This window comes from Amphibalanus amphitrite, unplaced genomic scaffold (assembly GCF_019059575.1).
Source record: "Amphibalanus amphitrite isolate SeventyFive unplaced genomic scaffold, NRLGWU_Aamphi_draft 000921F_arrow, whole genome shotgun sequence".
NCBI classification, from domain to species: Eukaryota; Metazoa; Arthropoda; class Thecostraca; order Balanomorpha; family Balanidae; genus Amphibalanus; species Amphibalanus amphitrite.
Window position 1 is genome coordinate 11,483 of NW_024882415.1, and position 72,089 is coordinate 83,571.

Here is a 72,089-nt window from a genome sequence, read left to right on the forward strand (position 1 = left end):
GAAAGGAGGTCCTCTGTAGGTAGGAGGCCCTCAGAAGAGTGAAGGCCCTCTGAAGAGAGGAGGCCCTTTGCAGAGATGAGGTCCTCGGTATAGAGGAGGTCCTGTGTAGAGACGAGACTCTGAAGAGAGGAGGCCCTACATAAATAGGAAGCCCTCTGTAGAGAGGAGGTCCCTGTAGAGACTAGAGAGGAGGCCCTCTGTAGAGAGGATGCCCTCTGTAGAGAGGATGCCCTCTGTAAAGGAGGCCCTCTGGAGAGAAAGACACCCTCAGCAGAGAGGAGGCCCTCTGTAGATAAGAGGCAATCTGTAGAGAGGAAGCCCTCTGTGGCTGTGTTGGTATTTTTACGATGGATGCAATTACCCAAACCATTTATCAGACCGTGGTGATATTCCCACAGCCATGCTTCGCACAACTCATAATTATTTATTTGACCGGGAAATTAATATATACCTATCCATCGATTGTTTGTTTCATCTACGGCGTAAATGAAGCAAACCACCTGGACCTAGGAAAATTTACTAACGAAACCATGTTTTACTTACAGCAAGTAAACGTGGCATCATTCACACATAAAAAATTGATAACCGTATAGTTTCAATCTTGCAGACGTCAGTCAGGTCAGAATCGTGACAAGCCTATTGGAAAATATAATGAACTGTGTCCTGCTTCGAGAAAACGAGTCAAAACCACCCAATTCTTTCTGAATTACGTCAGATTATCTCATCTGTAACCGAAGGTTTGTTGTCAATAGTTAAAACACTATTCTTTAGAATTGTGTTTTTCTATTGAAAAACAAATCTGAGTTCCCTGACAATTTGGCAAAAGCTGCCTGAGATCAGTACAACTTGATGCTCTTGAAAACGGCTGGTCCAAATATTCTGATTTTTTCAGGATTTCTAGTGGGCCAGGTGATCTACGTTCTGGTATGTGTCTCCCCTCCGCGGACCATCTGGTGCACGTGCCACGTGACTTTAAAAATTCCCGTGTTAAGCCAATGGGGAAAATGAAAAAATGCGTTCCACGGCAGATTGCTCGAAAACGATCCAAACGACCCCCCATTTTCTTACATGCAGATCAACCACCATTCGGTGCACTACCCATGGGTATGTCGCAAAGTGGCCGGAAAAGTCCAGAACCACGTGCCACGTGCCGTTGAAAATGACCCTGCACACCGGAAATTGGGACTTTTGGTCATTTCGGCGCACCCATGATGCATACTATGGCGTGGGTGACCAAACAATGGGTGTCATCCGGTCGGCAACTGTTTAAGGTGTCGTCCAGTGGGCCAAAGTGGTAGTTTCAAACTTTTGGGATCCACCACTCTGGGGATTCTTTTTGACAATATACTTACGTTTCTTGGCGCAATGTTCATTCCACCCAGCCGGTCGTCAATGCGTTAGATGACCCAAATGACGATTGACCTGAAGGAAGTTGGGGGCGAGGAACACGCACGTGCCATCCGTTTTTTACTCGGGCGCTTTCATCTAGGAGATTTTTGCAGATACGTCAATGCGTTAGATGACCCAAATGACGATTGACCTGAAGGAAGTTGGGGGCGAGGAACACGCACGTGCCATCCGTTTTTTAATCGGGCGCTTTCATCTAGGAGATTTTTGCAGATATCTTTTTGATTTGTGAAAATGACCAGCCTAGCGGTATGCCAGCCGCTGATAAATTATTATCTTGCTGCGGCCGGGCGCTTATTTGCGGTGTTTGCGTTTGGCGGCTGGCGGGCGACTTTTAGTCGTTTTCGGTTAGCAGTTAGCGTCGGTGCGGTGCGGGCGGTTTTATTTTTTTCGGCGTTTCGGCGTTTTTTTCTGTGTGGTTTGCGGCGGTCGGGTGATTTTTTGCCGTTTGCGTTGGCTTTTCGGGCGTGCGTTTTACACGTTTTGCGGTGTTTACGTTTTGCGGCGGGCGGGCGTTTTGTGTTTTTTGCGGTGTTTGTCTTTGGCGGCGGGCGGGCGGGCGGGCGGGCGATGCGGGCGGTTTTCTTTTTTTTTGCGTCGTTTGCGGTGTTAAATTTGTTTGCGGTTGGCGGGCGGTTTTATTGTTTTGCGGCGTTTTTGCGTTTTTTATTTGCGGTTTGCGGCGGGCGGGCATTTGTTTATTTTTTGCGACGTTTGCGTTGGCGTTTCGGGCGTGCGTTTTGCGCGTTTTGCGGTGTTTGCGTTTTCCGGCGGGCGGGCGTTTTTCACAAATCAAAGTCCTAACCTTCGGGCCACAGCGCTCCTCGAAAAGCGCTGCCCTCGAGTAAGCACCCAGGTGGCATTTACTGACAGGGGCACCGGGAAGGATCATCTGAGGTGAGGTGAGGTCATCAACAGTTTTTAGCCAATAAATCACGACATGATGGGGCTAGATAGTTGTTAGTGTACCAAACCGTTCGCCTGGTCATGACGCGCCGATTGGTATCCAGCGTGACCTTCCTAGGTCAGATTTTGAAGTTGACCTATCTATGTAGGTCGTTATAAACCATGTTATTTGTTATGACCTCTGGCGACCTCAATATTGACCTGACCCAAAAAAGTTGTTTACAAAAGTTGTAAGTCGTTCAACGAACTATCAAACGCCGTTGCCGTTTGTCGCTACGATTCGTGCTTTTCGAGTTCTGACGGGGGCCAAAAAGGCCCCCGCCCGATTCAGAGTCTTTCAGAGCCCGCCCGGAATACGGTTAAGCGCTTGAACAATATATGATAATACACCAAGTCTTACTCTGACCGTCATCCAGTATCCACCCATTCCTCGCAGATCCTCCCCCCCCCCCCCCTCCTGCTCCGGTCCGGCCGCCGCCGCCGCCGCCCGAGTTTTTTTTTTTTTTTTGCCAGTTACCATGCCACTCGGAGACTTATGATATGCGTACTCGTATGTTTCTTACCGCGACAGCGGTAAGAATAAAGAAACACACCAGTGCGCTGACCATATGAAAGCTGAACAAAAGTCTGCATTATGTTGTATATGTAATTATGTAGGCATGAGGCCCTCTGTAGAAAGGAGGCCCCTTTAGGGAGGAGGCCCTCTGTAGAAAGGAGGCCCCCGGGATTCCTCCGCCCCTCCCTTGGCCAAATCCTAGCTACGTGCCTGTAGGTGAGTATGTTATGTGAATGTGCCATAGTTTGACCTGTTTGACCATAGTAAGTATACAAACAAGCACAGGGTCACAGTTATATTCAATCTCCACATAAACATACAACAAAAACGGCCACATAGCCTAACTCCGAACACACCACAGATAACTTGAGCCTTTGCAGGCACAAAAATGTTTTGATCAACAGGCCAGGTATACAATATATCCTCTGTCCTTGCCGGATCTTGCTGCCAAGTTGAGGTACGATGACTGAACTTCAGGATTGATCAACCTTTTCTTAGCCACTGCTTATATACGAGAAAGACCAAATGCTTGTTTGTTTTGATTTACAGGACATGTAGGACAGGTATACAATATATCCTCTGTCCTTGGGGGATCTTGCTGCCAAGTTGAGGTACGATGACTGAACTTCAGGATTGATCAACCTTTTCTTAGCCACTGCTTATATACGAGAAAGACCAAATGCTTGTTTGTAAACTGCGTTGAAAATTTAATGATCCACCTTCAATTCTGACATGAAGGCACACATGAAATAGTTCCCTCTCCTTTTGGAATACACAAAGCAAAATATCTAATAAATTTTAGTGGATGGACAAGAGCAAATAGCATAGCTTCCCCTCAAGTTAACTTCTGGTCTGGCACCGATGAATTACACTGACGGACGCTTATTCGCTTCATATTTTGTAACAAACGCGCTAAAACTGCAATATAACAGCACTATATGCTTCTTGACAAAATGCAATAGTAGTAAAAATTTAGCCTTGATGGCATTCATTCTTGGTGGAAACGTAATTAAAAAATATTTTGTAGTAACAATGAAATTCCGGCCGAAAACAGTGCACGGTTTAAAAAAGAATCATTCCAATGACGGTCCATTCTTGCGGTCCTGAAATCGCCACTATTTCCGGCCTCTCCAACGCAACTCGTTGTCCAGACGTAAATATGCGGACGGCATTATAGGATTAAATTGGACTTACTCCACAAGAGAATCGTTTTCGGTCGGAGCTTTCGACATGTATTACATGTCCTCTTCAGCGAAGGTCGGTAATCGGGGCGAAAATAAAACGTTCGGGTCGAATCGAATCGCACAAGATGTCGGTGAGCTGCGCAGAGTTATTTCAGAGTCTTACTTAATAAATTATAAGTTGTCTGTGCGTCCGTCAGCCGTATGTGTCTTCTTGCGCCGGCACGGCGCCGCGTAACGACGTGAAATTTGGTGACCACAAACTTTGGGTGGGGCGGACCATCGTATCAAAAGATGGGCGCAATCGGACCAGGGGTTCGGCGTCAGCGCGTGTATCTCTGCCCCGGGCTGGCCGAGGCCAGCGCCGAGCAGAGAGCACGTGCTTTAGGCTCAGTTGTTCGCTTAAAAAACTGAGTGAAAACGATGAAGGGCCCAAGATGGCCTTAAGGGGCCCTCAGATGACCTCAAAGGGCTCTCAGATGGCCTTAAAGGGCCCTCAGATGGCCTCAAAGGGCCCTCAGCTAACGTCAAACGCCAGCTGGTGCCAGATGGCCCTCAGCTGGCGCCAAATGGCCATCAGAAGGCCTCAAACGGTCCTCAGCTGGCGTCAGGCGGCCCTCAAAAAGCCTCAAGGGACCCTTAGAAAGCCTCAAGGGGCCCTTAGAAGACCTCAACGGGCCCTCAGAAGGCCTTAAAGAGCGTCAAAGGGTCTTGAGCTAGCGTCAGAGGGCCCCCCAGCTGATGTCAGAGGGCCATGAGCTAGTGTCAAACTTAAAGGACCCTTAGCTGGTGTCAGAGGGCCCCAGTTGGTGTCAGGGGGTCATCCATTGGCGTCTAATGGCCATCAGAAGGCCAAAAACGGTCCTCCGCTGACGTCAAGAGGCCCTCAAAAGGCCCCTCGACTGCTCAAAGGGCCCTTAGGTCTCAATGGGAACTCAAGAGACGTTAAACGGCCCTCAAAAGGCTTGAAAGGGCCCTCTGCTGATGGCAAAGGGCTCGCACCGCGGCACCTGAGTCAATAAGAGCCTTGTCAAAAACGGACCTGAGAAACCTTGCCGCCCCTGGTTATCTGCGGGACTCCGACCTACAGTTACCTGAGTGGCCCCCGTTTACTGAGGGGCCCTGGTTATTGATGGGGTCCCTGGTTACTTGAGGCCATCTGAGGGCCCTTTAAGGCCATCTGAGAGCCCTTTGAGGTCATCTGAGGGCACCTTAAGGCCCATGGTCACCTGGTGGGCCCCTGATCAATTGAAAACCCCTGGTCATCTGAAACGCCCCTGATTACCTAAAGGGTCCCTGATCACTTGGATTCAGTGACATAGCAAGGGAGCGAGGGGGTACGTGCCCGTTCTCGGGTTTAGGGTTTCTTCGAAACCGAGGGGCCCTGCGGCGCCAGTTGGTAGCAGAGGGTTCGCGCTGGCCGCACTTCAACTCGGAAGGACACCACAGGGCTTGTGGGGGCACGTTATTGGCTCCTATGTAGCCACAATTATCTTCATAAAGGCCCAATGCCGGTTTCTGAGAGACCTCGCCGGCCGCTCAGGGCCCTAGTAACGGCCAACGAGGGATTGGCTGCTTTGGCTCCACATCCGTCTGTGATAGACACACGGCCCACACCAGTGTTTCTAAAGGCACCCACAACGGCAACTGCGAGGCCCCTCGCGCCACCTCCCCACCTCCAAGGGACCCCCCACCAGCGCATCTTAAGGGCCTACATCGGCGGCTCTGAGAGTCCCCACACCGGCGCCTCTGAGGGCCACGTACCAGTGACTCTGAGGGCCTCTTACTAGCCTCTGAGTGTCCTTGCCAGCCTATGAAGGGCCACTTTCCACTTGCAGGCCATTTTGCAGGGCCACACACATGCAGTGCCGGCGGATTGCATTTCTGAGAGGGTGGGCAAGATATCGTGGGGGCCTCCTGGCGAAAAAGGTCCTTTTGTGTATAGGGGCCTCCTAGATCTGAGGCTAGTTTCAGCAACAAAAAAAAAAATAGACGGCTGCGATTATTTTTTGACAAAATGATAGCCTCAAAATGTCATTTACTGCTGAAAATACTAATCGCTGACTTAAAGGGACTATCCCACCTTTAACATGGGGTTTGAGTTGAGATAGCCAAGTCTGCGGCGAGGTTCAGAAACCACTATCTATCTAGGTTGCAACCCCCGCGGCCTCTTGGTGTTGAAGAAATTCGTTCCCTTCATTTGAAAATGGGCCTTGTACAAGGCCCTATCTTCAACATGGAGCGACCGTTAGTGTGACGTCACCTCGTTTAGTCATTCTGATTTAAATGGGTTTGTTCGTTGAAAAATCGCTTAAAACTTGGTCTGAACTTTGTTGTGGTGCCTACAGAGTAAAAAGAATCAGCTTTATGGCAGTAATGTGGCCTGGGGAAGGAGGTAATTTTGGGCTGTGACGTCACATATTTGAAAGTTTGTGTTTGGAATATGGGAAGCCTAAGATGTTTAATGAAAAATGAATGCCAGAACCGTGTTCCTGGTCATCCAATCTATAAAGTCGGGCACAATTTAACTGGTTTTAACAACATTTTAGAAGGTGGGATAGTCCCTTTAACCCGCGCATGACTGGGGGGGGGCTCTACAAAGCCCCCCTCCCGTTTTTCAGCAATATCTTCTAAACCGTTTGACGGATCAACACGAAACTTGCGGTACCCTCAGAGGCATCAATTTGACACCTTGTGTTAAAGTTTCAATTTTCTAGCTACCATAGTTTGACCGGAAATGACGTCAGAGTGACGTCATGTCGGCCGATTTTCATGCAAAATACTGAATTACGGCAAACGCTCTCAAGAGCTCAGTTTTAAAGCTAGATCCATTTTCTTTGCATTAGTGGACTACAAATACACCTAGCTATCAAACTGCTATCTCGAATTTTCGAAATTTTGAAAATTTTGAAAAATATGTATTTACAATTACAAAAAATATATTTTTTGATTTTTTTTCAAAAAATTTTTGACTTTTCGCAAAAAACGGAATATATGTGATAGAACACTTACTAGTGAACTACATTTGCAAGTTTTAGCCCAATATCTTCAAAAATAGCCAAGTTATTTGCATTATTGTCAAAATTTTACAATTTTATGTTTTTCAAACCCATTTTTCAGTACGTTTTTGACGTCGTACAGCAATATAAATGGCACCATCGTGTTCCTGAGCTCAAACTGCATCTGATAGGCATCTTTTTTGTTGAAAAATTTCATTTTCAAAATTTGACCTTTTCTGACCTGAAAGTGACCTGACCTCCGGTAAATTCAGCTGACAATGACCTCAAATGACACAGATGACACTATTTTCTAAATCTACGAGTAAAATGGACCATAAAACATGCGCCACGTGACCGATACATGATATACAATTTTCGTGACCTAGGATGACCTGGCCTTGACCTTAAAAATTCGAAGTAAAAGTTCGGTACCCTCAGGGTATCTAAGGCATCCGTCAAGGAGTGCGTAAACCAAAAATGAGCCTGATCGGACCGGTGGTCCGGCGGTCAGAGCCTAAATTGTGAACTAGCAAAAATGTCGATAATTTTTACTTTGACCTGACCTGTGACGTCATCGGTGACCTCGAGGTCAATGAAAATAGGTTTCGTTCGACAGTTTTTCCAGGGCTATCAGATGCCGTTTGAATTTTGACGATCAGCCCAGTAGTTTCGGAGATAGGAGGGGGGCTCTGGAGGCCCCCCCCCCCAGTCACTCGCGTTATGGAAAATACCCCCGTCATGCGCGGGTTAAAAAATGTAGCAACTTCGCCTTCAAGTGCTATATTATTTGGTCAGCAATTACTTTTTTCACCTGTAAATAGGATTTATAGACTATCGTTTTGTCAAAAAATAATCGCAACCGTCTATTTTTTGTTGGTGAAACTGGCCTCTGGTGAGTGAACGAAAGGAGGGGTAAACGTATATCACCCAAGTGACCCAACTAGAATAATCTACTCTACAAGCATATTTTTTCCGCCTGCCAATTCAACGAAAACAAAATTCAAAACTGTAGTCAGCGGCGTATTTAGAATATCGCGAAGGGAGGGGGGCAAGGGTTAGGAGGGCGCCACCTCACCCAAGGAGTACGCCGTACGGTGGCGAGATAAAACAAAATCCTTAACGATCGCTCAGGAGGGGGGAGGGGCGTTTTTTACCACGCCACCAGCTTTTTTCCGTATGTAAGGAAGGCGGCGACGCGCAGTGCTGCGAAACTTGGTATCGGGTTAATATCACACGCGACAAAAAGGTTGCAAGTGATTGGCATAGGTACCAAATTTCTTTCGACCAAACGCTCTTTAAATGCCGCGCCGAAGTCGCGCAGAATTTTCAAAAAACAACCTTTTTCTGCTTTTTAGGCACACCTGTTATGTATTCACCGTTCAAAGCTTTTCGTGTCCCTTTAGCAAAGTTGGTGGGACAAAAATAAGGGTTGGTGGAGACGTTCTGCCCATGGGTGACGGTGTAGAAAAAGTTTATTGGTGACGGCATCCACACCAAATCACCGTATCGAATCGACACCGGAGCACGAGATGCGAAAGCACAAGCTCACAGCGAGAATGCAGCAGCGTAGCAGCAACAATCTTCCGAAATACCAGTCATGATTGTAAAATCAATCAGTTAAGACCAAGACGGGTTTCATCCACGTTAGAGCGTAAATAACTTTGGTAGGTATACTTCATTCATTGTGCTGAATGCACGTTCCTTTGTGTCAGTTTTCACAGGCAATGCATCACATTGTGCAAGAGAACGGCTATGCTGGGACTGGGAAACATGCTTAAGCTTAACGAGTAGATAAATGATAGGAGGGCAGCGATCAACGGAGGTCGCCAATTGGTAGAAGGGCTGTGATCGACAGGAGAGTGCCAATGTTTGAGAGGGCGGAGATCATCAGGAGAGCGCTAAATAGGTAGTAGGGCCCCCGATCAACATTTAACAGGAGGTTGCCAAAAGGTAGGAGAGCCCCCATCAACATTCGACAGGAAGGCCATCCTAGGTAGACTTGGGTAGCGAGCATCGTGAGGGCGCCAATGGGTAGAAGGGCGGCGAATGACAGGAAAACAGAAACACCAATAGTTAGAGGGCGTTTTTCCCAAGACTGTGATATTGAATAGAAGGACGTCTGTGAGGAGGGAGGACGCCGATCAACAGGAGGGCGCTTGTGATCAGAAGGGCGGTGATCAACAAGACGGCGCCAGTAGGTAGGAGGATGGCTATCAAGAAAAGGTCGCCAATGGGTGGAAGGGCGGCAATCAACATGAAGGCGCCAGAGGGTAGGAGATCTTAACTGATCAACATTCGCCAGGATGGCACTACTAGGCAGGAGGGTGGCGAGCAGCAGGAGGGCGCCAATAGGTAGGATGGCCACATCATCAACATTCAACAGGAGGGCGCCAGTATGTGGGAGGGCCCCGAACAACGTGAGGGCGTCAATGATCAGAAGGGCGATGACCAGCAAGAGGGCGCCAATAGATACGAGGGTGGCAGAAGGTCGGGACACCGATACCAAACCAAATACCAACAATGATCATGTGAAAATACCGAAACCGAACCGACTTGGGAATATTAGGAAAATACCAACTTTTTACCAAATTCACAACCTCTTTTAAATTATTGAGGATTCATAGTACCAACAAAATACCAAATAAATTAGCCTTGAAATACCAAATACCAAGTTGGTATCGGTTTGGTATCGGTATACCAAAAAGCTGGTATCCGATTGACATATCTAACATGGAAGGCCTCCCATGTGCACGGCGGCCTCCTGCATACGTTTAGTTCCTCATCCGTTCAGGGGACCTCCTCTGTACTCGGAAGGGCCTGCTCTGTACACTACGCGCCTCCTCTGTACATGGAGGGCCTCCCATGTGCAAGGGGGCCTCCTTTGTATCCGTCACGCATCCGCTTTAGATGGAGGACCTCCCTGTGCACGTGGGCCTCCTGCGTAGCTACGTTTCGTTTCTTCTCCGTTCAAGGGGCCTCCTCTGTACTCGGAAGGGCCTCCTCTGTACTCGGAAGGGCCTCCTCTGTATACTACGCGTTTTCTATGTGCATGGAGGGTCTCCCATGTGCACGGGGGCCTCCTGCGTATGTTTCGTTTCTCCTCCGTTCAGGGGCCTCCTCTATACTCGGAAGGGCCTCCTCTATATACTACGCGCCTTGAAGCCTTCTCTGTTGCGATTCCAAGTTAAAGAACGGTATAAATACACCAGGCGGATGTATTTTTGGTCAACAAAACCCAGACAAACAAGATGATCACTTGCCAAAAAACCCGGCTATGAGGGACTCGATATGAACAGCGACCAATCGCAACTGGCGGAGAAATATGCTAGTGAATCTCGAGAGACGCTCGAGGAAACCCAAGAAAATACCGCCCATGAATAGGCCGACAGCCGTGTGAAATAGCGACCTTGCAAGGCACGCTCAAATCTTACGAACAGCTCCGCGAGTATGCTCACCGAACAGGCCGCTCAGACTAGTAAGGCTAACATATTCACGGCGCTGTGCTATCGGTGGTTGGGTCCAAAAAGCGTATGTGGAACGAGCCGGACAGACTCAGTCCCAGATTTAGACCCTCGAATGCATATGCGTCGCCGAGTAAGCCGACAGCAAGCCTCTCAGACGAGACTGCCGACGTCCCCAGCAAACGCATATAACATTCGAGGTCCCAACGCACCAGCCGCGACAACAGACATTGCCCGACTGCCCTCCGCCGGCGCACACTCACCCGACCTCGCCTCACAATCACGTGGTCAGCAGCCGACCAATCACTGCACGAGTCCGCGCCGCACAGCCCCGCTCCAGCGAGTGATGCTGTGCCGCAATACAGCGGCCGCGCGTCGGCCGGGAAGCTCAGCCGGCGGCCGGGCGAATCACTGATCACAGCAAGATACAAATATTACTTAAAACCACTCATGACCGAATTTCAACATTCTCCCCACCAAAAATGGGGTTTACCACATTTTTTTTTCACGCAAATCACTCCGGGAGAGAATCGCTTCACACGCGTGGTCCTCTTAGCCGCGACGACACGATCACTGTCCGCGACATCCCGATCGGCGCTCCGAGGCTTCGGCGCCCGCTCGGACATCCCTCGAGCGGAGAGGTCATCACTTCGACGCGCCGAAAACGCGGCACGTTCAGGTGCAGCACCGGCGCATCTTGGTACGGTGCGGCAGCTTTGTCGATTTAGCAGCACCGGGCGCATGGTCGCATCCCTCGGGCGGAGAGGTGGTCCTTCCGACGCGCCGAAAAAGGCGACCCGTCCAGGCGCAGCATCGACGGCGTCCCGGCACGGCGCAGCAACCATGCCGGCCCAGCAGCCCGGCGTACGGCCGGTAAAGGAAACTGAAAATAAGAAAGAAACAAACACTTCGTAAGTAGAGGGCAAACATAAACATTTTGAGGCAATCATGGCAACAGGGCCACTGCCAAATGGCCACAGACTCAGCCGCCAGACTGAGTTTGCCCTCACAAATAAACAACATTCATACACTTATCCTAAGCAATGAACAGATAACCCTTTTTCTCAGGGGATCAAACGGTCCCTTCTCAGCTGGGGATCTGTCAGGGCACTGCGGTTCATGGCCAGTTCTTCCCCACAGCGCGTTTCACTGCCAGAAGGCTCCCCACCATGGGACAGCCTCGGGGATGAACCCAACTGGGGCGCGTTGCGGTGGGTTCACCCTCGACGGCGCCACCGATGCCACCGCCAGATTCCGCCGGGGTGCTTCCTCTGCACCGACGGGATGGGTCGGGGGCCGACGATCGAGGGCGCCTCACGGCACCACGACGGCCGGGAGCGGCGGCCATATGTCGGCCTCTCGTCAGAGCCCCAGATCGGGGGCGGCTCATGCAGCTTCTCACTCATCAGCTGCGGGTTGGAGTGTGAGTCGCACATCTCCTTGTCATGAATGCCAGTTGGGCTCGCGTCCCAGTCAGCAGCATCGGGCCGACTAGAAGGGCACTGGCTCGTGTGGAGACCATCAGTGTCTCCACCTTTCAGCCCATAGTCAAAAATAGTATCGATGGCTCTCAGCCCATCAGCCTCCAACTGATCCTGTAGGACGACCTGATGCACGTCATCAGCCGCTACGAGGACGTCAACCTCACCACCCCGGAAATCATCAGCCGTCTGGATCTCAGACGGCAACCGCGGTGACTGAGCAGTTGGGACCGGTGAGCATAGCACGTCTGTGCTCTTCATGTCAAGTTTAACTGACGGGCCACCGAAAGGACTTTCAAGGTCAACCTGACCTCGATCATAGGTACAGGGATGCTCGGTTCTCTCATGGAACCCGATGCAGACAAATGTGTCGGAGCCCTTCTCAGGTAGTCCCAGCTCCTGAGCCAGGGAGCTCCTGACATAGGAGGAATCACATCCTCCATCAAGAAGATCACGTGCCGGCGTGCGGCCATTGGGACCTGCTGCCACAACAGCAGCGGTTTGCAAGAAGCTCTTTCCTGTAGAGCTGACATTGTATCGGTGACGGCTGGGCAGCTCAACACCGTGCGTCTCAGCCTCTGCACAAGTATCCGAAGCAGAAGGCTCAGTGGGCGGCAGTGGCTCAGGGTCAGGCCTCAACTCGGAGACAGGTGAGGACGAGCGCTGCGCCGCAAACTCTGCATCATGCAGCAGCGAGTGATGCTGGCGACCACGCTCAGCACACGGACTGCCCAGACATTCCCTGGCCAGGTGTTCAGAGTCGAGGTCTCTGGTGGTCACCGAGAACGTTGCTGGTGGGTCAACAGCAGAGCATTCACTATTCGGGCCCCTAGCAAGCTCTCTGACCCGAATTTCCTCCTTCAAAAACACCAGGAAATCATCAAAGTGGTGACTCGATCGCCGGGCCCACTCCAGACGCCAGTCTTCGGGGATATTGCCCTTCACCATGGGCAGCAGCAGGCTGAATAGGCTCTCTGAGGAGACACCCAGAGTGCTGAGAGCTCTCGTGTGCGCAGACAGGTGATCTATGAAGGATCGCATGGCCTTCAAGTCACCGTGGCGGACTGATGACAGGTTCATCAGCTCCTTCAAGAGAGTCTCCCGTCGCACATTCTCGAGGTCAAATCGCGCTTTCAGAGCTGACACCGCCTGCACATACCCGTCACCCGTGACTGGGATGCCCTGAATGGCCCTCAATGCCGCTCCGGCAAGATGGCAAGATGCGACTTGAGGACCACGAATCTCTGAACGTTGGCATAGCACTGGTTGTCGTGCACAGCAATCGAAAACAGTTCCCAGAACTCGGGCCATCTCATCACATCACCATCGAATGTGGGAATCGCCACGGTGAGAGATGATTTCAAATCGGCGCTACCAGCTGCCTTCATCGACTCTGCCCTGAACTGGGCCTCCTCTGCCTTCTCGAGGCGAGTCAAGAGGCGAGAACCGAGGAAAGCCTCATCCTCCAGAGTCTGAACATGATTTGTCTCATCGGCTTGACCCTGTTTGTCCAGCTGGACCTGCAAGCCCTGCAACTCAGCATAGATTTTCTCCACATGATGGAGTTTGAGGGCAAGCTGGTCCTGATCTAGCGCTTTCCGATCTCCCTCCCTGTAGGCTCGGAGATCGTTGCACGCTTTAGTAGCCTTTGTGCGGAGACGCGACCTAGCAGCCAGTAGCTCCTCCATGTTTGAGTGAAATGGGAACTAAATCAAAGTACAAAGTGGACTGTATGTTCAAAATAAACCATCAATTTACCCAGTGGACTCAACAACTTTAATGTCCGGTAGCCATGGGGACTGTGTCCGCCACTGAATAAATGATCCGGCCCCGGTGGACTATGTTGCGATTCCAAGTTAAAGAACGGTATAAATACACCAGGCGGATGTATTTTTGGTCAACAAAACCCAGACAAACAAGATGATCACTTGCCAAAAAACCCGGCTATGAGGGACTCGATATGAACAGCGACCAATCACAACTGGCGGAGAAATATGCTAGTGAATCTCGAGAGACGCTCGAGGAAACCCAAGAAAATACCGCCCATGAATAGGCCGACAGCCGTGTGAAATAGCGACCTTGCAAGGCACGCTCAAATCTTACGAACAGCTCCGCGAATATGCTCACCGAACAGGCCGCTCAGACTAGTAAGGCTAACATATTCACGGCGCTGTGCTATCGGTGGTTGGGTCCAAAAAGCGTATGTGGAACGAGCCGGACAGACTCAGTCCCAGATTTAGACCCTCGAATGCATATGCGTCGCCGAGTAAGCCGACAGCAAGCCTCTCAGACGAGACTGCCGACGTCCCCAGCAAACGCATATAACATTCGAGGTCCCAACGCACCAGCCGCGACAACAGACATTGCCCGACTGCCCTCCGCCGGCGCACACTCACCCGACCTCGCCTCACAATCACGTGGTCAGCAGCCGACCAATCACTGCACGAGTCCGCGCCGCACAGCCCCGCTCCAGCGAGTGATGCTGTGCCGCAATACAGCGGCCGCGCGTCGGCCGGGAAGCTCAGCCGGCGGCCGGGTGAATCACTGATCACAGCAAGATACAAATATTACTTAAAACCACTCATGACCGAATTTCAACATTCTCTGTGCATGGAGGGCCTCCCATGTGGACGTGAACCTCTTCTGTATCCGACACACTTCCGCTTTAGATAGAGGGCCTCCCATGTGCACAGGGGCCTCCTGCGTACGTTTAGTTCCTCATCCGTTCAGGGGGACTCCTCTGTACTCGGAAGGGCCTCCTCTGTATACTACGCGCCTGCTCTGTACATGGAGGGCCTCCCATGTGCAAGGGGGGCCTCCTTTGTATCCGACACTCCTCCGCTTTAGATGGAGGGCCTCCCTGTGCAAGGGGGCCTCCTGCGTACCTACGTTTCGTTTCTCCTCCGTTCAGGGGGCCTCCTCTGTACTCGGAAGGGCCTCCTCTGTATACTACGCATTTTCTATGTGCATGGAGGGCCTCCCATGTGCACGGGGCCTCCTGTGTACGTTTAGTTCCTCATCCGTTCAGGGGGCCTCCTCTGTGCTCGGAAGGGCCTCCTCTGTACATACACGGATGGCCTCCCATTTGCACAGGGGCCTCCTGCGTACACATAGTTCCTCCTCCGTTTCTGGGAGGGCCTCTCTTTGCAGGGACTGGGAGGCTCTTCTGGCACAGCAGAGCCTCATCTTAACATTGTAGAGTGACCCTCAGGAAACCTTTTGCATAAAAGTGCCATTTTTTGAACGGAAGCCATTAGCCTCTTTCAAGCATGGCTGGTCCTAAAAAAACGGAATAGAGGGCCTGCGGCCCTCTATTCCGAGCAAAGGGCCTCCACCCAGAACAGGGTGGGCAAAAAGATAGTTTTGCCCACCCTGATATTTTTCAGGGTGGGCAGCTGCCCACCCTGCCCCCCGGAATCCGCCGCCCCTGCACACATGCCAATGATGGCCCCACCAGTGTCTCTAAGCCCTAAGACCCCGTAACGGCGCCTGTGAGGACCCAACACCAGCGCATCTGACGGCCTTTCACTGGCACCTCTGAGCGCGCCACACACCTGTGACTCTGAGGAGCTCGCTCGCTTCGCTCGCTCGTAAAATACCATGTACATTAGGCATTAGTGTACATTAGGCACACTTCTCGGGCATAAATGATAATTTTACTTACCAATTTTCCACATTTTCTCATGCAAAGACCGTTTTAAAGAGACCCGTCTGCCAGTGAGACCGGACCCACCGTGCCTCCCTCCTCCCATCGAAAGGTTCTGGATACGTCCCTGCCTGGGCTGACCCTGGGCCCCCGGGTGACTCGCGGGCCCGGGGTCAGGTGACCAGCAGGTGACCCCCTCTTGGGCCAAATTCTGGGTACGTGTCCGACATGCATCGTACATAGTCCTGTTGACTTGATTCATCGGTTAAGCATTAAATATAAGTTATAAGCTGGATCTCTAGTCTGTGATCCCGCATCGTATCAGATATAATGACATTTCATGTCGATGTGCCTAAAAAATATGCGAATATACGTGAAAAAGGAGTGCTGCTCCCGCTCCTACACATCCGGGCCAAACAGTGACCGGCCCCTGCTTCCAGCCACCCGGTGCCGGCCGGCAGTTAGTCGCTGCCCGGGGCTGATTTCTGAGGGACTTGCAAAAATGTTTATTAATGAAATGTTTTACGTAATAAATTAGATGATTAGGTATATATATAATATATATATACCGGCTCGAGTCGCATTTGAGAAAAAACATGCTAGCGTAAAATATAAATGTTTTGAAAATTAAGCTGGTTCCGAAATATTTGTTTTACCATACATTGACAAAAGCTCAAGCTTCAAACCAACCAAAATATAACCCCGTGGGCCGTATTTTTTTTTGGGGGGGGGCCCTTCGGCATGGGGGGCCCAGTCCGAAGGTCGTGCCCCCCCCCCCCCCATTCAAAAATCCTGTGTGCGCGCCTGTACGCACCGCCGACAGCATATCATCTGCCTTGAATGTGATTTGCGGACGTTCTATATAACTAACTTATTTAGAAGACTAATAAACTTGGACGTTTCAAGATCGTACCAACATAACGATCGTTTGCACAAAGTGCTGACCGGAATAGTGAATACTGATAGTTCCATTGCGGTTCCAATGCGGGCGTCTCAACAATCTCCGTTAAAATTGTACCGTAAACCGGGGTGAGTTGATATGGATTTTGAGGTTTTTCTAGATTTCTTTAAAAGCCACATTCATTTACGGAATTCTTTTTGTGCCAGTTTCATGGCACATGCCTTGGGGAGGCAATCAGCAAAAATGAATAAAAAATGTATATATTAAGCCCCTTTTTCAAAACGCCAAAGTTCATATCAACTCACCCCCTGAGGGGTGGTGAGTTGATATGGTTTTGGATTTTTTTAAAATTTCTCGGCTAAAGAAGCTCAGAGGTGAGTTGATAAAATGCCAGTGTTTAAAAAAAAAGATGAGAGAACACATCCTGAAAGAAACCATCAGAAAAATGGTAGTAGTTTGGCAGCAGACCTCACATTCATGAAAACGCAATCATGTCCAACACAGCGCTATCAAAATGGCTTGATTTTAGCGACATCATTTTTTCGCTTTATGATACTTAGTTTTACTTAGAACATTCTGAACTTGGCTAGTCACGTGTCCTCAAGCCAATGGTATTAAAACTGGCAATATATTCTGGAATTGCAAGTGTATTTTCTTGTAATTAAAACACATTGTCAGTTGCGGGTCAAGGTTGATATGCCTCTGACAGAGATAATGGATTGAAATGAAAGAATACATATACTTCTGAGCTTTTGTTGACTGGTAATCAACAAAATATTAATGAAGTGAAGTGAAGCGAATCTAATTCGGACTGTATTCTATCAGGTGAAATAAGCGACATAAAACAGAATTCGGCATCAAAAGCCTTAACCTTCGCACTTATAGGCGGGCGAACGGACCACCTCGGCTTTTCGCACATAACTCGCGCAAAAAGCGGCCGATCGCGACGAAACTTTCAGTACCTCTCGAGTTTATCAATTTTACACATGTTCTAAAAATTTCATGACCCTGACTCAAATGGTTTTTGACTTGTGACCTGATTCTCGAGACCATGCTGGGCCGGAATCGCGATTTGGCGTAGTCGGCTCACATTATCCGCGCATTTCCAGTCTTTTTGTGATTGTAACGTCCAAACATGTAAATGATGTTGGTCCCATGCAGTATTGTGGGTGTCAACTGTCAAGGTCACCTGAAGGTCAGGTCAGGTCATTGACCTTTGGTGACCTCGGCTCACTTTTTGGAGTTTTACATGTTTCTAGAGTAGTTTTTCGGGCCGATTTCGAATTTAACATGCATTTGATCATTTACGAAGTAGTTTTAGTGCCTTCGTAACATGTTACGACACCGTCAGTGGTAGTTGACACTTGACACTCCCTATGGATAGCCGGCAGGACACCTACTGGTTCACCTGACCTGACCTGACCTGGCCTAAATGTACGAAGACATCTGTGATCAAAACTGACATGACATTCGTGATCAGCAACCGCCAAAAAATACACCTTTTTGCACTCAAAATAGGCATCTTTTCATTCAATTTCGGCGAATTGCATTCAATTTCAGCGATCTCTCTATTCGAAGCAAATGAGAGATCGCTAAAATTGAATGCAATTCGCCGAAATTGAATGAAAAGATGCCTATTTTGAGTGCAAAAAGGTGTAATAACCTCGCTTTACGAACTTCAAATAACCCCCTATTTTCCCGACTTCTGGGTAATTGACCTGGCCTGGAAGGTTAACCAATGACCTAGGACCTTAAAGTTGGTTATCATCGGCTTCCTCGCGTCTCGGGCAACACGCTCGTTTTTTTTCCGCGAAGCTCTAGCTCCACCAGGGGCCAAACTTCGATGGGATTCCAACGGACCCCCCCCCCCTATATGTACATTAAATTATACATTAAATACATTAAACGCTGTACATTAAACGCTGGCCAAACACGAATACGGGCGAGGGCTAAAACACCAGTCAATTTCTTTATATTGTTTGTTCCATTTCATTTTGTCACTCATTCTCGGTTGGCAACGCCAAGCAGGAAAACTAATCAGTTTCACGAGATCAGAATTCCCGCGCTGTTAGCCATACAGAAACGACAGTTCTGTCATTTTCGAAACTACGGATAATTATAACAATTTTTTTAATCTGTATGTATATAGGTGTTCTTTAGCGTTCCTTTGTAGCTTGTAGGGAGCCATCTTGAGACTTGACAGGGAGTTGTGCTGTGCCTTTTGCATGTTAGGTATGTCCACAGAAAAAAAAACTGGGGTCTCTGATGTTAGTTGTCGGACCTTCGTCCCCGCCTTGAGTTGAGATGCTAGTTTCACAACGATTCGGCTAGTTACGGTCCGGCCGTCGTCACTCGTCAGGTGTTCTTTGACCCTCAGAAGGACCTGGATGTTGGTGGTGTTGCGCCGTACGCGTCAAACCGTTCGAAAGCTCCTGTAATCAGCGGGAATCGAACTCGGGTTTCCCCGGTGATGGTACACGGTTCTAACCACTCCACTATCGAGGCAGATTTGAGTATGGCCGGAGAAGTTACTGGCTGAAACGTAGCATCTCAACTCAAGACGGGGACGAAAGTCCGACAACTAACATCAGTGATACAAACAGGCCTCGTCTCAAGCATTCGGGAAAAAAAAAAACAAAAGCCTTTGGGGGTTGATGGAATGAGGTGGGGAGAGAAAAGGAGAAGAGTTGGTCTAATTGACTTTGTCTTACCTGCAGACCCATATTTCATGCTAATTTGCATGCATACCAGCCTGGTATCAGCTCTTATCATGCATATCAACTCACCACTTGATGACATATCAACTCACCACCTGTCACTTTTCTTAAAATTATAAAAAACGTTGTTATTGGTGAAACCCAAAACTACCTGGGATCAACAGTAAATTGATGATAGTTTCTTTCCCAGTGCATGTTGTTCCATGAATATCCACCGTCTTTGCTGTAGGGTGGGGACTTTTCCTTAGTTTCAAAATCAGAAGAAAAAAAGGACTTTGAAAAAAGTAATGTGTTAAGAAGGCACTGCACCACATGCATGCCTTTCTCAGCTATATGGATCACTTATTGGTTGCTTTACTTCACAGAAAAATAAAACTGAAAATTGGTTTACAAATGGATGAGCAGCACACATTTTAACATTTTTTGAGCAATTTATATCAACTCACCACCCCATATCAACTCACCCCGGTTTACGGTAGCTCTTTTATCATTCTCATTCAAGTTATTCACTTTTGTTTGGTTTTCAATACTCATGAGCGACAAATCTGACATTTGCCATCTAGCGGCGGAGGGCAGAGCTAGTCGCAGAAAGACACCTGGCCGCGGAAAGACACACGGCTCCCTGCGGACAAACACAGGTGCTGCCATCTGCCCCGGGCGCCGTCTCCGCGCTGTGATCGGCTATGTTTCTTTCGGGGCGCGTAAACTGCGAATGTTTTTTAGCCTCACCGAAGGTGTTGAAGACGCCCTTTCTCGCAGCATCATTCGTGCTCATTAACGTGCTTTGTGTGCGCCGTATCGAAGGATAATATCGGTAGGCGGAAGGTAGAGCTTCAAATCCTGCCGATAGATGGCGCAAACTAAAGTTGGTAAAATCGGGACCTGTTTTTCACGAATGGCTGGTGCATGTTTTGAGCTAAGGCAAAAGCGTGCATAGCGTAGAGTGGCCAGCTATATCACGATGATATCTAGACTGATTACCGTGACTAGATTTTAGACGTAGATGTAGACTGATTTTAAGGTCCTAGGTCATCGGTTGGCTTTCCAGGTCAGGTCAATGTCCCAAAAGTCGGGAAAATCGGGACCTGTTAGAAAGTCGTAAAGCGTGGCTGCTATGGGGTTTTCGGGGTGCTGATCACGAATATCATGTTAGTTTTGATCACAGTCTTCATGCATGTAGGCCAGGTCGGGTCAGGTCAGGTCAGGTCAACCAGTAAGGGTATTCGTAGTAGGTGGCAACCGCCTCTGACAGCTTCGCAACATGTTACCAGGGCACCAAAACTACTTCGTAAATGTTCATATGGCTGCTAAATTCGAATTCAGCTCCTAAAACTGGCCTAGAAACATGTAAAACTCGAAAAAGTGAACCGAGGTCATCAAAGGTCAATGACCTGACCTGACTTTCCGGTGACCTTGACACCCACCCTAACGCATGGAAGCAACATCATATCCCATGTTTGAACGCTTAAAACCACGAAAAGACTGCAAACGCGCCGCTAATGCGAGCCGACATACGCCGAATCGCGATTCCGGCCAAACATGGTCTCGAAAAGTAGGTCGCAGGTCAAAGGTCATTAAGGTCAGGTTCATGACAATTTCAGGGTGGGTGTAAAATTGATTAACGCGAGGGTACTGAAAGTTTCGTCGCGATCGGCCGCTTTTTACGCGAGTTATTCGCGAAAAACCGAGGGAGGGGGGTCCGTTCGACCCCCCTTCTATACGGGCGAGGGTTATAGAGGATTTTTCATGGCTCCGAGTGGAAGATCAGGATATCTTTTCCAAGCGGGTTTCTGAAAAACCGAGCGACGAAGGAGCGAGGTTTTTTTTTTAAACACGCGCGGAAAAGCTATCCGATCTTCCACGACGGAGCCATGAGGAATCCTATATCTTTCTTAGTAGAGGCTCATTTCGGGTAGGTCATTACTAGGGTTACCCGCGTGCTCCGCAACGCGAAGAAGGGTTATTTTTGACCCATGGGTATTGGGTTGGTCTGTGTCGATTTGGTTGGTATTCATTTCCTTCGATTGCTTTTGGACGGCCAAGCATTTTGTAATAAAAAAGATACATCGCATCGAGGTGCCCGTGTCGTATTATCATGCGTTCTACTTTAGGATGATTCGAAAACTGGCGTGAAGTCTTTTGAGGGCCATCGATGAATTTCGCTAAAAATGACGATGTATGGTTTGGAACATTTACATTTTTAAGAATACCGTTGCTCACCATGCAAAAATGAAGACTGTACCTTGGACAGAATTGAATGCTCTTTCCAACGGTGCCACTTTTAATTGCCAGAAATATCAGATCATGGAGCAAAACCCGTGTGATTAATAAAGTGGCACAAAATTGGCAAACACCATTTACTCCTGTGATTTGTACCACCTTGATTTGGATCAATCAGCCTTTCACAATTTTTCCATGAGAGGCGGTACCTTTCTCTTGTCAACAGGCGTTGTTTCAACTCGCTCCGTTTAACGGTCACCTAAGAATAAAATTAATTCCAAAATCCCTCAAAAACCGCAATTTTTCAAATAAAAGTGCCCTCTCCGGTGCACGTGGCGCGTGCTATCCTCTGCATTGCACACCATTCAATAGCCCGTTCAATTCTGTACACGATGCTGTTTTCCCCGTGCCGGTCGGATCCCTGGTCACCAAGATATTGCACGGGGACTGGACCCGTGTCGGCCAAAATTAGCCGTTTTCGCCCGATTTCGCACGCCGATTTATACATGTAAAGTCTATGACGCGAATTTGCACTTTTTGGGCACGCGCCACGCGCTCACTAACGACCCGATCGAGCTGAGACCCCTCAAAGGCACGTCGCGCATCTTTGATCTATAAGTTGTGCAAATTTCACCGGGCTAGGTGCAACGGTCTGGCCTGTAGTCCACGCAAAGCACCACCAAGTCGGGACCTCGGTAACGGACAGACGCACCCTCCTCAAATAGTAGGGTAGTGTGGGGTAATTTGAACATATTTTTGCGTCTTCTCCGTTGTACCAAATTCCAGCTCAACCCTGGATGAAGAAAAACTGTTTCAGTAGCGCATGTGTCACTTGCTTTCACCATGCAAACCTCATTTTTGGACGAGTCGAGCATACCTTGAATAGCATAGCATCACTTCTCCACCAAGTCACGGTGTGTTCAAATTGCCCCACCGTGGGGTAATTTGAACATACTGCCTTTACCTGCCATAAAAACGATAGTCTCGCCAGCATCGATGTTGTTTGACCCATAAACGAATAGGCAGAGCAATTCTTAACATACCATCATTTGAAAAATCAACGCAACAACAAAAATAAGAGTTGCAGAGTATCAATATCTGCACGCTGCACACCGGTCAGTTGACAGAATTCGCCTCTCTTCAATTAACAGAACGTCTATCATCTCCGTTCGATAAAAACCCTACCAAACCTTACTTCATCTGTTATAGTGGTGCCAATCGGAACCTGGACATTCGGAGTTCCGATTCTTTATAATGTCCAATTCGGAATTGATTGCACAAAGGTATAGTAGTCTGGACAACGTTGGACGATGGCCTGCCACACTTAGCATTTTTATCAAGTAATCGTGCGTAGCATTGATTGGCGAATGGAAAGCTTGTTCAGCTCTCAATATAATGAACACTTTCCGGCTGGTGAAATTGCATGATAAGCAATATAAATGACGGTTTTGAGTGTTGATAGCTGCATAATTTTTGGACATATTTGGACAAATAGTTGACTTTAACATTTTTGGACGGAAATCAACGAAAATGCCGGACATTAGACAGATATTAGACGTAAATTTTCTACAACTGGCATCACTTATCTGCTACTGCTTTGGGTCGAAAATATTGGCAAAAAAAAAACTGGGAGCGTTGTTTTTTCGGAGCTATCTCTGTCTTCATTGAAATTCTCACACTATGTTCAAATTACCCCACGCTAAAAGTTATTTTGCCATTTAAAAAAACAGGGTTCAAAAGCAAATTTCTTGGATTGAAGGCACTGATTAGGTCATTGTACAACAAAAGCCTTTGCGTATTAGGCGCTAGCAATGCAAGATTTTGCGCTGCAATGAAGTTGCAATGACGTGTTGTTAGGCGTTTATCCTTGCGAAATTGATTTTTTTACACTGTGCGTCAACATCTTCATTCCCTGAAACATTATACCCCGTTCATATGATAGCCCTTTTAGTCACGATAATTTCTCTCATTGGTCTTATTGTCATCCCACTTATGGATTTTCCGTAATTTTGTGTTAATCACACTATGTTCAAATTGCCCCACATGTTCAAATTACCCCACCCTACCCTAATATAGATAGATGATTATAGTAGCTCATTTATGCTAATTTAATTTCACTTGAATATAAGACAGCTTTAAGCATACCTATAATGGACGTTCGTTTATTACCACTTTGCATGGCCATTTCCGTCATACATATTTTTACAGTACATAAATACAACCAACACCGCTTTACACGGCCATTTCCGCCAAACATATTTTATATACGGTACATGAGTACAACCAACACCACATAAACTCAACAAACACACGAAGTGAGCTCACTCGGCATGCTGGTTGTCAAGTAACACAGAACCAAACAGCTCTTTCAGGGCATCTCCACTGAAGTTTACAGGCCAAGGTACGAATCTGCTCTGGTTGAAGACCGTGCAGTTGTGATACGTTATAGTTGGAGCTGGGACAGAAAACTGTCCGAACATGGGATCTCGTGATGCTCCTGATCCAGCCTCAGTGGAGGACTGAGGCAGACTGGTAGGCGGCCGAGACGCTGCGTCTCCCATGAGGGTTGCGCCCATCCGCCGCTGTTCTTCGTCGCTGATCATACTGTAGTTGAGGATGGAGCCAGGACATATTCTTGTGACCAGTTTTTTCCATGATGTTTTCTGTTTTGTAGCCGGCGTCTCTGAGTTTCTGGATCATGGTCTTTCTCGCGGAATGATTTGAGATATTTTTCCCGGTGATTCCAGCTTCAGCAGCACATTTCTTGATGATTGACTGAAGTGTGTTGCGTCCGATAGGTGTGTTTTTAAACCATGGTTTGTTCTCGTACGTCTGCCTGTAAATAACGCTCAGATACAATGGAGATTCTTCTGTCATCGCCTCCTTTGGTCGCTTTCCTGCGTACTTTTTGTACATGGCTACCGGATTTTTTCTCCTAGATGAGGCTGTGCCCAAAGCTGAGGTGTGCATTTTCTTTTTTCCTCTTGGATTTTCTCCCGTTCTCGTCTTGGTTTGGCGCTCAGAATATGCTAAAAACTCCATTCCGTTGTGATCTGTATGCAGAGTGACGTCTCCCCATCTCAGGTCACGATGCTCTTGTCCGCTGCGCATTCCGAAGTTCAGGGTCATGTAAAAATATAAAACCCTTACGAGTCCGAGAGGTGTGGAAGGAGTAAAAACGCCGGCACTCCACAGATCTCGTATTTCTTCATCCGTCAAGGCTGACGCTGTTCGTGGCCCATTGCCGTGTCCGTTTTCTTTCAGTTCCTTCATCTTTCTTTTCAGAACCTCGCGCATGTTACGGAAGTTTGGGCTTTCCATGATGTTTTCATACTTTTTCTCGTTCAGATATCGAGCGATGCTGCCAATGATATTTCTCACTGATACTGGCTCGTAATCGGTGCCATCTTTCTTCTTCAGCTGGATAAGAAACCGGCACAAGTTAACATTTAAATCTTCAGGATATTGCTGCTCAGGCGCAGTGAGAATAAATTGATCGCCCAAATACTCTTTGAAAAGGTTAATGCAAAACTCAGTCTTTCTTTTCGTGTTAGCGTTCCGACCACTTTCTATATAATTTCTATATCGGACATAGCTAGCTACTTGACTTAATGCTGCTACCAATCAACTACCAATGTGGTTGACCTTAATTTACTTTCAATGAAAGGAAATTGTTTTCTTGATTTTTGGGTATGGCTCACGAGACTTTATCTTTGCACCTCAGAGGGATGCGAAGATAAACTTTGTTACGGAGCGAGCGAAGCGAGCGTAGTCTTTCCTTAGATTGCGACAACTTAAGAAACTCAAGATTACTTTCAAACGATATTTATTTTTGAATTACTTTTAAATACACAAAGCTTTCGGTCACATACGACCTTGATCACTGTGTTTCACAATGTTTCACAATTATACAAACTTCGCAAAAATGATACAAAAACCGTCTAAAATTCTTAATGTGAAGCGCATGAAAATTTCCTAGCCTACCGCCAGTTTTGCTGCCCAGGATGATAATGAAATGAACCCACTTCTCGAGTTGAATGTGTCCCGGGTGATGATATGAGCGGCTTCTAACGTTTTTCGTGTCTTCTTTTTATATTTCTTTCTAATATTCTTGTTTTAGTCCAGTCTGGTAAATGATTGCATTTGTCTATATGAAGGACGATGGCATTCGACTCTCTATGATATTTGACATCGCTTCGATGTTCTTTTAGGCGTACGTCAATGCCCCGTCCTGTTTCACCTACGTAACTTTTTCCGCAACCTTTGCAAGGGATTTCGTAAACCACACTCTTTTCTTCATTTGTATTTTTATCTGATGACATTGTTTTGGCTATTTCTTGTATCTTGATTCCTGTTTTCGTTGCGACCTGAATGTTCGTTTTCTCGAGTTCTCGCGAAATTATGTCAGCTTTGCTCGAATTCGGAATCGTTATATATCTTTTCGTTTTCTTCTTCTTCGAGCTTGTTCCGACTTCTTTGTCGTGATCTCTGTTCGTGCGTTCGTCATTTCTTCTCTTAATTCGTATTGCTTTCTCTTTTTGTCGTATTAGGAATCCCTTAGGATATCTCAACTTCTCAAAAGTTTTGTAAATATGGTCAATCTCTTCTTGAAGATATTCCTTGCTGCATATTCTCAGTGCTCTCAAAAAGAAACCGATCACAATGCCGCTTTTTGTACGTTCACTATGAGCCGAATAAAAATGTACATAGTCTTCCTTGTTTGTTGGTTTCCTGTATACATTAAGAGTGTGGTTTAAAAGAGTGTGGTTTACGAAATCCCTTGCAAAGGTTGCGGAAAAAGTTACGTAGGTGAAACAGGACGGGGCATTGACGTACGCCTAAAAGAACATCGAAGCGATGTCAAATATCATAGAGAGTCGAATGCCATCGTCCTTCATATAGACAAATGCAATCATTTACCAGACTGGACTAAAACAAGAATATTAGAAAGAAATATAAAAAAGAAGACACGAAAAACGTTAGAAGCCGCTCATATCATCACCCGGGACACATTCAACTCGAGAAGTGGGTTCATTTCATTATCATCCTGGGCAGCAAAACTGGCGGTAGGCTAGGAAATTTTCATGCGCTTCACATTAAGAATTTTAGACGGTTTTTGTATCATTTTTGCGAAGTTTGTATAATTGTGAAACATTGTGAAACACAGTGATCAAGGTCGTATGTGACCGAAAGCTTTGTGTATTTAAAAGTAATTCAAAAATAAATATCGTTTGAAAGAAATCTTGAGTTTCTTGAGTTGTCGCTATCCAACTGTCATGGACACTTAACATTTCCTTAGATTAACGGAAATTTCTGAGTATGAGCGGCCGGCCGGCCGGCCGGCCGGCCGTGGTCACGCTTTTGCGAGGCTTATATCTCAGCAACCACTTGACCGATTTACACGCGATAATTTTTGTAGGGTAGCTTCATTCCTTCTACCAAGTATTGGACTATTCCTGATGCATGTGGGTGACCCCTTATGCACGTGCCACGTGCAAAACGAAGAGGTGTCCGTTTTGTAATTGTTGCAATATCTCGGTAACTGCTTGGCCGATTGCGCTGAAAGTTGGCATGTAGGTAGGCACCCACTAGGCACTGCATATCCATGTGCCAGAGTTGGGGCGCTGCTGCACGTGCGCACGTGCAGGGGTCGTTTCCAGATCTCGAGAACGGCTCGACCAATTACCCTCAAATTTGGTACACAGTTAGGGACCGGTTAGTAGGGTGCCGTGCACAAGTCAGTTGGGACCCATTTTGCACGTGCGCACGTGCAGGGTGCCGCTTCCAGATCTCGTGAACGGCTGGGCCGATTGTGCCCAAATTTGGCACATCGCTAGAGACCGGTTAGTAGGGTGCCATGCACAAGTCAGTTGGAGGTACCCCCTCGCAATTTCGCACGTGCAAGGCCCACCCTCTCGCTCGCTCCGTTAGTCGCCCCAAAAGGCGTTATACTGGTGTTTTATTTTCTTAAAACACGTGCCTAAAGCTTATCTTTGCATGCCAGAGGAGTGCGAGATAGAAATATCCCTGCACTGTAGACCCAATGGCAAATGAGCCTCTACTAGAAAGATAAGTTGATCTTACCCGAAGAAAAGTATACCATTCGGCTCGCCTGAGCTAGACAAACACGATGCTGCTAAAAGCGCGGATCTGCGATCATTTTTAGCGAAGTTATTTACCAAAAACCAAACCTGTGCCTTGGGCCACTTGACCTGACCTCCGAAGTCATCGGCTGACCCTGGTCCTTAAATCGGAGACCAATCGCTGCATTTCGTAACGACGCACACGATCGTTTCTTTCGTGAGGCTCTAGCTCAATTAGGGGCGAATCGGCGAAGGGGGTTGTTTCCTCACTTCCAACCCCCAACGCCCCCTCGGTATTCAGAAAACCTGAAGGTCCGGTGAGGGTTAAAACGTTTCTCCTCAACGAGGAAGAAATGTAAAAGTCAAAGCTCTATAGACGTCACCTGTAAAAGTGGCCACAATAATAAATTCGTTAGAAATATCAAATAAGATGCTTTTTAAACGACTTTCTCATAGAGGTCTGCACCGGCTGGCTGCAGCCCCACGGCTGTGGGCCGGGGCGGCTGCAAATATCTCCAAGAACACGGCTACGGCTGTGGCCACGGCTGTGAGATTTCAAGCTCAATCTTAAGTACTCAAATATAAAATTTTAAATCCTTAATCTTACATTCTTATAAGCAATCTAGCCTGTAAAAATCATGCAAAGGATGCCCAGCAACATTGAAAGTGGTGAAGCCTTTGAAAACCTGTAATGGTTTTACCATTTGCTGTAGGGGAGTTTGCACTCTGGTACAGAATACTCATTATAGGTACCAATTGTTCCTTCATCATCAAGACTTGACAGTTTTGGAAAATGCAACATGTTGCATTGTCACATCCCTCTCAAATCAATCTCACCTGGTCATTAGGAGAGCACCTTACAGCTATTGAAGACGAGCGTTCAATGATTCTTTCAGGTAATAGAAAAAGAAATCACACCTAGGTAAAGGCAGGTAAAGGCTTCATAAAATATTATCTTAAATAACTCTTAGATGTATTGCTGGATTTTCGGCAAGTCCAATTACATAATATAAAACTGGCGCTTTATGTTCTAACTGGTGTGTGAGTGACCGCTAACAGAAAATGCTGATCAACGAAGCCAATGAAATTAGATTATAAGTGAGCATGAACCTTACTTACGGTTAATTCACATGATGGTGAAAACCCTGAACACGTAATTCACATGACGGTGAAAACCCTGAACACAATATTTCTTACGCGAGCTGTTGACTTTACTAATAAAATGACGTCTTCTTCTGAAAATGTAAATATTTGATAATTTATCTTTGTTTTAGAGCAAGTTTTTAACTGTATAGCATTATTATTTATTAATTATAATTTTTGTGGCTGTTTATAGTGACAAAACAACAATTTATTGCCACTTCTTTGCTATTGACGTCATTAAAAACTCAAGTAAAATTTTTAATTGAAAGAGGCAATTGTGGCTCGCACGTCCTTGGGGATTTGAGCGAAGATCATTATTTGGAAAAATCAAAATTATGAATGTTTTTCTTTCTTGGATGCTCACTAGTGTTTTGATGCCTTGCATATCAAATTAGTTTGAGACTTGCTCAGAAGGCTGCTTCAAGCCTGGCATATCACACCCCAGAAAATATGCAAGGTAAGAAAGAAGCAAGAGTTTTGACTAGACAATCACTGTTTGACAGTCCATCAACTTCAGTTCAAGTTTCATTTTCCATACCTAACATTGATAATGAAAAGCATCAGAGTCTGTTGTTCTGTCCCACAACCATGCTTCAGGATTTGGCATTAGATGTCTACACTGCTAGTGCTTCTATTCTGGTTCGTTGTTTATGTTTTCTATTGATATAGGTATACCTACCTACCCATCTTTCTTAACCCCTTGCAAGGGCTTGTGTAGGTATGCGATGCGCATCAGGCTTCAGGCTTTCGGCCTAAAGCCAGATACACAACCACTTAACCTATGATGCTTCATGAGCTTGAGAATCTATAGCCCATTGCAATGTGCTTTTGGCTACATGTTTCAACTAAAAACAACTTATTATATACATACTACAGGGATGTTCACGAAAAACTGACACATTTTAAAACGACTTTGTGAGCATGTGAGAGCTCACGGAGACTTGACTTGCATGCCATTCGAAAGCCTGTTGAAAAAAGTTTTGTATCTGCATAGCTCCTTTAGTTAGCATCACATGAGCTTCCAAATAAATAAGAAAGCGTTAAAATGGGGAAATTTGACTTGGCGACAAAACTTAACGGAAAAACAATGAAGCTCTCGCGGCTGCCATCTGCCACCAGGGCTGAACCAGTCTACGAATTCGTCTAAAATTTGACATATTAATGTTTCGATGGATTATGTTTTATACTATTGGCATATTGTGGGCAAATTCCTAAGGAATGCCAAAATTGGCAGGCTTGGAAGTGCTGATGTCAGAAACCATGGCCGCATGCTGGCAGTCACTGTAGAGTGGTACCGTGCCATCTTTTAACAGCTTCTGTTAGCTACTGTAGCGGAAATGGGTCGACGTCTACACCATTTGGTGGTTCTGGCACGTCAGGGCCACCCTACGTACAGTAACGGCGATCATCGGTCTCACACGAGAACAGGGGGGAGGGGGCACTTGTCTCGCGCATCACCTCTCACCCATAGCCGGCCATTTCGCTCTACCTCAACTCCGTGGACTATTCCTGTGGGGTCACGTGAGTGACATGATCTGTAGCAGCGGCCCAAAGGACATCAAACCTCCCGACGAGTGCAGTGAGAGGTGTTGCAATTCTCCAGGCACGTGCCCAAAAACGGGGAATAATTTCCTGTTTCGGGCTGAGTCGTGCACTGCTCCAAAAACTCGTCATCTGCAAAATACGCTGTAACTTCTTAGAAACGAAAATGACATGATCCCAAAATATGTCAATGCAAACTTAGAAGTCCACTCTATTTGCCCATAGCATGATCACCGTTCTGAGGGCAAGTGTTTTCTCGTAATTCGGAAATAAAATGTGTCAGTTTTTCGTGAACATCCCTGTATTTGGTTGCATTTCATTGAAAGTATCCACGGCCGGCTGACGGCTGGCTGCCCACAGTTTGCCACGGCTGTGGGCGGCTGTGGCTGTGGAGCCACGGCTGCAGGGCGGCTAGGCTGTGGAAAATTGCAGCCGTGCAGAACTCTACAGTTTCTCATATAAAATCGGGTGCTGTGACCAATCTCATAAACGCTTTAGAATGGACAGGGCGTCACTGGCTAAAGTTTGGGTGCAGAAAACGGCTATTACCTAAATGCAAAATGGTTTTCATGCATTTCAGTCAATTGTATATTGTCGGTCCCAGTGGCCGAGCTAAAAATAAATCGGTAGTGTTTTGCATCTTTTACGCCCTAAGAAACTACACCATCTATCGAAGTGGGCGGGCTTATTTGAATGGGAGGGCGCATTATGCACGAATCGTGTGCTTTCGTTTGTTTTGGACTGTTTTTTTACCACATCCACTGCTGGTATCACTATTAATATTATCTAATGCTGTGAATACGACAGCATTCCATTTATAAGATTGGGCCAATGCACGGACTTGCCGAATACCAGTTTAGCGCGAATTTAATCAAAAACCCGACTTTCGATAAACTACTATTTATACCCATCAATGGGTAGGAAATTGTCCGAGGTTATCGGATAGAACCTTATTTTTAAGCCAATTTATCATTTGAGGACTTATATCCCTGCCGAAAGTAGACCCACGCTCCGGTTCCTGAAATCGGGCTATGGTACTGAGAAATATGTCCAGTTTTCAATGTAAATTTTACGGAAGCTTCGAGAAGATATATGAGAAAATAGCATATCGCCGGATAGCACAATTCATGATGAAGCTGTTTCTGCTATCACGGTAGCTTTTCAATGAATGGGTTCTGAGTTTAATGAGTTAGAACAGGAGCCCTGCATGTGTATCGTTCTCACGATAGTTATTGTCGCCTGAGCCGTAGATTGACGAGCGTTGTTACGCGCAGAACACCGTAGCCAGAGCGTTGCTTGTATTCGTCACGATGCGGTCGACTAGCGAATACCGATGCGTAGGTGCAGCATATGAAGCAGCGTGGCAACTCAAACTGGCACTAGCGCAGGTAGGCACGGTATAACAACGATGCATCTAGCGGTTTCTGCAAAGGCAAAAACATTAAATAAATGATACGGAAAAATAGAACAAATTCAAGAGCGCGATAATCTAAAAGCAATAAAGCAATAAATCATAATGTTCAGTTCTTACCAACGATTTCGTCCACTCAGGCGCCATGCCTCCATTCTCGACGGAGTACACCATGAAAAGACCGAGTATGGCGGCTGACTTAGAGCCCGCCAGTCACGGGAACCCGCAAGTACTGCAGAGACGCGGACATAAACATTAACACATGAGCATGCCATACTCATCCGTTAACAAATAGCATACGGAATAACAGAAAAATCCCCGTATAAACTTATCCCGCGTAACACAACACAAAAGGATAACACATATATCGTACGCAACGAACAAGTACCGCCCGCGACAGAGATGGGCAAAAGTAGGTATCAATCAGCTGTTCGCGCCGTCTGAGACACGGCCAATAAAGCTACCGCGCGAAGCCAGCGTGGGGGGGACGGGAACGGCTCAGGAAGGGGCAGGCTGCTCCATCTCGCGGCTGTCTAGGAAACTCCACCGCACCGCGCAGACCGTAAGGCGCAGGTGTCGCTGCAGACGCATGACTCCTCCGTCACGCGCACACAGGCGCGCGGCTCACAGGCGCACTAGCAATGGTATTTCATAAAGAAGTTGGAAAATGTCAAAATGGATAAAAATGGATATGACGAATAGGGCATGGCTGAACTCTCCGCACATTTCTGAACATAAGCGAGCAAGTTTAAGCTGCCACTTTTTGCCTATTTGCCGTCAATTCAGCTTTGAACATGTCTAGTTGGCCGCCCGGCGTGACCTGACCAAGGTCGGGGGCGGCGCGGCCGAACAGGCTCCAGCCTAATTAACTATCTCAAGCACACGGAATCGTGATTTCATGCACTCCTTGCAAGGTCCGATGCTTCACTTTTGCATTATTGGCCTTACGTGACGTCATTTATGACGCCACTAGGGTAATAAGAGTTTTTCGTCAATAACTCCCGATCAAATTGAGCTAGCGAGTCGGGAAAGCCACCAATGGACTCAGGAAGACCTGCCGAATCGAATGATATGCAACATGACCTCCTTCGACCAACTTCGTGATCTGGGGGGCTCTAACCTGACCATGACCCGATGTCAACACCTTAAGTTGACTTCAGCTGAACAAAAAGTATACCATTCGACGCACCTGAGCGAGGCGAACACGATGATGCCAAAATTGCGGCTCTGCGGCATTTTTTCGCGAAGTTATTAATAAAAAAACGAATCCGTGCCTTGGACCACTTGACCTGAACTCAGAGGTCACAGGTTAACCTGAGACCTCAAAATCGGATACCAGTTGCTGCGTCTCGTAACGGCACACACGCTCGTTTTTTTCCGCGAGGCTCTAGCTTCATCAGGGGCGAAACAGCGACGGGGGTCGTACCCCCCCCCCCCTTCGGCCGGCGCGTATTTTGAAAACCAATAGGTGCGGCGAGGGGTAAATGTCAGTTTTGGAACCAGAGAACCATTTTCAGTGGATCCGAGTGGCGCTGGGATTAAATTCGCGCTAAACTGGTGTTCGGCCACACTGTGCAATGGAGTCGCGCCCCGCGAGCTCAGTTTTCCGCTGGGCCGCTACAGGCCAGGAAGTCGGTCTTCGCCTGAGGGCAGGACAAAGGTCAGCGAGGGAGCGCGGGGTCAGCCAGGTATCGCCCAGTGCCGAGCGGATGCCGCTCCCTCCCCTCTCTTCCCCTCTTCTCCCCTCCCCACCTCGGTATAGAAGGGGAGGGACCGAACTGCCAATGACATGCGAGCGGTCAAGGCCGCTCGCGCGGCAGCGACCCTGGCGGCCGGGTGCCGCAACTGGGATTCAGCCAAGTTACCGATTCGCCTCCTGTGGGAGAGCCAAACCAGGGGACATACTTTTTAGATATACTGTACGTAACGGCAGGTCGTTTGGAGAGTCAGCTCCCATCTTCTTATGTACTTTGACTTACACTTGCGTTGGTTACGTTAAATGATTCTTACGTTAAACAAACTTCATATCTTAAAGGTCAGTAAGCGCTTTGACTAAGTGTAAGAATCATAAACGCAAAAACCGCTTTTGACTAAATGTAGGCGCTGGATAATGCTTTACGGGTGGCTTGAGCTGAGTGATTTTACTGATTTATTTCAAACTAAAGTTGATCAGGATGTCGTAATATTTCGATATTAAAATAAAATATAAACTCAGGCACAAAATAGCACACTTCACACCGGTTCTTATCACCGTCTTTCCTACAGGTTCGTCTTCTCTCACGCACACAATCTCAACCACAACCACCGTCAAAAGCGATTTTTGGTCCGCGGCTACATGAAAGGCTTATCTTCTTCTACACCAATTAAACTTAAATAGCACTTAACTTCTTCCTTCCTTGCCTTACGGTTTCGATACTTATTTTCAAAACCCTTGTTCTAAACCTATTTTACTTGTTCCAAATTATTTCCGTCCTACTTTTCTACTTCAGCAAAAATTTATTTCGTGTAGCTCGTGCCAGTCACGAATAACGCCGCCGACATAGAAACGGCATCTACAGTTAGGTTAGGTTTATTTATGCCCGGTAGGCAAAAATCAGTAGGTTAGGTTAGGTTAGGTTAGGTTAGGTTTCTTTATGCCTGGTAGGCAAAAATAAGTAGGTTAGGTTAGGTTTCGCTCGGTAGGCAAAAATCAGGTTAGGATAGGTTAGGTTAGGTTAGATTAGATTTCTATATGCCCGGGAGGCAAAAATCAGTAGGTTAGGTAAGATTTGGTTAGGTTAAGTACTGTAGAACTGCATTGAACTTGACAACCAACTATTTTTTATCGCTTAACACGCGCAGTGGAAGGTTTGCGAGTACTACGCCCAGTGGAAGGGGGGGGCGGATGTCGCCCCCCCCCCTAAGATCTCAGCTCCCACTGGAGCTAGAAAGACGAAATTTGGAGGGTAGGTGGGGGCCACGGGGAACTCTGTTGTGTGTGAATTTCATGACCCTAGGTCAATATCTTCAAGGTCAAATGAGGTCAAATGTGGTCAAATCTGCCATATTAGCGACTTTTTTGCGTTTACACGCCGATAACTCAAAAACTTACCGGTCAATTTTTTTAAATCTTTCACTATACGAAAGAACAAACATTTGTGAGTATGTATGGTGAATTTCTAGATAACCCAACAATAAATATGGCAGTTAGAAGCCTGCTAAGGGTAAGATGTCGCCGGCTGAAGCGGCATCGGCCGACGCGGGAAACGCGGCAATCACAATTTTGTGTTTACACACTCATAACTCAAGTTGTTACCGGCTGATTTTCAAAATTCTTTGACTATATGATTGCCTGTACATTTATCAGTCTTCTCACCGAATTTGACGCGAATCTAATATAATCAGCGGTAAGGAGCGCGATGTAAAGACGGAACCGTCCCGCCCCGGCACAGTCTACAATTCAGGCGGCGCGTAACGGCTAGCGCCGGCCGCCGCGCCGCCGCGGCGGCAGGATGTTTGACTTTACACCGCTATTACTAGAAAAGTTGTGAACCGATTTTCTTACTTTTTGCACGAGAAGATCCGCAATTCAATTCTGGACAGGTAGCCGAAATTTCACATTGATATTATCCTTGCGGCGCGAGTTATTGGCGAAAAACAGGAGGGGTGGGCGAAATCCGCCCCCCCCCCTTCCACTGCGCGTGTTAAATTTGCTTTAATTTGACAACATTGTCTGCTGCAAAACAATCAGCTAAAAATTTAACATTAGGGACATTATTTTAGCTAATACGATGCCCTAATATACAAGTCATTTAAAAACGATGTGTGTTAAACCACAAAAAAAACAACACCAAATGTCAAAGTATTTTAATCTATACATATCTTTTAAATTTCGTGGCTACCACTCATTGCCCCATTTTGCTGTGTTTTTTATTTGCTGCGCAGCAATTGTCCACATGGCGGAGGCCGACCACTTGAAAGTAGATCGTAATGGCGCGGGTTCGTATGCTCTGAGGGAGCATTTGAGGGAGTCGTTTTTGTATCGATTTTTCTAGTGTTTCAAGGTAAGATTTTGCAGGAAACTTGGTGTAAATGTGAAGAGTAAGTGTTTTGTAAGATGGCATGACACTAATCAGATTGAATTAACTACAATGAAAACGCTTGGTTATGATGGCCTCTCCGACCGAAAAACTACCTGGGGATGGCGACCGCCCCCCCCCCATGTGCGGGAGAGGGTTAAACCCGTTTTAGGTGCCAGGACTCAATATTTCAGCGTCAGGACGCCCATATTGGGTGTTATTTTGACCCCCCATGGTCGCGTTTTTGACGTGACCGAAAATCCAGAAAAGGGTGTCATTTTTCCTCTCTGTGAGCAGGGTTTTCAATATGAACTGGACCCTGCTGTGCTTAGCAAGTGTCCGAGCTGAGTTTTGACTTGTTGTGCTGAGGCAGTGCCCGCTCGCCTATTTTGCAGGGCGACGGTTCAGGAGTTTGCAGCATCTATGGCGGGTCGGCGTTCGCAGACGAAAACTTCAAAATGCGCCACGACGGAGCGGGACTGCTGTCCATGGTGAGTGATAGCTGTCGAATGTGTCGATGGCTGACCTCGAATGTGTCGATGGCTGACTTTCGCACCGCAGCACTGACCCAGCGCCTGCTCACTTGCACACCAGCTTCTATTGCTTTTCGTGCCAAATTGGCCGAGGTGTCTAAGCGGCCGGGGCCGGTTCTCGGTGCCATCCGCGCCGCACGGCCAGGGACGATCTGAGAGTGAGCTCCCAGTGGTCAGCTGCCGATCGGCCCGGGGGGGAACACTGGATGAGTGTGTTGCGGGCGACAAAATATTGGACATGCGTGATAGCTTGAGTGGTACTATTGGTCTCAAGCAAGGCCATCTATAGAAGGTATAGGCACACCCCCGCCGACCAATCAGAGACAGATCCTGAGTGACGTCACCCCTGATGCTCGCAAGGGGTACTCCATTCCTTTGCAACGTAAAAATGACTAACTTCATTTGAAGATTATTGATGACACTCTACACATACCGCTCAACCGTTGATGTCAATGGAAAGCCCAACTAATTTTACAGCGACAAAAAAGAGCAGCAATATGCTAAGAAATGGCCGGTTTTGAAGATATAGACGATTTAGAAACCCTCTGCAGCAGCAGGAAAGCAACGTAAAAACGCATCGAGCTTATATTTTTACTATGAATAAATCATATTTCAGTAAGTTTTTAGATATGATATAGATTTAAGCTACAACTTTATTACAATATTTTCATTATTTGAAACTTTATTTCAAAATAATATTTCCAAAAATGGCAGCTGTTGGCAAGTAGCTTGGGAGCGATTGTGGCGCACCGCGCCATTCATTGTCCTGAGGCCCCCTTATGATGTCATCAAAAGTGGAGTGACATGGGCCTGGTCTCAAGATGCCAGGCGACCTGGACCAGGCAAGATTGGTTCAGCCAGGCGACCTGAAGTTCGGATACGGTGAATACCCTCACCCTCGTTACAACTCGAGTGTGGGTTGCGCTGGGTGGGAGGAGGGATGCACTCGGCCCGAGCTGTGGCGACTGGCGAGGGTAAGGGTTTTCACCGCATTAAAACTACAGCATTGAAACTTTCAGCGATTGATAAGAGTAACAGTATGTACAAAATTTATATCTCGGAATTTTGATATCGATTCGGTGACCCAAGGTCAGGTCAATTTTGCGACCTCTCTCTCCATTTTAAGTCAATAGGAGAAAATTGAAATGCGCCTCTTTCGGACGAATGATGTTCAAACCCCTCTCAAACATCAATTCATAGGTAACCATGACACACTGAATCGGAAAAATGCACCTGTGACCCCCTGGGTGCCCCTGAGTTGATCTCAGGTCATGAACGGTCACCAGCAGTTTTTGGCTGTTACTTTTGATAAAGACGTGCTAGGGCGATGAAAACACGTCAGATGTATTCAGCTCGACGATACGGATCGACTGATATGCAAAATGACCCTTTCCGGTCAGGCCATGACCTGGACCTGAGGTCAAATTTTCAAAATGACCTTTCAAGGTCAACAAGTAGTTCATTCGACGCGTCTCGACGAGAGGAACACGATTCTGCCAAAAGTAATGTCGTGGCTGTCTTGAGTCAAAAGTTATTGACCAAAAACCATTTTCGTGAAAACTGCTATTTTTGCAGTTTTTGACCTCTGGAGGCTAAACCCTTGACCTGAGGTCAAAGCTGAGAACATTACTCAGAAAGGTCTGTAAAAGGGCTATCGAATGCGCTTTTCTGCGGCGCTGTAGCTCTATTGGTTCCCGAGTTGGCCGTTGGCAGTTTCCAAAATTGTTGAAATGGACTAAATTTGACCTTTGATGACCTCTGGCGACCTGACCTTTGACCTGACCCAAAAAAATGACTGAAGTGTTTCCGTCATTATTTTTGACGCTCTTTCGAATGCCGCTTACCGCGTGTCGCTAGATGGCCCAGGAGGAGGGGTGTTCAGACACCCCCTCCCCCCGGCCCGGTGCGGGTTAACCTAAGATTCGTCCATCTCCATTCATTATATCCCTTTCATGTCTTACACACTCCTATTTTGGGTTGCGTTGCCCCCGAAAATCTCCCTCCAGTAGTACCGGTGACCAAATGAAAGATTGACCCCCAGGCGGGATAAATGTCCATTGAAATACATACATTCGCGCTAACAGGGTCTTAACACGCGCAGTGGAAGGGTTGCGAGTACTACGCCCAGTGGAAGGGGGGGGGGCGGATGTCGCCCCCCCTAAAATCTCAGCTCCCACTGGAGCTAGAAAGACGAAATTTGGAGGGTAGGTGGGGGCCATGGGGAACTCTGTTGTGTGTGAATTTCATGACCCTAGGTCAATATCTTCAAGGTCAAATGAGGTCAAATGTGGTCAAATCTGCCATATTAGCGACTTTTTTTCGTTTACACGCCGATAACTCAAAAAGTTACCGGTCGATTTTTTTAAATCCTTCACTATACGAAAGAGCAAACATTTGTGAGTATGTATGGTGAATTTCTAGATAATCCAACAATAAATATGGCAGTTAGAAGCCTGCTAAGGGTAAGATGTCGCCGGCTGAAGCGGCATCGGCCGACGCGGGAAACGCGGCAATCACAGTTTTGTGTTTACACACTCATAACTCAAGTTGTTACCGGCCGATTTTCAAAATTCTTTGACCATATGATTGCCTGTACATTTCTCAGTCTTCTCACCGAATTTGACGCGAATCTAATATAATCAGCGGTAAGGAGCGCGATGTAAAGAAGGAACCGTCCCGCCCCGGCACAGCCTACAATTCAGGCGGCGCGTAACGGCTAGCGCCGGCCGCCGTGCCGCCGCGCCGCCGCGGCGGCAGGATGTTTGACTTTACACCGCTATTACTAGAAAAGTTGTGAACCGATTTTCTTACTTCTTGCACGAGAAGATCCGCAATTAAATTCTGGACAGGTAGCCGAAATTTCACATTGATATTATGCTTGCGGCGCGAGTTATTGGCGAAAAACAGGAGGGGTGGGCGAAATCCGCCCCCCCCCCCTTCCACTGCGCGTGTTAACCCACGAGCCGCGGGGGGGCGGCATAAAGTCCCCCCCCCCCTTTACGTTTTGTGAAATATCTCCGAAACCTGATGAGCTACGAACGTCAAACTTGGCATAGCTTCAAATGAATACCTAGGCAATGTTTGAAGAAAGTTTGGTGGTTGTAGCACCTCTAAGATGACGTCACAGTGACGTCATAAAGTTTTGTCGTTTTCCGATCCGATATGGACCGTTTCTAATGACGCTGAGCATGAAACTCAACTGTAAATCAACAAGACAGCACCTGGTGTCATCCTAAAACATCTAACTACACTTCCATCTAGTTTCTGACCAATAATCGACCCTTTATATTCGGTCCCATATATCTGATGTATCGTGAGGAATATGAGAGTCGCAAAGCTATAATTTAACTTATGACGTCACTGTGACGTCATTTCAAATGGGATCGACACCAAATTTGGACACAACCTCGGCTAGGTATTCAGAAAGATGTGTGCAAAGTTTCGCTTCTCTATCTCTTCGCGGTGCGACGATATCGTCGCAGAAGTAAAGGGGGGCAGCTACATGCCCCCCCCCCAGCTGCCGACGGTTGGCGCGGAGGCCCAGCGGCCGCCGGGTTAAAATGTGTATTTAAGTGCCGTAGTTTTAACACAGCTCTGCAATTCTGCTTAAATATCTGCAAAATCCTGACTTCCCGGAAAATTATTGGTGGTCATGGGGATCGAGCCCGTTGATGAAAAGTAAGTCAATATTCAAAGGCTTCAAAGCGTTATTTCTTGTTGTTCTGTGAAATAGCAATGCAAGACCGATGATAGTGCTAGTGTTGAGCTTTCCAATGAAGCATTGCAATTAGTAGTAAGGTTATTATCACCTAAGATATCTTCCATAAAACATTAGAATTCTGCCATTGTCTTGCTGTAGAGCAAGGTTGCTCTCAGTCTCTTGAGAACACGATTTGCCGTTCTCAGATCGAAAAAGACTTCATAAAGCGATAATAGACAATGAAATTTCCCACCTGATAGCATCTCGGGTTTTTTATATATCCTGTTAAGAATAATCATAAATCAGACGTAAAAATGGCCAATTTCGTCAGATTCCGAATTTTTGCCATTGGGTCTAATGTAAAGCATGGTTACTTTCAGTCTCTTGGGAACACGATTTCTGTACCTCAGATTGAAAAACACTTCAAAAGTCGCAGATAGTAGACGATTTAATCTACAAGATAGCATCTCACTTTTTTATGTATCTGGTCATGTATCTTCATTAAGCCCTCTCAAATATAGCCAATTTAGCATTAAAGTCTATGGATTTATGATTTTAAGCTTTTACGACTAGACATCTTAATTCAAGGTAGGTACAGCCCACCGCTTAAGTAATGTAGGGTTTTACCAATCTCAACGGTTGGCTTTGACTGGCGATTGTTTAATGCGGAGTGATCGAAAAGAAGATGTCAATAGCTAAAGTTGCAGCTGCAAGGGTGACGATACATATAAGCTACATTCAAAGTTTCATTGTAGTCTGGCTAATCGTTCCTAAGCTTCCGAAGCAGAACATACCAATGACTGAAACCCCACATTATTTCTGCTGTGGACTGTACGTTTTTTCGGCTACTAGTCGTTTATTGTTTTCGTTTCGAATTTTCGACCTTCGCATCGAGGTCGTTGTCAAGAAACGACCGTTTCGAAACGAGGTCGTTGTTATATGTTTCTTGACAACGACCTCGATGCGAAGGTCGAAAATTCGAAACGAAAGCAATAAACGACTAGTAGCCGAAGAAACGTATCTATCTATGGATTTAGAAGAATTTTCATATCCGACTAGATTTGGGCTACCATGTCTGTTGACCGGGGGCCGGCATGAAGTGGTGGGTGGTTATCAGGGGTAGCCAGTAACAGTTGGTAGCATAAGGCCAAATGGGCGATCAAAAACTACCACCACATAGGGGTCCCATGTTAAATCGACCTTTTTCAAGCGAGCCTCACATGTAACCCAAAAGAGAAAGTGCCAATTTTATTGTGGGGAAAGGTAGCCTCAAGCTTTCCCTACAACCTTTCTATCTAGCGTTTTTCGATGCAGAGGTCATAATAGGTCCAAAAGCATTGGGCGCTGCCCGATGTACCAAAAGCTCCTCCATGAGAGAACAAGTTCATGCCCATATTGCCTCAACCCTGTACAGGCGTACATCACTGATACTGCTCATGCCCCTGCGTCCCAAAGTTGTTTTTTGGCGAGGGTGTCGGAGTGGAAAATTCCTCGCTAAAAAGTGGGGTGAGAGCGGAAAATTGTCCATAATATAGGTACCCCTAAAAAAATATTGGGAAATGGAAAGCTGTATGACTTTTAAAAAAGTGGGAGGATGGGGGCTTGTTCTCATACATAAGGTAACCAAGTGGACTAAGAGCCAATCAGCAAAGTATACATATAACATTCATGATCATGCCTACTGACAACCCTTTCTGTTTGTTTCAGCAACCTCTTCTCTCTTTGTGGAATCCTGATTCCTAAGTAACCAAAGGATTGAAGAAGATTATGAATCTTGATTCCTGAACCAGCCACCACCATTCCTCAACCAGCCATCAATTGTCAAATGATGGATGCTTTTATGATTGCTGTGGTCAATGTTATGAGTTATAAAAGTTTTTTTCTTCAACTGAATAAAACAGTCTTTAGTAAATAGCTGTATGGTAGTCGGGAGATGGCCATCTTCAAAAGTTGGTTGCAGCATTATGAATAGACGGATAAAACCTCACCACTTGTTATGATTATATATGTTGTTGTAACAACCTCACCACTTGTTATTGGTACAATGCACAGATATTGCCAAGATAAATACATGCACCTACCTTGCGTAACTGCATAGATAACAATAAACAACCACTCCGGTAAAATAAAAAGGCGACTGCGGCGCCTGTCTCATTTGCGTCAAAATTGCAATCGAAGCTCAATATATGGAAAGCATTATCGGAGCATTTTGGCATTATTTGCGATAATTATGCTAAATAAAGGTAGGTATACAAATCGTAGAAATAGTGTAATTAACTATATGTATACCACTGCTCAAACATATCCATCTACCAATTTCCCAGAAAACGCACTAGATGTTTGGGTGTCTTTGGGTGTTTTCGGATCCCAGCCACAAATATGAATGTAAGGTGGCAAATTGAAAAAAGTACTGTTTCCTCAAACATTTTCAATCATATTCTTAGCAATGCAAATCAGTTAAAACCACTTCCATTTAGAACTGTTCTCGTTGTTTAGTTTTGAATAAAGTAGGCCTCGAAAATCATATGTTGCCATTTTCTTGTTTTTTTTCCTGATTTTGAGTCAATTACTGGATTGATTACGAGCGAGCGAGCGCAGCGAGCGTCAGTGAAGCGAAGTCTTTTCAATATAACGGGAAAATCTCAGTATGAGCGGCCAGGCCCGGCCCGGCCTGTAACGCTTTTGAGAGGCTTATATCTCAGCAACCGCTGAACCGATTGGCCTGCGGTCTTTTTTGTTGGATAGCCCCATCCCTTCTACCCCGTAATTAACTACTTTTGATACATCTCAGTGACCGTCGTGGCACGTGCCACGCGAAAAGTCGAGGGTGTACAAGCAGTTTTGCAAAAGTAATGATTTTGAGAGGCCCATATCTCAGCAGCGGCTTGAGCGATTGTCTTGCGGTAATTTTTATAGGGTAGCTGCATCCCTTCTACCAAAAATAGGATACTCTCGATGCATGTGGGTCACCCCTAGTGCACGTGCAAAATACAACAATAAGAGGTGTCAAATTTGTTCCCATTTTAATAACTCGGTAATTACTGGGGCGATTTCGCTGAAACTTGGCATACAGGTAGGCACCCACCAGGCAATGCATTCCCATGTATTGCGGCTTGGGTGCTACTGCACGTGCGCACGTGCAAGGGGCGTTTCCAGATCTCGAAAACGGCTGGGCCGATTGCGCTCAAATTTGGTACACGGTTGGGGACCAGTTAGTAGGGTGCCGTGCAAAAGTCAGTTTGGACCCCGTTTGCACGTGCGCACGTGCAGAAAGCCGCTTCCAGATCTCAGAAACGGCTGGGCCAACTGCGTTCAAATTCGGCACACCGGCCACCGCTAGCAACCGGTTAGAAGAGTGCTTTGCACAAGCCCGTTGGGAGTATCTTTCGCCCTTCCGTACGTGGAGGGCTCACTATCTCGCTCGATCGTTCTTCGCCCAAAAGGCGTTTTACTGGTATAGTTAAAAGTTGTCAGAATTTGAACCCGTGATAAGTTCTTCAAAATGACACCACGAAATTAGAAATTGGTTGGGTAGCTTCATTTTGATTGACTAAGTAGCGAATTTTACCCTCCCCGTTATACAAAAATATCCTTCAATCAGTGGCCTTTTATTGCAACGAATTTGACTGCTGAGTGCTGGTTTATTTACAATGTCATATGCACATCGACCAAATCGGTGTCAACAAATTTAAGACGTCAGTGTATTCCGGTAGCCAATTACATTGCAGAATAACCTTTTGTCCAATGAGCTGATAGTAGGATATTGCGTCATTGAACTACAGTTGTTATCATCTCCCTCCTCGTCGTCATGTGCACTGGAGGGAATTAATAAATTTATTGCAATGCCTTAACAGCAAATAAATGCAAATGATAAGTAGAAGAAACCGGCCCCCGGTCAACAGACATGGTAGCCCAAATCTAGTCGGATATGAAAATTCTTCTAAATCCATAGACTTTAATGCTAAATTGACTATATTTGAGAGGGTGTTATGAAGATACATGACCAGATACAAAAAAGCGAGATGCTATCTTGTAGATTAAATCGTCTACTATCTGCGACTTCTGAAGTGTTTTTCAATTTAATATAATTATTTGACATGTGTAAAAATGCAAATGTCAGCAAGGCCGTTCCGTCGCTCATTACGTTGTAAAAAACACTTAAACTCCCGACGTTTCGCTGTTTACTGCTTAGCCATGGGAATGCAGTTCTCATAGGCCATAGCCAACAAAATAAGAAACACATTTTTGAATATTTTGTTACAATGCATATCACACTTTTTGGTCAAGACCACTTTTGTTCAGAACGAATCGAAAATCGCTCGAATGAGTTTCGTTACGTGATGCGTCGTCTCGTTATGCCTTCTTCTTTTATCTTCTGTGCTACCACCTTGTGCAGTTTGAAGAAGCCCGTTGATATGTTGGTAGCGTCTTCTGTTTGGATGTAGGCCGCCTCTAACATCCACCTCTGGGTCTTGCTCAAGTCGCTGTGGAGAACTTCTGCTGCGTTCCAGTTCGGAAGGTGGCCTTGTTCGTCGATGTGTATCACAAGAGCGTTCGTTGTTCGGTGATTACGTACGAAATAGGTCACCACCAAAAAATGTAGAAGGTCACCATACTGGGCTTCATACTGAATTTTGCATACCAGAATGGGTGTTTCCAACTAAAATTATTTTTTCGCGAAATTTATCTTTGTTGCCCTACTATGACTACGTTTCCATGGACAAAGGGATTCGTATCCGGATCAGTGAGGCTGCTACTGATCCGGATGACCGGGGCCGTTTCCATGGGCAAAGCTGGTACTTATCCGGATCAGTGAAATAAGAGCTCAAGGCCTGGCTACACTATGCGTTTTCTGCGTGCGTTTTTGCGGGTTTGCGTGTTTTGCGTAATATCGTTCTAGGAAAAAAGTTATAAACAATATAATTTTTACTTTGGTTATATACAAAAGCTAATATAACTCTTATGTAACTAAAATTTAAGGTGAAAAACATCACAAAAACGTAATATCGTTCTTTTTTCTAAAACGATATCACGCAAAACACGCAAACACGCAAAAAAACGCACGAAGGAAAAACGCATAGTGTAGCCAGGCCTTCAGGCTCAGCCGCTACTGATCGGCTTAGGAGAGACGAGTATGGCGCACTTTGGCAATTAATAAAAGTCCAGCTAACATTTTTGCCTGGTCTTATGCAAAAATCGACAAGGATCTTCCGTCCTGAAGATTGGCTTTCTTTTATCATACCGACAAACTCGGCTATTGGGAAAATCTTCCAAACTCTCTACAAATCAATAACTCATTTTTCAGTTCGATTCATGTTAAAAAATAATAATAAACAAATAAATTTACATAGCAATTCATTCGTCTTTCATTACTTCCGAAAACGTTTCGGGCGACCCCGAGTTTCGAACCCGAGACCTTTGCCTCACAAAGCGAAAAACATACCGCTGCGACACCGCAGCATTCGACCACCGGGGTCCTAAATTTATGTGGCAATAGTTGACAGGCAAATGATGCAACATCGAGAAAGTTTGCATTTGTGCTGTAAGGGATCACACGGGTAATGAACAATGCTGGAAAAGATTGCAAAATTAATTTGCCATATAACACCAACAAATAGATTTAGAATATTGGCACAAAAGGTCTAGCAAGATAACTGATGGGTGGATGCTGTTGCGCAATGGAATGCTTGACACCGTGCAGGAGAAATGCACAAACAAATACCTCCAATGGTTTAAATCTTAAATAATATAGCCCAAATTTGAAACATATCATTCTAATAAAAGTACAATTTAAATAAAATATTTCTAATGTGATATATGCATCCAGGCCCATTAACCCTCGCCCATGTAGGGGGGGTTGGTGCAACCCCCCCCCCCCCCCGAGGTTTTTCGGAAATAGTGCAAAAACGGCGGCGCGCAGCGCCGCCAAATTTTGGGTACCTTATGGAGCAAACCTTGCGCATCTTTTGCTAAAAAAAAATTTGACCAGGTCATGTCAGGTCACGGAGTTATGACGTCACAAAGGGAACAGCCTCCGGCCGGATTTTCGCAAACTGAGTGCCAACGCCCGAGGTTTCCTGCCCATGGTACGGACATCGGTTGATGGATCGTGATGAAACTTCCCATGCATGTTGGGGCAAGTATTGGCTATTATATGGTATAAGAAACCTGACCGGGTCAGGTCAGGTCACGGAGCTATGACGTCACAAGAGGAACAGCGTCCGGTACTATTTTTGAAAAGCGCCCGAACCACTATTTTGCTAATTCTTGTCACCTCAATGGGAATATGCAGCAATATTAGCTTCTATAGGGAGCAAATGGACCTCCCAAATCCAAAAATACTATCAGATTTCAAAAATTTAAATTCTGATTTTTCGAATTTCTGCCGCCGACTGTGACCTTGCCGACTTCCGGCGCTCCCAACCCGCCATTTTTAGAGCTAGGGAAACGAAATACATACCAAACGATAGAGAATTGATCAAGGAACACGATAGTGAAGGTTTCAAGTCGATATCTCCGACCGTTTTGCCGCAATCGCCGCGGAAAGTTGAAAAAGTCTATTTTTTCCGAAAATTTGACCTTTGACCGGTCAAAAGTAGGTCAAATGTTGACCTAGGACCAAAAAATATACCACCAATCGCGAGATCTCGGCGAGAGCAATCCGTTGGTCTTTTCCGCTAAGCTCTACGACGCTCCGTTTTCAAACGCCAAGGGGGGGTCGCACCAACCCCCCCCCCCCTGCATGGGCGAAGGTGGCAGATCGCCGTTCACGGGCGAGGGTTAAGACAATTAAAATCAAAATGAGAAAATTAAAAAGTCACACATTAATCCCTATCGTAACGTCTCAGCTTCTTTCGAAACTGGATTATAATCCGGATCAGCGGTAAGGGATTACGGGTGTTTCCATGGGCAGCCTAAGCCCTTACGAGGCACTGATCCGGATCAGTGATGCCCATGGAAACGGGGTCTATTTTTCGTAAAACCGAGATATACAAACTTCATGATATCAAAAATAATATTGTGATAATGAAAGCCGCCATATAAAACAAGATAATTGCTGAGATCATGCCTACTAAACTTGGTCCTACCCTACCCCTAATTCAATATACCCTGGAAGAACACTTATTCACTCGATTTTCTGAGCGCGAGAATGACCACGCTGAAATTTATTTGGTCGGCAATCCACTTTTCAGGAGAATTCTTCAAGCATGTTAGTGTTTTCCATAGTTTGCTATCACGTTTTCCATAAATAATTTATTCATTACACATATGTGTGTCTCTAAAAGAAATAAACCCATAAAAAATAAAACACATAACTTTTGCTGTTTGCAAACAGTACGCATAATTTCCAATAGCGACGGCGACAAGACATTGACCAATCACGTTGCGTGTTTCCTGATGGCGTTGATTTGTACCGGGGGCAAAATGGCGTGAATAGAATTGCCATACTATTCTCTTTATAAGATTGCGTGAATAGGTGCCGTAAATAGAGTGTCGTGGAATGATAGTACGGCATTTGTAGCACAACCTTTATAAGATTGGGCCCAGGTACATCCTCCTGCGACACGAGCTCAACGACTGTCTTGCTGACCTCTTTTGTTCTGGCCACGGACAATTCAGGATCACTGAACGATCCGTGACCTAATGGAGATACTGCAGCACTGATGCTGCGATCGTTCGGCGTTCGAGGACCCTTTTTTGTGCGCATTCAAGTAGCTTAACCGCTGTGGGTGATTCCCGGGGGGGGGGGGGGAGGAGCACAAACACGGTCGATTGTGGAAGGCTAGGATGGGATGCCAAATAAATAGGTAATCCGCTTAATGTCACGCAGTATTGTACACCGTTTGAGCGTGACTCATGCAGCGGCAGTAGGTATTCCTTTTTTGGGTGAAAAACTGATTTTTTGGGATCCCGGTATTGGCGAAAGTTCGGGATCGGGATGGTGGATTAAAATCCCGTCGGGATCCCGGGACCGGGAGTGGCGAAATTTCGGGATCGGGATGGGGGATTAAAATCCCGCCGGGATCCCGGGATTGCAATCTCTAAATTGCAGATGCTCTTTCTTGGTAAAATTGGGAGAGGAAAATTTCTCTGGAAAACAGGAGGTGAGAGTGGAAAATTATTCTACTTTGGGTGTCGTTTCCCACCCAAATCAAAATTTTTTGGGACACTAGCTCATGGACTCAATTGGCCAATATCAGCGTCCCGGCTTACATTAATAGATGTCGCTAGCGTCGCGTAAATCCTTCTTGCAAACACGTTTTAAGAATGGAGCAGCTGCGTCATTTCTGACTTCCATCGATTCCTTCCATCTAATTACGAGCGAGCGAGCGCAGCGAGCGAGTGAGTTCATACTGAATTAAGGGAAAATCCTGAGTATGAGCGGCCGGCCGGCCGCTTTTCAAAAGCTAATATCTTAGGAACCGGACATCCGATTGACAAGCGGTCTTCTTTACTGAATGTCACTTGGACGAAAAGTTCTGTGGTGTGATAGCCACCATGCGTTCTTGCCAACCACCGCACGTGGCGCGTGGTAAAGTTGGACATTTTTTAAGAACCCCAAAATTGCAACCTCAATAACGGCACAACGGTTGGGCCGATTGAATTGAAACTCGGTACACAGTTAGGTCTCCATCAGATAATTCATCTGCATGTGTTACGGTTGGGGTGCTACTGCACGTGCGCACGTGCAGGGGGCGTTTCCAGATCTCAAGAACGGCTGGGCCGATTGCGCTCAAATTTGGTACAGGGTTGGGGACCGGTTAGTAGGGTGCCGTGCAAAAGTCAGTTTGGACCCCGCTTGCACGTGCGCACGTGCAGAATGCCGCTTCCAGATCTCAGGAACGGCTGGGCCGATTGCGTTCAAATTTGGCACACCGCTAGCGACCGGTTAGAAGGGTGCTTTGCACAAGCCCGTTGGAAGTACCCTCTCGCCTTTGCGCACGTGCAGGGCACTACTCGCTCGCTCGTTCTTCGCCCAAAAGGCGTTTTAATGTTCTTGTAAATGAGTTTATTTCTCGTTTTGGCGTCATGAAACGTGTGCAAATTTACGTGTGCGTTTTAATTTTAATCAACTATGCCCTTTCAACTAACTTTAGACTATGTTTTAAACTGAGGTTAGTATGTTATTTCTGGTACATATAATTTAAAAATAACTGCTTTATGAATTTGACTTTACTCGTCATAATCAAATATTCTATTTTTCCATATACAAAAAAATCACCTACCCTGTAACTCGTCCAGGTAAAATGGGCGCTTTCCGCGTCGTTGGCGTACCCGTTGTTCTATATACCCTGGGTAGTTATTGACGGGATGTTTTTCCGAGTTTCCCTTGTTTGTTTTGCCATACGGGCGAGGTAGGTAATTCGTAATAAAAAGAAGACCTGGGGCGTAAGAAACTCACTGACGCAGAGAAGTCTCGGGCTTTGGCCCTGTTAGAGGTAGCCATATCTGTTATTCGAGTAGCAGCCGAACTGAAAGTGTCTAGACAGGCCATGTATGACCTGAAAAAGGTATCGAAAAGGCCTGTCTTATGTCTAGACACTTTCAGTTGGGCTGCTACTCGAATAACAGATATGGCTACCTCTAACAGGGTCAAAGCCCGAGACTTCTCTGCGTCAGGAGTTTCTTACGCCCCATTTCTTCGTTTTATTACGAATTACCTACCTCATCCGAATGGCAAAACAAATCAGGGCAACTCGGGAAAACACCCTGTCAATAACCACCCACCACTTTATGCTGAGTCTTCTAAGAGACCACTTTCGGGTGTTTTTCGGAAGCAATTGGCAACTGCTCTCTGGCCACGTGACAATAAGTCTAATGGTACATACATACCTCTGATACAGGAGATACCAGATGTACAAACTGACATATTCAATCATTCAATTTCCACTGCATTTTCCCCATGTCAAGATTTTTTGCGGCCACTGTACATACAGAATGGTTTAATGTAATCCGGACCGGTTACCCGAGTAAACAGTGATGAACATCGCCGATGGGTCATTCTGAAGGACTGAGTCTGAATGCCTGCCGGATTCAAGTAAATGCGTAGCAGGAACGGATTTTCCTCTTCGCCCAGCATTGTGATCCTTTTGTAATGCGCATTTACTCTGCTCATGCGTCCCCGGTCAATGATGCATTCTTAAACTGATGCCGAAATAGTTACGATGATTGACCATCGAACAACGCAAAACGGTGAAAAAGGAGCCAATTGAATACCACCACCGACATTTTCTCGATTTCCACAATAACTCGGGTATATCAGCTCAATTTCAATATCAAGGTGAGACGGTCACTTTAATCGGGAGCTCGCTCAATTGACGTGACCAAGTCCTGCTCTTGTCCTTCTCAGGCCAACAGCGGCAGGGACAGCAACGGCTGCCAGTTCTTCATCACTTGCGCCAAGTGCGACTTCTTGGATGGCAAGCACGTGGTGTTTGGCCGCGTCATTGACGGCCTGCTGGTGATGCGGAAGATCGAGAACGTGCCCACTGGGCCCAACAACAAGCCCAAAATACCTGTGGTAGTGTCACAGTGCGGCCAAATGTGAGTGGGCCGCGGCCGCATCCCCTTCTTCCACTCCCGCGCTACCGCTCATTGGTTGTGTCACCATCACGTGTCCCTGTCATGCTGAGTGTCCGTGTCATGCTGAGTGTCATGTCATACGTAACATAAATACCACGAGGCCATGTTGACTTTATTGACGGTCGGTGTTGTTGAATGAACATTTGAGACAACATTCCTTCCGCGACATTAAAAACAGCACGTGGGTCTAGTTCCGCCCGAGGGACGGCACTTGACGCTTGGCGACCCTACAAGGGTCGGCCGGGTGGCGAGTTATCCTAGTGTCGACTCGAAGTACAGTAGGTCTATTAAAAAAGTCGCCACCACCAGTGGGCACTGCCTCCGCTGAGCCGAACCCCCGTCTGCCTGTCCCATTTCGCGCCGGTATCAGGTCAGGTAGGGTCAGCGGGACCGCTCGGTCCAGCCCGCGGCGGTGGGCGGGCGGCTAACGCTTTCCGCCAGCCAGCTGTAGAATCCAACAAACGGGACGGCCACCGCTCAGCGCAGCGAAACCGGTGTTGAAGAATGGCAGTAGATGTTAATGGCTACAATAATTATGAGATAGTTCCTGTGTTAGCCCGTGCCCCACTGGAATGCCTAGATTCTCACGCCCTGTTGGAAGGGAAAGGGGATTGAACATCTTCTTATAACTCAGCTTTGGGCATGTAATTGGTGTTCGTAAAAGCGTCAAAAGTAATAACAGAAACACTTCGGTAAATTTTAGATGGGCTCAGAGGTCATGTCACCAGAGGTCATCGATGGTAAAATTTTGCTTGGATGGGGTGCGTTGCGCGCAGCGGTGCATTTGGTTTCCAATTTCATGGGAACATCAACAGACTCGGAAGCTCGCGACGCGCTGGAGCGTCTAGCTGAATTCACATCAACCGCCGCAACAATGCAGCAGTGCAGCGTAGCGTGCTGCAGCGCTGGGCCGTGAAACACCGCCCAGGGCTATCCATGTGTCAGGGCAATCAAACCCACCTGATAGGCTCGGCCCCCAGCGGAGCACCAGGTCCAGGACTCCCGCCCAGACCCATGTCTCCCCTAATTCCTGTCATCCTTCCGCTCTGAAATCGACTGAAAGAGCCTAACCAAACAAAACAAGCACCTCTTTTACCGCTATTTTTGAAAAATGTTGTCAGATTTTGCTAAAGTCAACGGCTTAGCATGTAAATGACATCGGAATTATGAGAACACCAATTGTTTTTTTTCAAAATAACTTGATAGCTTTTAGCTTAAAACTTGCATGGAATTAATTTTATCAGCATCGTGTTCCTCTTATCGAAACGTTCCGAATGAATCAAAAGTTGATCTTAAAACTTAAAAGGTCATTTGAAAAATTTGGCCTATGTTCAAGGTGATGACCTGAGCAGAAATGATCATGATGCATAGCAGGGCCCGTATTCACGTCGGAATTTTTCGTAAGATTTATCGTTCGATCGCTTTTCGTCGTACGATGATTTGGTATTCACGTTGACATCGCAGACATTTAAGATTTATCTTACGATCAAAATTTTGGTCGTAGGCATTTGTTGTACGACGATCGTAAGTGCGATTCACGTCGGGACATCTTAAGTCCAATCTTCCGATAATGTTACGATCATGAAGGTATTGTGAAGTTACGACTACTCCCAGAGCAGTCTGAAGTGCGGGCTTACCTTTGTATGCTATTAATTTGGGCTCCCATTAAGAGTTCCAACATAATACCTATATTGGTTTTGAGTTCTGTTATGTCATTTTATGAGCCAATGGTTAACTTTGCAATCATCGATTTATCTAGATTCTTGATATTACATTTTTAATGGAAGATATTTACAGGCATGAAAATATTCCTTCTGTATGACACCGTACGCCATATTTTAAATACACGTGCGTCGAGTTGAAAAGGAATTATATTTCACATTAGCACAATCTCTCCTCAAGTAGCACACATGTAGTCAGTCAGTCAGTCAGTCAGTCAGTCAGTTCGTCTCACTGTTAAGGAAGTTGCTAGAGCGGCCAATCACCTTGCACGCTGGCTGGTGTTTTTCCAGCCGCGAACGTATAAGGGGGGCCCGTTGGACCCCCCTTGCCGTTTCACCCCTGATCGAGCTAGAGCTTCGCGGAAAAAATAAGCGTGTTGCCCGTGACGAGAGGAAGCCAATTATACCCAATTTTAATGTCCTAGGTCATCGGTTGACCTTCCAGGTCAGGTCAATGACCCAAAAGTCGGGAAAATCGGGACCTGTTAGAAAGTCGTAAAGCGTGGCTGCTATGGGGTTTTTCGGGGTGCTGATCGTTTCTCGTTGGTTCTTTATTACATTTTATAGCTGATTTTCATAAGTTTTGAAGTGCTGATACAAAATTAGCGTTCAAAGCGTAACACTGAATCTTCGGGCCTTTCTCAACTCTCGTCAAATGTCTGCGACAGACTCAAGTACCGTTCAAGTGCCACAGGGCTCATGACTGCTTGCTTTTCACACAGGCTCCGAAGGAGCTCCACTGAGCTCTAAGAAGCCTTCAGAGGGCCCAAACCGGCCTCTGAGAGTCTCACTGGTGTTCATATTCTCTGAGGGCCCATACAGGGATCTTTGAGGACCTTACACATGCGTAGACCTCTGAAGGGCCACACGGATCTTTGAGGATACCTTCAAATATTTCTGAGAACCTTAGGCCTCTGATAGCTCAGCCGAGCTTTTGAGGCGACAGATTTTGCTGAGCCCAAGCCTGCAGTTTAGGGGTCACGACTCAGGTGTGCCTCTGAGGGTCCCAGCACATGTTGTAGTAGTAGTAGTAGTAGTAAGTGTATTGAGACCGTCCACATGGTGGGTTTTCAGGTGTCGCGTCAATGACAAATATAACACTACATGGGCACATCGCCACAAATGCCAGCAATATTTTATCGCAAACTATACTGATACATGCTATTGAAATAGAAATGTACCTATAAAAGTGCATTAAAATGTATCCGAGGAGCAGAGAGCCGGCATCGTCACCGCAGCTCGCGGACAGCAGTTTTGAAGCCTCTCAGGGTCGCGGAGCCGCGTATGGAATCGCTGAGACGGTTCCAGCCGGCAGCAGCCCTGTACGCGAAAGTGCGTTGGCTTGAAGCCAGGCGATACCTACGAAGGTGTAGACAGCCGCGTTCCGCGGAGCGCGTGTTTCTCGCGGAGACTGCAGCGCGAGCGGTGAAAAGGCCACTGATCTCAGGGGGAGCCCCGTCCATCTGTAGCGCCTTGTACACCTTAGTGACGTCACGGAGCGCCACCAGGGTCTCAATCCTTGACCAGTCCAGATGAGCCAAAGCTGGTGTGATGTGTTCATACTTTTTGCAGCCTGTGACTACTCTTGCCGCGAAATTTATAATTTTTTTAATTTTGTTTATCTGGCTCTTGGTGGCCCCGCCCCATACGCACAGTCCATATGTAATATGCGGAAACACATAGGCTTCAACGATGATTTTCAAGGTAGATTTACTGAAATAGTGTCGGAACTTGTACAGAGACACTACTCTGTTACATCTCTGAACCACGCTTGCAGTGTGAGCGTGCCAGGTCAGCTCGGAGTCGAGAAAAATGCCAAGAATTTTTATCTTATCAGAGCGGATTATGGTGGTACGATTTACATCAAAGCAAAAATCAGCGGACTTAGCCAGGTTGCATTTTGACCCGACCATGATGAAGTTGGTTTTCTTTTCATTCAATTTCAAGGAATTTGAACGCGAACGTTCAGTTCGCGCATTGTCAGCTCTAATCTAGCTTTTAGATCGGCGAGACCCGCCGCGTCCGGGGACCCAGAGTCGACATGGACTGTGTCGTCAGCGTATGAAGTGAGGATGCCGTGAGTCAAATGTGTTGCCAGATCAGTGGTAAATAAAATAAATAGTATCGGTCCAATTATTGAGCCCTACGTCACGCCGCACGTCACGGGCAGCGTCCGTTTGCCCCCTCTTACAATCTGCTGACGGTCCGTCAAATAGCTACGAAACCACTCGTCATTCACACCATACCACGACAACTTGTTGAGGAGAAGGCCGTGGTCGATGCTGTCGAACGCCTTAGACAAATCCAGAGTCATTACCGATGAGATCAGGCCACTATCGGTGTTTGAGACAAGGCGATCGACAACACCGAGCACGGCGTCCTCCGTCGAGTGGTTAGAACGGTACGCGTACTGGCGGGGGTTTAAAATGCAGTTGGTCTCTAGATAATCAGTGAGTTGAGTGCAAACGACCTTTTCTAAAATCTTAGATAAAACAGTTAGCAACGAGATAGGACGATTGTTTGACGGAACAGTAGGGTCACCTGATTTCGGTATGGGTAAAATACAAGCAGTCTTCCACTGGCACGGAAAGACTTTGGTTGACATCGACAAATTGATAATGCGGAGAAGGTGTGGTGCAATTACAGAAAACACTTTTTGCCAGCAAATAACGGCACTCCATCCAGTCCCACCGCCCGAGACGCACTCATCTGTCCAATGCACCGCGACAGTTCGGGCAGGGTGGCGGGCTGCAGTCGGAACTCCGCGGCACAGACGGTCGGAGGTCGCGGATTCTCCCGGCCGGCAGCGACTGCGTCTCTGAGCTCGTTAGCTATCAGAGACCCAACAGAAGCGAAATGGTGGTTTAGCGCGTCCGCCGCTGCTTCCCTCTCGGTCGGGCTCTCCAGTCTGGCATCAGCAGGTGGAGCTCGTCCGGCGGCGATCATCCTCTTGAACTTCTGCCAGAACTCGCGGCGGCTGCTGAGCACCAGCACGTCCGACAGAAAGTCCCGTCTGGCGCTGATGAGACGACTTTTCACAGCATTCCTGAGGTGCGTGTAGTCGGCCTTGGCCTCAGACGTGCGGAGACACAGCCAGGTGTCCCGCGCCGAGTTCCGTTCCGCCATCAGCGCCGCCAGCTCTGGGTCCTCCGTCAGCCACGGACAGTACGGCTTGGACTCACGCACCTACTCGTTTGGTGGGACAGAATCGCTCAATCACCGAGTCCCATACCGCCATGAACTGCTGCAGGCACTCATTTACGTCGGTGGCGCCATCTACGCCGCTCCAGTCTGCTTCGAGAAAGCTGAGACAGATGACGTCCCAGTCTGCACGTCCCCAGCGGCGCGCGACACGCCACCGGGTGGGAACACGAACGCGGCCGAGACGCGCCGAGACGATTACCGGCTGGTGGTCGCTGATGGTGTCCGGCAGCACCTCAACTGACGCCACGGTGTCCAGCCGGTCTGTTACGACGTGGTCGAGAGCCGCCGGAGATGGGTGAAGGTGAGTTGGGTTCTTCACCAGTTGAGTCATGTTCAGCTCATGGAGCATAGCGAGGTAACGACGCACAGGCGACGACTCGGAGTCCAAGACGTTAAAGTTGATGTCGCCCAGGAGTAAGACGGGCTTGCCGGTGCACTGGGCGGCTCTCAGCTGCTCCTCCAGGTGCTCGATACTGCCGGCCACCGGACTGTCTGGCGGGCGGTAGACAACTCCGATAGTAGACGGCGTCCCGCCCCGCCACGCCGCCGACAGCCACAGCGTCTCCAGCGGCCCGTTCGGCGGCATCTCTAGCTCAGCTACCCGCATCTCGGAGCGATGCAGCACAGCTACGCCGCCGCACACAGCCGCTATTTGAGTTCGGAAGTGGCCAAAATGCGATAACTCGTTAACCAGTTGACATTTTGCCAAGGAATTTTTATCATATGTGAAGTAAACCTCAAGGTCACGTATGGAAACGTATGAGCATCCTGCTGATCCAGCATTGCCGTAAAAATATTTTTGCTTGTAATCCGCGGATGACGGGTATATCCCATAACGTTATAGTGACTCGGGAGGGGATTCTGCATAGCTTCCCTGCTGTCTTCGAAACTACTCGTTCAATACTAAAAATTCAAACGGCTTCTGATAGGAATAGCTGACAAACGAAACCTAACTTTGTCACAAAAAGTCATGGAAAGGTCATGGGTCACAAAAGGTCATGGAAAAGGTCATGGAAGGAATGTATACATCTTTAAGGTCATGCGACACATCTTTAATGGTCCATTTCGGCAAAAGCATCTAAAAATGATGTTATCTGGGTCGTCCGATTCGAAACTTTTTCCATTCGACAAATGAAGGTCAGGTCACGGCGAGGTCAAAAAGGTCAAATTTTGAAGTTGAACATTCTCAACAAAAAAGATGTGCATCGGATGCAATTTGAGCTCTTGAACACGATGATGCTATTCGTTTTGGTTTTCGATGTCAAGAACGTACTGAAATTGCCTTTGCAATATCGAAAATTGTGATTAACCGACTACGTTAAAATGCAAAAGCCGATAACATTGCCATTTCTGAAGATATGACTGAAACTTTCCAAAAGCAATGCAAATGTTACGTACAAAAGCCAATAAGGTTCATTCTGGTCAATGGCTGCTCCCAAAAACTCTGAATGTTATCAACCAAATCGGACATTCTTACGATGCTCTGTTGGCTGGATGTCTTTTTGCTTTATTGAATTTGATCAGACTACATTCAGTTAAGACGACGTACATTTATTGGTCACCAGAAAGTATACCCACAAGTCAATCGACAATCGACAACCAACAAATGCAATCGACACGAGCGTCGAGCACCCCTCCGCACAGGCAACTGCCGGGGGCGATTAGACGGACCGCGCTCCTCTCTCGCAGCTGATTGGTCAGCTGCCGAACCGCACGGACGTCAGCTGCACGGCCGCCGCCCGGCCGACCTGACCGGGGTCGGCCGGGCGGCGACCTAGCGTCATTAAAACTGCAATAACTTTTGCCGGCGGTGTGATGCCGACCTAATTTTTTCAGTAAATGAATCACAATTGTACGGTATATGTTATGGACGTTGTCTCGATGTGAAGCACGCTGTGCGTTTTTTGGTAGGCCTATGTAAATATTGAAATCCTCAAGCCCTTCTGCTTTGTGCAAGTGTGCAACAATTAGCTTGCAATTACTGAGTGGGAAGTTTTTTAGATGCACTTTTATTGCCAATGGATTCCGCACATTTTCCCCTTTTAGTTGATATCTTACTTACGCATTTTCAAGCAAAGAATATGACAGGAGACTCGTCAACATTTACATGAAAATCGCAGCACAAGTTCGGTCTCACAGAGCAAAACAAAACGGTGTACTTTGGGAGCCCACCAATCTGAGCCAGAATGAGTAATATTTTTTCTGGATGATATTTTATACAGTCTGATCAATTTACGACCAGAAAATGTGAGAAAGGCCCGCTTTAAAATTTGTCGAAAATTAGGGTATTGGCCACTTCTGAACTCGGATAGCGGCTGTGTGCGCCGCCGCGCCGGCTGTCCCGGTCTCGTCTGAGTAGGCCATATCCCGGGAAGGTCAGAAAGTCATCTAACACCTGAGGTGTCAGCCAAGTCTCCGCCAGGCATAGAAGGTCTAGTCGTTGCTCACGCAGTAGTAGTAAGATGTCATCCAGTTTGGTTGCGATAGACTGCACGTTGAGAAGCCCGAGCCGCAGCAGACCGTCGGCGTCCGACCCAAGTATGTACGCCCGCGCCGTTCTCACGGGTGGGCGAGGTTCCGCTACTCGCCGCCAGGTGGCTGGTCTCGCGCTGGGTCAGGCGAGCGGGTCGGGCCAGGCAGCGCTGTGTAGCAATCGCGCCTCGGCCGGCTGCACAGTGGGGCCGTTGACCAGTTTAGGGCGAATTTATTCGTAGCGTTGTTAATATTTCTCAATATGTTTTTCAAATGGTTTAAATGGGTATATTTAAGCATTATGGGTCATCCCTGATGCTTTCGATATATTCGATAATCGAAAAAGCATAAACACACGATACATATGTATTGCATCACATGTTACATACATACACTTTGAACACTCTCACGACACGCCGCGCTGGTTCGACTCTGCCAGTCACTGCTGTCACTGCTGAACAGTCACTGCTGCTGTGGCAGTCGTCGCTGTCGACATCACTGCTGTCGGTGCCGTCGTCACGACGTAGCTGATTCTCTCTCTCTCTCTCTCTCTCTCTCTCTCTCTCTCTCTCTCTCTCTCTCTCTCTCTCTCTCTCTCTCTCTCTCTCTCTCTCTCTCTCTCTCTCTCTCTCTCTCTCTCTCTCTCTCTCTCTCTCTCTCCCTGGGGGCGGGTCGGTGGCGACCTGCACCCGCCCCACTCTCTTCAGGTAACTGATGATGTGTTGGGCCGGCCCCGAGAGCACTTCCGCCAGGGTCGGACAGTGCCCCCAGAAGCCGGCCCTCGCCGCCACGTGTGCAGGGCACCCGGCCAGGAGGTGCTCCACGTCCTCCTCCTCCTCGCCGCAGGCTCGGCAGGTCGGGTCTTCGACCAGGCCGAGGCGATGAGCTGTGGCTCGCACCAGTGGACAGTAGCCGGTGCGAAGCTGGGACAGGGTGGCCTGGCCCCACCTGTCCAGCTCATCGTGGCTCGGAGTAGGTTCTCGATGTGGGTGCCGCTGCGCCCTTGCGGAGGCCAGCTCCGATGTCCAGCGACGGATGGCTGTCCGCGCGCTGGAGAGGTCGATCGGGGCCTCCTCTTGAGCGCAGTCGGCGGCGGCTTGATTGGCGAGGCGGTCGGCTGCCTCGTTGCCGGCGAGGTCGGCGTGGCCCGGGACCCAGTGCAGGGTGATATCCTTCCCTGCGGCTGTCAGCGCGTCTATTAGGCCCCAGACGCGCTGACCGATGGCCGACTGTTGGTCGTCCGGGCCGCGGCTAAGTAGCTGGAGCCCCGACCGGGAGTCTGTGCAGAGCAGCACTCTCTTGATGAGTGCTTTAGAGGGGGCCGGTAGCTCATGGAGACACGTCAGGGCCTCCGTCATTGCCACCAGCTCCGCCCTCATGCTGCTGCACACTCGACCGGCCGGTGCCACGCACTCTATTGTGCGTCCCTCGCGGTGAAGCTCCAGGATCGCTCCACCGCCGCCTTGGATGGTGCCTTCCTTGGCGGATCCGTCCGACCTCCCCCCTCCTCCTCCCCCTCCCCCGGCGCTGCAGACCCAGGCTGCTGAGCAGCGGGTCGCTCGCCACGAGCAGGTAGCCCAGGAGGTCCGACATCGTGTGGATCCTCGAATCCTTGCGGGTGTGTCGAAGGCGGTACTGGCGGACCCGCTTGTGGGTAGCCTCTGCTGCTTCCTCAGACATCATACCGATCGGGAGGTGGCAAGACTCCACCACGGCCGCCGAGTGGCTCAGCAGCTTGTGCAGCGTGGTGGACATGGGGTGGTGGCTGTACCTCTCCACGTACAGCTCAGCCGTGCGGCGGCAGTACGCGGAGAGAGCGTCGATGTCCAGTCGGTGCAGACAGCTGACAGCCTGCAGCACCGTGCCGTCCCGGTCGATCAGCTCCTGGTCGACGCCGGTGCAGGCCGCGAACTCGGCCGGCGAGCGGAAGGCGCGGCGGGCGGTGTTGCCGTCGTTGGAGTTGCCGTTGCCTCCTGCCCGCGGCTCGTCCCGCGCAGCCCCATCCTGGTCCTGAAGGCCTCCTGCACCTCAGCCGGGTGTACGGAAAGCAGCAGTACGGGGCAGGAATGATCAGGTACCAATAATCGAAATCATCGTGGCCAAAGAGGACTTATTTAATACTCTCGAAATAGGTTACGATACATTTGCCACCCAATGACTAGCTGACACACATCCTGACCCATAATAACAGGCTCGATGATTGGCTGCTGTAGACAGTGACATCACTCAATGGGCGGGACTAAAAACCACACGTCATTCCGGATCCTGTCGGGTCACGCACCGTCCGCCCCCAGGTCAGGTCACGGCGCGCGGCTGGGTCATGACCGAGCGGCGTGCCGTCGGTCATGTTTAAACTCGAGCTACCGGTGAGGCGAGCAAGTTCGAGCAGGAAAAAAAGGTCGGGCCAAGTCAAAAAATGCTGGCAAATTGCAATCATGCTAGATCTGACGTGGCGGCAAACGGCGGTAGTTGTTGAAATCTTCGGTTTTCATGAAACATCGTTATGAAAACGCTATGCATGTATTGGTTTGATTCTATCAGTCGTAACGTGCAGACGATAGGTCAGCCAGTATTGCAAGTTATCCTATCGTTTTTTAGAGACATTGGGAAGAACAATGGTGTATGATTTATATCAATTCAATATGTATTACACTATGTTAACTTGCGTTACAAAAGTCGCGTTCTTGCCCGCAAATCGGCAGGATATGAGAAAGCCAACAATTTGTCCACTTTGAGTAGTCAAATCACCCCCTAAAAGCTGCCATATGTGCAAAATTCAGGTGGTTTCATAAAATTCAGGCAATTTCCTATACATTCAGCCATATTTCAAGCAGATTTTCGAAAGTCACTTTCTTGATTAAATTCGCCCTAAACTGGCGCGCGACCCGTCCGTGGGCTGTAGAGAGGCCGGTTTCCCCGCGAGTCGAGACCGGCCGCCGGTCACGCTCGGTCACCCTAACCGATATACGAGAGCCGCCAGTAGAGGTGCACTCAGCGGGTCCCGTCCGCACCTCGGTCAGAATACGGTCGCTATCCTGCGGGCGATACTGAATCCTCGTGCAGTGCAGCTCGTCGTTCCTCTCGTGACGGTGTCGTCGTCGTTGCGCTCGGCGTCCGGCGCGCGTGCCTCGGCAGTGCCTTCCTCGGCCGTCTCGCCGGGAGTCGAGGCGGCGCCGCCCCCGGGACACGGGCCCCGAGTCCCGACAGGCGAGGCGGGGATTAGTGCTCGGCACGGCGGCCCCCATCGACCACGGCCTGGTGCCGCACCTGCCCAGCCAGGCAGGCTGCAGTCGAGCTGGCAGCTGGGCCTGACCCGACACCAGGTCCGGTAGAATACGTCGGACTGCAGTACGACCCTCTGATTGGCCAAGCCGGTGCGTAATCCTCTTCTGGAATCGGTAGAATCTGGCTCCGCCGAGCAAGGGGACGCTTGGGGAGGTGGCCACGGGCATCGAGACGACATGTTTCTTATGTCCCTATGTAGGGTCCTTAGGGATTCGACACAGACCTCCAGGGTTCACACTACTATTTGAGGGCTCCCTGCTCACCCTGGGCCTGGTCTCTTAGCGCCCGCCGGGCGCCGCCCACACTGGCTTCTGAGGGTCCCACCTTGGGCTCGGAAAGCCCTAAAGCACCACATTCACGTAACTATTTGGGGTGACCAGCGCCGATCTTCAGGATCCTAAGTAGGCTTCTGAGAGCCCACACTGACCCTGAGTGGCCTAAAATGGACTGGAAGTCCCAAGCCTGTCGCTAAGGGATCCCTTGCCGCTATGCCGTGCGAAATTTTGGTTCCGTTAAACTTCTTTTCTTCGCGTTTGCAGCGCTTCCCTGCACACGAAAAACGAGAAACTTTTTGTTTACATTGACACTCCTCTCACTGGAGCAAAGATGAATTACTTCCGATTCACACTTCCGACATTCACTCTCCGCCGAAAGCCCAACTTAACTTCAATCGGCGGCTGGGATGAGCCCTATGCATTTTACGTAGAACCTCTGCATGCATGCGTGAATGAAAGTTTCAGCAAGGTGATTCGATTAAGCTGAGCGTTTAGCCTTTTTTATGATCATGAGCGACGAGCGTCTGCACAGGGGCTCTCCAGAGTGCGTCGGTAAGCGCAGCCATTGTGATTCTACCGGTCGTTTTTTGTTCAAAAATTTAAAAAAAAATCTTTTTAAAAGAGGCAAGTCATTGCTACAAGGAAAACCTTGTCACCATCTTATTCCTCGCACCATTGCGCGTTGAATGATATGTAAAATGAATGAGTAAAGACTGGAGGAAGGCAAGATTTAACACAAAAGTTGATTTTGCCCCTCCAACCGAAAATCTCTGGCGATGCCTATGGGTCTATGGCAGAATTTAGAGTCCAAATTTTAACGTGCGCACATAGCCGCGCACGGTCGGTCCCTTCACTGACTTCGCCTGGCAGCGGCCTGCCACCAACCACAACCATACCCGTCAGGAGCCGCTCAAAAACGTCAAGCACACGTCGCGTTTCGAACCCGGAGTTTTGCAACCGGGACGTGCGCTCTCACCACATGGCACATGGAGTCCAACGCTCTACCGGGGGAGCTACCGGGACGGACATTCACCTTAAGGTTTCGCCTCTTGACATTGACAGACGTCAGACACTTCGGCCGAACTTTAGCCGAAACACTGAGCAAGCTGCGCAGGGCGATAGGTGCTCGTAGCGTTGAGGTTGGGTAACCTGTGAGCTGAATGCGATGTCGTGAGTTTGAGCCCCACTCCCGGGTCTGGTTTTATCTAGACACGAACCAAACCTTTCCTTCTACTACAACACAGATAAGCACGATGACATCTTTCCCGAATATTTTCCCCCAATATCCTCTCAAAAGTCAAAATTATCGCTTATAAATGTTGAGCTAAGTTTCATTTTTTCAAGAAGCTCTTTTTGGTCATTTGTCTGGAGCCATTTCAACTCTTTTCATTTCAACTATTTTTTTTTCTTTTCTGCTTCTTTTCGACCCGATAAAACCCACCAAAACTGAACGTGTCAGATGAAAAATAAATATCTAACCCAAACAACAGTTTAGAAAAGCCTCATCATGCATCATGAAAAGCATCATGCAACTATCGAGTGAATAGTTGCATGCTATGAATACGTCCTAGGTTTCAATTATCATTGTTCAACATTTTGGCTGGAACTGACGCTGCTTCTGGCTTGCCAGTTTGTTTGAGATAATGATTCCCTTCAGTCGCATTCTTGCCGGTTCCACATGAACAGGTTACCACCATGGGACAAAAAATGATCATTTTGAACCTCACCTCCTCCGATTTTTGCAAAACTTTGTGAAACTACTCATCTATATGTGAAAAGAAAGGAGACATATTTTTGTCAAGATATGACGTCACGTTTCCGAGATACACGTCATCAAACATTGACTTAGGCAAGGCACATTATCATCTTTAAAGCGTCATAACCATTGAAGTTTTAGACATATCACTACGAGACAAAGTGTGAAATGGAGGGAATAGGTCAGGCTTTAAATTGAGGATAACAATATTGATGTAATTAACTAATTAGTGAACCTAATTAAAATTCAAAAAATAAATTTTGATTTTCTGAAAAATGGGTACCCTTCGATTTTGCTGATTTTTACATATTTTATTCTCCTATACATTAGCTACATCATATAAAAAAATCCAGAATGGGCCGACGTCTACGTAACTGTCTTTTGGACTTCATAATGTCTGGCACTCGCGTGTTTCGTTTTAGCAACCAAGGAGAGGCGCTACCCGGAGATGCTTCTTTCTACCCCAAACCAAAGAAAACAAACCTAAACTGACCTGACGTGACCTGACCTAATCTAACACGCGTAAATATGTACATACAGCCCTCACGGCAGTTGCCGACTGGCCAAATGCTACCTAGATACGAACATTAGCCCTCACGACAGTTGCCGGCTGGCCAGATGCTACTTAAAAACAAATGCGTGTTGAACACTTCAGGCTGACCCGCGCTGCGAGCCAGCGACCTTTAGATTTCGAGGTGGGTACACTCGGCACACCTACTACTAAGCCACGAAGATAGCTGGTCATCGTAAGCCAGTTTTTTAATGATGAAATTGGGCATTCTCCGGGCAGCGCCTCTCTTTGGTTGCAAAAAGAAAATAGGCCTGACTCTCCCAGCGCTATTGAGAAAAGCCCGGTTTAGCCAAAAAAGGTATAAAAAACGGAATTTGAATTGTAGGTGGAGCGGTGGGGAACTTTATCGTGTGCCAATTTCATGGCCCTAGATCAATATATTTAAGATCAAATGAGGTTAAACGTGATCAAATTTGCTATATAGTGACTATTTTGCGTTTATACGCCCATAGCTCTAAGAGATGCTGGCCGATTTTCCTATTTCTTCCTTTATACGACATTTGTAGTGTTATGAGAATCTCTAGTTAATCTTACCATAAATTTGGCAGTTAGTGGCTTGCTAAGAGTAAGATGTCGCCGGCAGAGGCGGGGATCGGCCGACGCGGGAAACGTCATAGTCACATATTGTGTTTGCACCCTAAAAATTTAATTTTACCAGTTGATTTTCGCATTTATTTGAACATTCATCATCATCATCACATTTATTAGGCATCACAACCGGTGACAAAGCCAACAACATATAACAACAGTCGAGCATCAGACAATGAATATATCACCATGGTGGTTTGCAAACATGATGTTCAAACGCTTCATCTAGGTGCAGCGATGCCATTCCTTGGGATTTGTCCCAAGATCTTGGGATTTGAACATTAACATTGGGATCTTGTGATTTGCGCTGCATATCTTGGGATCTGGCAGAAGCTGATTTCACTTTGGGTCTGTTCCCGTCGCTCCTCCCAAAAAATCTCGGATGAGGTTGGATGAGCTTGGAGGAGAGCCGTTTCAGAGGAGCCACGGGAACATTTTCGCGAGAAAATCAGCTGTTTGCGGGCTGTAACGGTCGGCGATTTATGGCGCGCAAACATAAATCAAGAGATAATAATCGCTTTCTAATAAAATAACCTTAGATTAATGTCAAACATTACTATTTAAAGATATCCAATCGTCATCAATCACTAAAATCATTTCCACTTCCTTCAAATCGCATTTATAAACAATTCACATTTGTATTACGTGCGCCAAATGCGTCTACGCAAGAGCCTCCTCCAAAAAACCAACTTTCGTTTGGGATGAGGGAGGAGGCAAATAGTGGTGGTGAGATGTGAAGTCAAGATGAGCTTGGAGGAGCTTGGAGGAGCGACGGGAACGATTTTTTGAAACGAGAGGAGGTTAGAGGAGCTTGGAGGAGGTTAGAGGAGCGACGGGAACAAACCCTATGTCTTCTCATGCTGTCGAATGCTTTTTCCTTGGTCGATAATAGATTTAGGATGGATTTGCCTCACTGACGGTTAATAGCATTCAAACATATTGAAGTAACGGACGAAGCTTGCGATGTTTCTTGCAGGCATTATCTTCCCGAGGTCGCAGGATTATTTTTGTACCATTACTTGTTATGGGTATAGTAGCAGCTTTCAGTCGCTGTTCGCAACTGGCGCTCATTTGTTTAACCCTCGCCCGCACATGGGGGGGGGGGTGGTTGCCACCCCCCCCCCAGGCAGTCTTTCTGCTCTGCACTCAACATTTTTAGAGCTAGAAGGCTGATTTTTCGTATAGCTGCTCGTCTATCCTTTCTTGATGTCCACTGAAAATTTCAAGTTTCTGTGATTTTTGGTTTCGGAGATATGACCTTGTTTTTCAGGTCATGTCATGACCCAAATGGCCAATTCTCAACATCTTGCGTTTGCCATGGGCCTTGTGAGCTTTTGACACCCTGATATCGGCCTTTTTTGCCAGTCTTACCTCCCACCTATCATGGAACATGTTGTTCGACGATGTACAGGGGTCAAGGTCAGGGTCAAGGTCAACCTAGGTCATCTAAGATAATTGCGTTTTAGGCAAGCTGAATTTACTTTTTGTGAAGTTTTTTGACTGCATTTTTGGTAAAAGCTTCTCAGATCATGATTTCATGTGATATGGACCCAAAAACAATCGGTGCACACATCAGTAGGGGAGAGTGGGGAAAGATGCCCAGGGTTTTACTATGTCATATATTATTCGAAAATGACGATCGGAAAGCAAAAACTTGGAGTTTCAACGGAAGTCGACATCATTTTTCTCCAAAAATATCACACTTTCGTGCCTGAAATATGATAACTTTTTTTGCTATTAAGCATTTTCCTGAAGAAGTCAAAGGGGGCATCTTACCCCACAGGGTGGGAAAGACGCCCCCTGGCGTTGGGGAAGATGCCCCCTGCACTATAAGTGACATAAATGGGCACGTGAATCGCCTGAACGAATCAGTAGTCCCTTCGAGCTTGCAGTAGACACCAAACGTCATCGTAAGGGCCCTCAAAAGTGGTCGTAAGGTGCTTCAGAGGTCATCGTTAGGGTCATCATAGTCCAGCGCGGCCAAACAAGCTTCCGTGGTGGCGTTCGGAGACCACTGTCGGGCCCTTATAGGTCTTCATGATGCTTGAGGGCCCTCGAGCCCATCGTGGGGACCTCAGATGCCAGCGCGGCCCGTGGAGCCAACGTGGGAGCCCTCAAAGGATATCGTGAGGGGCCCTGGAGCCAATAATGGGGCCCACCGAGGCCGTCGTGAGGGCTCTCAGAGTCGGATGCCGCCCAAAAAGTCGCTGTGTGGGCCGAGAGACCGGCATGGGGAGCACCCGACCGTACTGAACTCTCAATAGTCCCAGATCGGCTTTTGTCTCTCATCACAAGCATGTAATAAATGATTTGACGGGCTGCTTGAAGGACAGCCTACGGATTTAGGGGGGCGTCTTTCCCCATCAGGACAGGGGGCATCTTACCCCAAGGTACCGAAGTAACATTAAATCAGTACAATATGTTAGCCATAAAACTACACCCTGAAACAAACTGTTTGGGACACAGTACACGCATGTTAATGTATCACGACTATATCAAGGGACGCAAAATGCCCCCTGCACTATAAGTGACATAAATGGGCACGTGAATCGCCTGAACGAATCAGTAGTCCCTTCGAGCGTGTGGTGCAGAGCCAGCTGCTTGCCTACATGTCTCACAATCACCTCCTATCCTCATCCCAGCACGGCTTCCGTCCTCGTCATTCCACTGAAACCGCTCTACTATCTGTCACAAACCGTATCCTTTCCAACATGGATCATGGTCATATCTCACTCCTATGTCTCCTGGACCTTAGCAAATGTTTTGATGTCATCCCACATCATCTACTCCTTTCCAAGCTAGAACTGTACAACATAGATCCCACTTGGTTTTCCGCTTACCTTTCCGGTCATTCTCAGTCAGTCTCTATCTCCAGTCCTTCCGGTCGTAGAGTGGTTTCAAAGCCCCTTCCTAACACCATGGGAGTGTTCCAGGGATCCGTCCTCGGTCCTCTCCTGTTCACCATCTTCGCTAATGACCTCAGTCTGCACGCGCCGGACGCCCATGTGATCCAGTACGCTGACGATACCCAAATCCTAATATCCGACGTCAAATCCAATCTCCCATCCCTCATCCAACGCATGGAGACCATCCTTGCATCCCTGTCTTCATGGTTCCATGCTCATGGTCTGAAACTCAACGCTTCCAAAACTGAACTCCTTCTCCTTGGTACCAGACAGAACACCCGGCACCTCCCTCCTGTCAGCGTACGGATCGGTGGGGAGACCGTTCAGGAGAGCCGCACTGCTAAAAATCTCGGCGTTATTTTTGACAAACATCTGACTTGGGAAGCACACGTGACCGATATCGTTCACAAGTGCATCGGCATCCTGATCGGTCTCCGTCACCTGAGACATTTCCTCCCGCAGAGGGCTCTGCTCTCAATAGTTCAGAGTTTGGTGCTTTCGCGAGTATCTTACTGCATCTCAGTTTACGGGAACGGATCCGCGGCGAACGATGCTCGGATGCTCAAGGTTGTCAATTTTGCAGCGCGTGTAGTGACCGGTCTTAGGAAATTTGATCACATCTCTCGAGCGCGAAATCAGTTGTGTTTTATGGTGCCGCGGCAAATGCATGATTTGTATACCTTGACTGCAGCTCACAAGATACTTGTCAGTGGAGAGCCGTCCGAACTGGCCTCACTCTTCCAGTGCTTTTCCGACGCGCGCAATTGTGACCGGCCAACTAGACAGGACGGGCGTCTTCGGCCGCCGGCTTTCCGAACCGTGACCGGACAGCGATCTTTTAGTTACCGAGCTGTGACGCTTCTCAACCGCCTACCAATCGAGACCCGAGCTCTGGGCCCGTCTGCTTTTAAGCGCGCTGCCAAGTCGCTGGTACTGCAGTAGCTTTTACGACCGTGTGTGCATGAGCGGTGTGCGTGTATGTATGCTGTGTACATGTTGCGTGACATCCCTCCCACCTCATTGACACTTTGTTTTATCTATCTAACTTAAGGCACAGAATAGCCACAACCATGTGTGGAGTGTCTGTTGATGTAATACATACATACATACAAAAATTATCTACCTTCTTTGATATTTACAATGTTTTAACACCAAAATATTTTTCGAAAGCAGCAAATAAAAAACATGCATTCACCAGCCAGCCGCTGCCCAACTGAGCTTCGCAAATTTTTGTGCAGTTAACAAGGCAGGCTTCCGCTTTACGCTAAGAACATTAATTTCCGGGTTCAATTCTTTGTTTCGCCGCTAGAGGGGGTGGGGCGTCTTTCCCACCCTGGGCATCTTACCCCACTCTCCCCTATACACACAGACACACACAGACATACAAACACATATAATTGACCTTGACCTAACTTGACCTGAAATGACCTCAGCAGCAAAATTCTGGTCGGATAGTGTGACAAAGAGGTTCTAGCTGGCTTGGCACCAGAAAACAGCATCGTCATCGGTATTTGATAAGCAGCGCACTTGATATCCAACGGTGACCCAAAACAGCAACATTTTTTAGTTTGACCTGACCTGGAAGGTCAATGACTGACCTGAGAAGGTCAAACTGGGTATCATTGGATTTGTCTCTTCCCAAAGAATCTTTTTGGTCTTTACTGCTAAGCTCTATCTCTAACAGGAACGAAATGGCGCGGGGGTGGCAACCACCCCCCCCCCCCCCCATGTGCGTTCTAGGATGGGAAAATGGCATGTGCGGGCGAGGGTTTTAATTTTCAACTACCGATCAACGGGGATGGGTGGTTTGGCGGCATGATGTTGGATGGCTATGAAAAGCTTTTACAAACATTATGCCTAAAAAATATTTCAGAAAGCGGCTCCCGCACAAATCGTTTCATTTTACGGTTTTGCTCTGTGGAGGCTTATCCGTTGACCGCGAACCAAAATAAGGGCAATTTGTCTTTGACCTCGGAAAAGTGTCTGGTCACCTGACCTCTGGGCTCGCTGGACCTAAAAATAATCAAAGCGTAACGTACCGATCAACTGTAGGAGTCCGATCGACCCCCTCCCCCTCCCCTCCCCGCGGCCTCTAGGTACATTAGCTGCTGTAAAGACGCCAATAAGGACAAGGGTGGACCCGAAGAGAAAGTTGAATACTTAACACACTAATATGTCCAAAATAAGCTATGGATTTACTTGGGGTACTCCTAAGGATATGCGATGGGTAGTCTTGGGATTCGAGACGAGAATCTTGGGAAATTCTGGTCGAGATCTTGGGATGGAGCAAAAATGTGGATGGCATCACTGTCTAGGTGGCATGACAATCAAGCGTAACAAATGACGCGACATTCTGTCTGTGTGCGCAGCTAAAAAGCGCAGTGAGTCAACCACCCCATTGGATTCCATCTGCGGGCGGACTATGTCAGTGTCAATATGCCCCGAGGCTATCCTGAGCACAGTTCCGATGTCCAAGTTGCATATCATGTAGACAAAGTGTAAAAATGACCCATCTAACTGGCCAGGATCTGTAGCTAGAACAGCCATGCCCCGCACCATAGCTCTGGACAGCCTACGCTCATCCTTCATAGCATTTGAGAGGGCACGCAATGCCACGCCTCGTAACGTCTCCTGAATACTCGGCACACCCAGCGCAGCGAGAAGGTCCGTATGGTGAGCCTGTGGCGGAAGCCCAAGGGCAGCCTTTATATGACGTGATTGAAAGCGTTCAAGGTCACATATGTCAGTGGTTCCGAGTGGGGAAAATGAGATCCCGAATGTTAGAGAGGGGGCTACTACAGTGTTCCATAAAAATGCTTTATCTGAAGGTGCCAACCGTTTGTTGAATATACCAGCAGGAGTTAGACCATAGAAGGAACCACGGGCACGTTTAATCCGCTGGTTGACATGTTGCCTCGCCTGCAGGCCAGACGACATGATAGTGCCAAGATGCTCCGTCTCGTGGACCACTCTTAGCTTCTGGTCACCGAGAAACCATGATGGTGTGTTCACCAACAAATTATTTCCGAAGATAATACAGTGGCTCTTGGTTTTGTCGGGATCAGAACATGTAAACTCTAGTCTCCATTTCGATGCAAAGCCATCGACAAGGGAAAGAAGATGTCCAAGAGAGTGAACATTACAGGAAATGAGGCATAAATCATCTGCATAACATACGGCAGGCACATGACACCCGTGGAGCACTGCCCCTCTACAACTGTCGTCCAGCGCGGCTATAAGTGGTCGGATAAATACATTGGCTAGGATAGGTGATAAAATCGCCCCCTGCCTGGTGCCTCTACGAATACGGAACTCATCAGACTGGCAGCCTCGGAAGGACACTTGGCCGCGCAAATCCTTGTACCATGAGTACAACAGGCACCATGCTTCAATACTCAAGAGGTCAGCGAGACGCCAGAAAAGTCCATCGTGCCAGATTCTATCAAAGAACTTCCTTGCGTCAAGGTTGGCAACGAAGACAGGAGACCCCCTTCTTAGATGCCACTGAACAGTCTCGTTTATCAGCACAGACGCCTCGCTTGTGCCCCGATGTTGGACGAAGCCAAACTGCAACTCATGCGGGATAAAAGCCGTCTCTAACTCAGCCAGAATTACAAGTTCTAGTAGCTTGGACAAAATAGAAGTCAGCGCAATAGGTCTATAATTATCTAAAAGATTGGGGTCCATGCCTGTTTTTTTTTCAAGATCGGCACCACAATACTGGTCGAGAAATTAAATGGCACGCGCCCACCGGCAAAGCAAGCGGTCAGCAACTTAGCTAGAGCCCTATTTAACTCCGAGCATTGGCCAAAGAACAAGTGCTCTGCGGTGATGAGATCTGGTCCCGGGGCAGACCCGCGCTTTAGCCTGAGGATCAGTTGGGCCACCTGGTTCTCAGTCACAATTTTTGGTTCACAGCCAGAAGAGCCTCGAGTGAACCGTTCCAATACGTCTCTACTGATCAATTTCTGGGAGTAGCTTAGCTGCTCTTCGTCATCGTCATGGATCCGAGAGAAATGAGTCCGGAAGCATTCGGCATCAAGCGCACACTGAACAGGCTGCCGCTCTCGACGTGCTCTGCCAACGTTCCTCCAAAAGGACGAAATATTTCCTCGACGCAGGCAGTGCAGCAGCTTCGCCTCCTGGTCAATGCCGGCACTCGCAGCAGCTTTACGAGCACGCCTGTAAGCCCTTCGAGCCTCACAGTAGCAGTTGTGCACGACACCATAGTGTGGCTTTTCCGCTTCAACCCAGATGCGATGCCAGAATCGGCAGCGGTCTCGCGCAGCCGAGACTGATGGAGCCCACCAGGCCTTAGGGGGACGGGATGGCCTAGCACAGCCAGAGTCTCTAGCCGCTGCATGAATACTGGATGTTACAAAATTGGCAAACTCGTCGAGACAGTCGACTACGTTCAAATCATCAGAGACAACTGAAAGACGAGATGACAAAACAGATTTGAATAAATCATTGCATTCCGTTGAGTCCCACCTTAAGCAATCAGGGCGAGAGATAGGAGCAGGCATACGATTTGCTGCGTCCGAAGCGCAGTCAAGACTAAGGGCAATGTTAGCGATTATGGGTAGGTGAGGGCTTAGGTTCTCAAACGAAGGAGGGATTATCCGGCAACCGCGCAAATTATTCTTTAGGGACTGTGATATGGCTATGTGATCAATATGAGTGCAGGAATGGCCTCGTTCGTATGTGTACGAAATGTCTTGGGGAAAGCAGAACTCAGCGACTGTTAACTCATTGTCATCAAGCAGATCCTGCATAAGGCGG

General features: G+C 47.6%; 1 protein-coding gene across 1 annotated transcript; it reads left to right on the forward strand.

Moving 5' to 3' along the window:
* Positions 1–36,079: 36,079 nt before the first annotated feature.
* LOC122368079 (peptidyl-prolyl cis-trans isomerase H-like) lies at positions 36,080–50,639 on the forward strand. The gene is made up of 2 exons (XM_043341709.1): positions 36,080–36,203; positions 50,297–50,639. Exons 1-2 carry the CDS (start codon positions 36,171–36,173, stop codon positions 50,492–50,494), a joined length of 231 nt encoding a protein of 76 aa, XP_043197644.1. The 5' UTR covers positions 36,080–36,170; the 3' UTR covers positions 50,495–50,639.
* The last annotated feature ends 21,450 nt before the right edge of the window (positions 50,640–72,089 follow it).

Coding starts and splice junctions, on each gene's coding strand:
- LOC122368079 (XM_043341709.1), top strand. CDS start 36,171: ATGCGCCACGACGGAGCGGGACTGCTGTCCATG. Junction 36,204..50,296: donor GAGCGGGACTGCTGTCCATG/GTGAGTGATAGC, acceptor TGTCCTTCTCAG/GCCAACAGCGGCAGGGACAG.